Source organism: Lactuca sativa, chromosome 4 (genome assembly GCF_002870075.4).
Source record: "Lactuca sativa cultivar Salinas chromosome 4, Lsat_Salinas_v11, whole genome shotgun sequence".
Classification (NCBI taxonomy): domain Eukaryota; kingdom Viridiplantae; phylum Streptophyta; class Magnoliopsida; order Asterales; family Asteraceae; genus Lactuca; species Lactuca sativa.
The window spans coordinates 53,441,937-53,514,025 of NC_056626.2; the positions used below are offsets into that span (position 1 = coordinate 53,441,937).

The window sequence follows — 72,089 nt, forward strand, 5'->3', positions numbered from 1 at the left end:
CTAAGCTTTCTAAAGTCATTACAAGAAGGATTTAAGATTGTTATTGCTATATAACAATCAAGGTATGATCTAAACCCTTAATTATATGTTATATTGATTATCATATGCTAGATCTAGGGTTTATAGTCTTGGATAACTTGCATGTACAATAGAGAAACCTAGATCCAAGCATTAGGGTTTGTATGAGCACATAGGATGTTCTTATGACCAAAACCCATCAGTGGTATCAGAGACTTGATTGGTTTCTATTGTATTGATGCCTTGTATGTTTGTTCAAGTTGAAAAATTCGATTTTTGTGAATCTGTCTGACGGACTCGGCGAGTCCCATAGTGGACTCGGCAAGTAGGCTCGACTCGGCGAGTCCATTGGGGTACTCGGTGAGTCCAAGCATCAGAAAGAGCAAATATCGGGATTTCTTACTGTTTATCTTTGAGATACTTGCCTTTATCATATTAGATCAATATAAATCCGATTTTATGATATATATGAGTATATTCTTGATCTAATTGAAGATATTTATCAATTAATATAATATTTACTTCCTTATATGATTAAAGTTAATTATTTGTATTAATTGGGTAACTTATTTTGCAAGAAATTGAAATTAGGTCAAATATAGATAATGACAAAATTAATTGTTTAATTTATATTATTTGTTATTTGATCCTTGTGTTATGAAAAGTTTCAATTTTTCCCCTTTAGGTTTTATAGTTTAAATTTAAACTCAAAAAGTTTAGTTTTGAAATTTAAATAGTTGAAACCCTAATGTTTTGAAAAGGTTTCAAAACTTGTCCTCAAGTTTTGGAATTTAAAAGTTGATTAAAAAGGTTTAATTTAGGAATGTTAAATTCTAAAACCCTAGTATTGTTTTGAAAAGTTCAAATCACACCCTTATGGTTTTATTAATTAATTAAGGTGTATAATTAAAAGAGATTTAATAAATCCATAAAAGTTTAGGTTTACAATTTAATTGAATTAAAAGTATAATTGTTAAATTTGACCTCCTAGTATTTCAAAAGTGTAAAATACACCCTATACTATATATAACATTAAAAGTCTAACATTATATATATGTATGAGTAAAAGTCAGTCTTACCGTTAGTAGGCCTCATTCACGAAGCTGGTCTATAAGGGGTGTTTAAGGAAATTACCTATAAAATGGCGATTGAATGGGTATCCACTCTTACCCACCGCACTCTTGACTAGTGGAGGGTCGTTAGCCGAACGGGTAGGATATGACAAAAACCTTCCATTATAAGTATAATGAAGTACAAAAGTAACTAAATGTTTTACAAATTCCCAATCTTAGTTACTTAGGCAAAAGTGAATTGATGCAATTCCATGAAATTACACTTTGTGCCCTTGCGAAGACGTTAGTGGAGCGTGTGTGATTAACCGGCACACTAAATGGTTCTAAGAAAAGGTAGCAAAGGGTGACTCAATGTGTGACAACCCAAGTTGTTCCGTTACATTTCCCCGTTACCGTTAACGGAATATTCCAGTTTATAAAGGTTCTGTTAATTAGAGGTCGTCAATTAAATAAACATTTCATTTGTTTATATTTAATAGGCCGTTAAGTCGTGATAAAAGGGAATAAAAACACATAACACACATTTCCATTTAATTGGAAAATGTTAAGTTTTATTATTACGACCACTAAATCGGGTGCGACCAAAAGCCCCGTCTGACGGCAGCATCGGGTAGAATTCCACTGAGCTCCAACTCCCACCCATATATATAGGGGAGTAAACCCCATTTGTACCTTTTTCACACCCTCTCTCTATACTCTCTCACTAGACCCGTTTTCACCCCAAATCCGCAACCAAACGCTTCCAAATCGTAAGTCCACTTACCCTAGCTTATTCTAAACATTATGATTTGTGTTTATAGCTCAAAATTCGGACTTAGAAGAAATGGAAAAGGAGTTTACGGCCTAAGCTACTCCTTAGGCCGTAAACACCTTAAAAGAGGCCAAAAAGACCCCAAAATGTCCCTAAAGGCTTGGAAATAAATTAGGGATTTAGCCTAGGAGTGTTTGATCAATTAAAACAATCATTTTGAGGCTTAAAAGAGAGTTTACGGCCTAGGCATATGCCAAGGCCGTAAACACCTCTTAAAAATGTCAAAAAGCCCCAAAAACACTCCTAAAACAGCCTTGGACTTCATACATAAATTAGGGGCATACCATTTTGGGTTTAGATCATTTAAACACAAGAAATGGAGGGATAAAAAGGAGTTTATGGCCCAGACATGTGTCAAGGCCGTAAATTCCCCAAAACATGCCCAAATGTTGGTTTTTACCCCCCAAATGGCCTTAGATTATTTTTATAAAATGCTAGAAGTGATTTAAGGGCTTAAAACTTCATTAAATCCATGATATGAGAGTTTACGGCCATAAAATCCCTTGGGAGTTGTCCCTAGGCCGTAAACTCCAATATAATGCCCTTAGAAGCCTTAAACCCACTCATGCCTTTTTGGAGTTGTACTTAGAATAATCCCATGAACAAGCTAGAAGCCTTAAACACACTAGAACCCTTCACCATGAGTTTACGGCCGTAAACTCATGGTGAGTAGTCCCTGGGCCGTAAACATCATATAAAGGGGTTTACTCTCAGAGAGTAAACTCTATTCCTTAGCCATACACACCTTTAGACGCTACCCGGGACACCCAAACACTTATCCAAAGTGTTTTTCCGCTCCTTTGAGCGCGTATACTTGTTTAATTAGTATTAATATATTAATTGTATGTGAACATATGTTATCATATGTTAAATAGGTCATTGTGTGTGTTCAAGTCCTTACGTGACACCGAACGCCCAAACGGCACCTTCGTCGGACCTACTTACGCCAGGTGAGTTCATACCCCTGAATGAACCTTTTAAATGTTTTTACATGTTTTATAGGGGGAATACAAGTTAAACATGCTAGTTATCATATCAATCACATGTGATTGATAACCCGCATGCACAAGATTTTACGACACTGTACACTGTTTTACCGAGTAGGACACTATAATGGTTTTCAAAAAGGTTTTTCGTTTGTTTCAAGACTCTTATTTATACTACTTTATTTAAAACTCACTTTAAACTGGTTTATAAAGGTTTTACAAGATTCTTAATCAAAGTTCTCTTTCACAACGTATACTTTTACTTGTTAGTTACTGCTGCTTCGCTTATACCTATTTTATACTCCTACTTGGTAACGCTTTCACTTCTTGAAGCGCTTATACCTGTTATTGTCTCTATTTCACTTATACTTGAAGTCACTTATACCTGATGGACGCTTATACTTATTCACACTCTTACTTAGTGATACGATTCTACTTCGCTTATACTTGATATCACTTCTACTTCACTTATACTCGATACACTCTTACTTCACTTATTGTCGTCTCTACTTCGTGATACGCTTATACTTGTTCGACACTCCTACTTCACTTGCGACCGCTCCTACTTCACTTGTTAGACACTCCTACTTCACAAGAAGCACTTCTACTCAATACACACTCAGTCGTAGTTAGATGTATGTATGTGCTTGTGTAGGTACATATAAGTAATGATTGAAAGACTTAGGAAGGCTCATCCGCCCTATTTCCTTTTCTTCGTTGAGATGTGGTCTGGTGGGATCGGATGGCCGTCCGAAGGTCGTTTGATTCATTAGTTATATATTATGTATATGAGTATGGGTATACAGGAAGTCTCTAGTCAGTTCAGTTAAGAGTCTCTACCTCTAGTCTACACTTACATTAGAAACACACTACCCACTATTTGGAAGTCTCTACCTCTAGTTCAACACTTACACACTACCCACTATTTGGGATGCATCTTCAGGACACGGCCTTCTCCGTCGTCTAGTTGGTAACCAGAATCTCCTATAGGGAGAGCGGACATTGTGTGTATAGATCTATACGGGATTGACAACCCCGCACCCAGACTGCTAGCTACAGTCCCGACCTACCAAGCCAATGGGTGACAAATGTCATATTTTAGACGCTCGTAGGGCATCTGGTACTCTAGTCAGTATGGTTACGAGTATCCCGGGTTACCTTATAATTCATTGGCTTTAAGGTAACGGTATTTCGCCGACAATTTACACTGTATGCTGGTAATTCACTTTCAAAGTCACACTGTTTGACCTTACAAGACGTATCTTTCATTTGATACTGTCTGGGGTCTGTTTTCTCTGTTTTGACCTTACAAGATGTATCTTTCATTTGATACTGTCTGGGGTCTGTTATTCACTGTTTTAGACCTTACCAGCTGTACCTTTCATTTGGTACCTTCTGGGGTCTGAGTCTCTATTTGTTAGACTGAACCAGGCGTGTCCTTTGTTCGATACTCTCCTGGAGTCTATGATTCCTTGCCTTAGTCAGCAGTCCTCACTGCTGAGGCATATGTTATTCCCTGATGTCGTTTGCTTTCCTTAATAATCAAATTCAGTATTTTGATAATGATAGCAATTTAGGGAAAATGACTTCTTACCACATAACACTGACCAGTCTTGGTAGAAGGCTGCTTTATTAAAGAAAATATAGGATTTTCTGGAAAGAACTCTAATACACAGTAAACACTTAAACTACTACTTTATAAAGTTATTTGGATAAATGTCACTAAATACTTATGAACTCACCAGCATTTGTAAAAATGTTGATACTCGCTTTTCAAATAACTTGTATTCTCAGGTTAGCATTAGACAGGTACATCCCCGGAGCTGTTGATGAAGATAGCTTAGTACCACGCTGTATTTATTCTATTACTTGTATTACTTTGATGTATTAATGTAACCATGTAAAACTATTACTATTAATGCAATGTTTTGTTGTACTTTGATTACTATAATGCATGTGTTGTGATACTTGACATGACGTCATCCACCCCAGAACGTTTCCGCCATTCCGGTTTTGGGGTGTGACACAATGTTTGTCATAGTTCGGTGGAGCGTGTGTGGTTTACCAGCACATCGAATAGGTGACTGTAACATGTGAGGGCACCATGTAAGTTTGCATGGTTATTCACACCCGCTTTGTGATCCTCGGCATCCCAGTCACAAACTAGAGGGGCATATCGAGATTTAAACATGCCATTGAAATGTTCAATGAATCTCAAAGGATCTAGGAGTTTTCATAAATTTAAAACTTAAATTTCTTTTTTGTTTTTCGTGGTGGAAATTAGTGAATCGTCATTCACTTACCTTCAAATATTCTGCAACTAGATTACGGCATCCTTTTTCTAGGTTGTAGCGTATTGTGTTGGGTCCTAGCCTTAGTATCTCATTTGGGTGATTTATTAAGGACTCAATCAATCAACTAACTTGAATTCGTTTACTCCCATTTTGTAGATGTCAAAGTACAACAACTATGGTCTTCCCAAATCCCGTGGAACAAGCATTCCACATGAAGATGATATTCCATGATTCGATCAAGGAACAAAAGATCATGTTTCACTTCCTCCACCTCCTCCAATTATTCTCCCTAACCCACAAGTTCGAAGGCTTGAAAAGTTCAAGCTCACTCAAGCCCTTTTGGCAAGTAAACATGAAGAGGGAAAGTCGGTGTGTGCACACGTCCTAGGGATGAAGTCGCACATTGATAGGTTAAGAATGTTAGGATCCGTTGTCTGTGAGGCGATGACTGTTGATTGGGTTCTTCAGTCACTTCCTAACTCATATAGTGAGTTCGTAATAGAGTACTATATGATGAACTGCAACGTGACCCTTATAGATCTCACTTATATGCTTATTGCTGCTGAATCAACAATGGTTTGGCGCAATAGAAAAGCAAAATTGATTGGTGAATCTGCCTTCAAGACCTCTATGGATATAGACAATGGCAATGAAAGACATGTTATGATCGAAAAGGTTGATCATAAGAGAAAGGCAATGTCTGAAGTAGTTCCATGTCCTGTTCCAAAAGAGTCAACTTGCTTTTATTGCCAAGAGAAGGGGCATTGGAGACGAAGCTGCCCTATTTACCTAAGAGATCTAAGAGATGGGAGAGTCAAAACGTATGGCTCTGCTTTAGGTAAAATCCATTGACTAACTCTTTTAAGCTCCTATTCTAGATTCTTAATACATAATGTGATAAGATTACAATTGATGTTTTGTAGGATCGAAGAAAATAGAGGAAGCTTAAGGGAAGAAGTGAGCAGAATCTAACCGTGTAGAAATGGATTTCGATCGCATTACTTGAGGATTAGATTCTTGATCTACTACTTAGAGTTAGAATTAGATTGCTAAGAAAGATGTATTAGCATAGTTTTTCAATGAATTGCATTGTAAGGACAAATTTTTCCGCAATAAAATAAATTTTGATTTTTATATTATTTATCCTTGCAATGGCGTATATGAAAAATTGATGTTTGAACGTTTCTATTATTAGCAATAATGGATTTGATTCTTAATTATGTTGTTTATGGAAATGTCGAGAATTTACCAAATAGAGAGAGTTTCTCATCACCCAAGTTTCAATTGGACAAAAACTTGGAATCATGCAACTTGGTTGCACGATGAATGAGAAATTTCATATTTGGAAATTAGACTAATTCATTGACAAAGTGTCGAGTGAAGGACTAGGAGATCGAGTACACAAAGTTGCGTGTTGATCAAGTCTGTCATAAGAGTAACAAAGATATTCGTCATGATTTACTAAAGGATTAGTAAATATGATTATACTTATAAGATTAAGTGTAATTCTGAATTGATTGAAAAAGTTTAAATCAATAGCAGAATGAATAAGAAGAATCAAGTAGGCAGAAAGATAAAAGTTTCTCCATTCTAAGAATAAGGGAGAGTACCTTTTATGCTTTATGATAGGTCTTAATGATTAAGAACCATATCTCAATTGATCCTCTAAGTGAGTCTTAGTACAATTGTATGTCTAAGAAGAGGAATCAAGAATTGAAGAAATGGTTAAATCAAGAAGTCAATCATACTTCGTTCCAAAACAAGTCTTAGAGTTAAGATTGTGAAATTGAGTGATAAGTATTAAGAAGGTTTATGACATTCATCAAATGTGGAAAGTTGTGATGTCTTGGATAAGACAAAGACCAACTAGGACCAATATATGAAGTGTTTTGATAAAAACTACACTAACTCTTGAATATTTGTTTGTCAAGAAATGTTTATTGACAAGAGAATCTTATATGTCAAGGAGTCAGTGGGAGTCTTAATGGTCTTGAAAGGTTTCAAGAACAAATCAAAATAAACCTTATCGATCATCACTAGCACACAAGTTGAGGTTTACAACCTATCGTGTTGACACTATTTTGTTTATGTGCCATTCCAATTGAGTTAATTATGCATGTGAGTTCTATAAGTTCTCATTTGAACGCATAAAAGGCAGGTACCTTGATCAATGGAAAGTAAATTGATGGGAAAAGGTGAGCTGCTTAACTACTTGGAAGACATGGTGGGCAGTTGTGCTACCATAAGGCAAGAAGTCAAGATTAAGAAAGTTCGGTCCATATGAGTTTGAATTTGTCGTAAACTTTGGTTTTGACAAATTCACATGGATAGGAACACATACACCATTAAAATCTAAGTGTCATAAGATTCCCTCCTTCATGAAAATGACTGTGAGGAAATGCTTTCACTAAGAGAGATTTTAAAAGGATAGTGACTGTGAAAATTGGATTCTCGAATTCGATTATGGTTACGGTATCCCTTTCCATAATTCGAATTGTGAGATTTAGCAATTAGTCTGAATTGTTTAGACACACATATAAACTATCTAAGGCAAAAGTGTATAAGTTTAAGAAGCCTTGATAAAAGATTATCAAAGCATTGGGTATTAGAAATATGAACTTAAAGAAATTCAATAGGCATTGTTTTTCTGAAAGTTCAGCTGTTTCTGAATACATGTCAAAGCTAGTGGGAGCATAAGTGTTATGTTTTATAATAATAATCATGATAGTGGGAGCATAAATGTTATGATTGTATGATTATTAAGGAAAGTATTGCAAGTTAGCAATATTAATTATAGAAAACAAGAGTCATACTTTGCAAAGTTGTAAAGGTTGAATAGTTGTTTTGCTATAATTAAGGGAGAGAATATTATGCTTCATTTCAAATCTAAAAGCTTAGGTTGTGGAATGTTAATAAATTTAGTCATGGATCAATAGTGTGTTCTCGAATGTCGATTATGATTACGCCATTCCTCTTCATAGTTCGAATTTTGAGAACGTAGCACATAAAATATTATGGAAGAAGATTGATAAAGTATCAAATTTTTATGTAAGACATCATGCATTATGTCCCATACGCTTCGGGTATAGGATCGATTGCAAATGCTATAATATTTGACCATTCTAAAATTTCCCAAATGTCTAGTGCATTTAGAGGGAAAAGGACAAGAATTGGTTTTGACTAAGATAATTAAACAACTATCAAAGGACAACCCAAAGTTCGCCGAGGATTGGTCGCTTGTGAGTAGTTGGAAGTATAGTATTGGATGGACCATATCGACATTATTATGAATAGAAAGATTCTATTAGGAATAAGTTGTCATATGGAAAAATATGGAAACGTTTCTATATTGGGAGTTGGATATTGAGAATCAATGTCTAAATTAGAAAATTTTATGCAAAAGGATGTTCAAAGAAATGTACTTTGAGTGAGAGACATCACATCTAAGGCATTGTATTGTAACAATCTCCGATAGAGGACTTTGTAATATCGTTGGCAATAGTCTTTGTGACTTTTGTACTATGACATTACGAAAAGATCATTGCATAAAATGTTAGAATCTAGCATATTCAATAAGTGGCAAGAATTTGATATTCTTTCACTTATGAAAAAGGATTTGGAGTTGTGAAATGAGTATTGTGTTCATTTGATCTATTTCACAAAGTAAGAACCATAGGTAAACATTTTGTGCATGATAAGAGCATGGGACAAGTGTTGTAATAATTCAAGTGAAAAGTTGATTACCCGAAACAACAAATAATGAGTAATCGATATGGTGATAAATAAAAGGTGTTTTATTTATGCTCAAAGGTTTGAGGCCATATGGGATTAGTATTATTCTTGTGTTTCACTTTGCATGTTTTGACTTCCTGAATAATTTAATTGGTTTAGAACAGTCAAATTATTCGAACGGGCCACAATCGTCCATATGTTGGAAGTATGTATGAATAAAGACTGTCGTGAATTGGTGTGTGGATTGTCTAAAGAGTATTAGACATAAGCAAATGTTTGTTGCAACGTTCATGAGTGCTTATGAATATGATTTGATCATTGGATTAAACCCACGCTCACTTGGATCACTCTATGAATTGTATCACGAGTGATTGGTGAGACGATAACATCTTATATTCTTGAAACCGAGATGTGTGAGTTGTATCTTGCAAATCGGTTGCACATTGATAATATGTAAACACACCGGTAACTTGGTGTCATAAAACATATTGTTGTGTGTGATTCAGTGAGTGAGTGCAAGCGAGCATTGAATCAAAGTTTATCCGTTCCTTTTATCCAAAGTAGGATAAAAGCGATATCTTTGGGCCCCTCGATGATTTAGTGATGACAAATGTAAATGCTCGGCCGGGCTAGGGCTAATTTGATTTGTCAATTAGTCAATCGTCATAAATCGGAAGTCGAGAAATAGTACAGAGAGAATGATTAGAAATCATGTCTTACGATATCCAAAATGGAGGAATATATGATCCTTTATCTAAAGGACACGCGTATCTGATAGGATCAGAGTTGACAGCGGCTTTGGAAAGCTACGATTGCAGATCAGGATCTGAAGTCATACGCAGAATAGTTATTAGACTTATCCAAGTGGGAGACTGTTGGATTAGTGTCTAAGTCCATAACTATTTTGGTATGTACTTGACCCGATGGTGCATGGTCCTTTTGGGTTGCCTTCACCAAAACAACTTGATAGGATGAATTATGGAGAGAAAGGATTAAATAAGATTTATTAATATGTTATGGGAATAATATATTAAAGGAGAAATCATATTGTTTAATTAATATTAGTCAAGAATTATTTAAAATTAAGTTTGTGACTAAAAGAGATTAATTAAACTTAAGGGACTAGAATTGTAATTATAAGATAATTGCAATTGGGCTATGGATTGCCTTATATTAAGGAGTGGACGAATTCTATGGGGAAACCCATTAGAAATCGTCCAAGGCCTTTTATGGAAAGGAATCCATGGGTTGCTTAGGGCTTAAGCATCCAAATTAGGGTTTCCTTGTTAGATAACCCTAATAGCCTCACTATATATAGAGCCCTTATGCCCCAAAAACGGTGACAAGCTTTTTTCTAGGGTTTCCACACGTTTTGGGCAGCCTCCTTCTCTTCTCCTCTTCATCCTCTTGCTCTTGGTGTTTGTGAACCATTAGAGGAGTGACATTTGTGACTCTAAGCTTTCTAAAGTCATTACAGGAAGGATTTGAGATTGTTATTGCTACATAACAATCAAGGTATGATCTAAACCCTTAATTATATGTTATATTGATTATCATATGCTAGATCTAGGGTTTATAGTCTTGGATAACTTGCATGTACAATAGAGAAACCTAGATCCAAGCATTAGGGTTTGTATGAGCACATGGGATGTTCTTATGACCAAAACCCATCAAGTTTTACTTCAATTCTAGTAAAAACTATCCGTTAGAACTCAACACTCGATTTCACATAATATTTCATAATATTATTCACTTTTATAATTTACAACACACGATTTCAAAACGTATATGTTACAATCTACAAAGAAAATACCAAGACTTGGCATGATAAAAGATTGAAGGGTAATAAAGACTTTAAAGAGGGACAAAAGGTGTTACTCTTCAATTCAAGGTTCAAACTTTTTCCGGGCAAGTTGAAGACACGATGGGATGGTCCATTTATAGTAAACCAAGTTTTTCCACATGGGGCGGTTGAGCTTATATCAAGAGACAGAATTCCTTTCAAGGTTAATGGTCATAGAGTGAAGATGTAAGTCCCTAATTTGCCCGTGTATCAGTCAGATCCGTTTGATGGTGCGGAATCCCAATCAAACGGATGATGTCAGATCAAGTAGAAGAGAAGGAGAAGAAGAATTAATATGAATCTTGTATGTATTGATATGAATTATGATCCGGATACAAGAGATTCACACACACATAAAAGCTCATGTTTCTCTCTGGCCGAAAACTCTCTACTGTTCATCAATCTCTACTCCTCACCCTAAGACCTCTATTTATACTTGAATATGGGTCGGACACACATGGGCTGTAAATGAGTTTACGGCCGTAAGGTGTTTACGGCCGTAAACTAGACCATAAATTCCACAAATATTACAGAAAAAATACAATGCCCAGAAAAGTAAAGTATAAACCATATTTTGACCCAACAATCTCCCCCTTGGTTTATAGCTTTCTTTTCTTAATGACCCAACAAGCTCCCCCTAAAAGGTAGCTGGCTCTTATTGTCAATCTTTAATGAGAGCTTGGCTTCAGCATTTATCTTCAATTTCTTCACAGCATTAGGATGAACATATGAATCTTCAATGAATGACTTCATCTTGAGCACTTGAGGTTTTCTTTAGAATTTAGCATTGAACGCACGTTGGGTGATGAGGTTTTACGTACTGATTCTTGAAAGATAGTGCTTTCAGCTTGAGAATCTTCAGAGAGAACATCAGAGAGAACTAAACTTCTAGATTACTTCAGCAGGTACAACGATAGCAGCAGACTGATTGAGGAGGATTCAATGCAATTCGTCACATAATCTTTAGTTTCTGCTTCACCTTGCTTCTGGGGTTGAAAGATTGAATGTCGAAAGAATAATCTTCATTTCTTGCTCCTTTGAATGCGAATTCTTTGATGCTCACCGACGAGGCTTTGGCTCAGAAATCTTCAACACAAACTCCATGAGTCTTATCTATACCTGAAATCACTTTTCAAGACAAAAACAAAACTAAAAGAAAACTTAGCACACAAATTAAAACAGAAACAAAAATATTTTTGGATTTTCGATTTTTTTGAACAAGAAATAAAACAGAAATAACACTATTTTTGGATTTTTAATTTTTGATTTTTTTTCCTTTGATTTTTTTTTTTTTAATTCTCCTCTAATATTTAAATTAGAAGAAACTATGACAAATTTAACAAAAATAAAATGATATCTAACTTTAAGAGAGATTTGGGATCAAAGTTTTTAGACAGCCTTTATCCACTTGTCGGTACCTTCCATATTCACATCTTTGTCTGGTCGATTGTCGGTATTGTTGTCCACTTAAACACGAAAAATTGTGAAAAATTTAGGACATACTATTTGTTACAAGACAGGTGAACTTAAGATCCTAAAATTTTATCTGATCCTAATTCCTTAAATATTATATCTTAAGGACCATTCATCTGACGACGACCAGGGATATTGTTGTCCACCTAAATTGAGCAGCGAGATCTACAGACAATCTGTATGAGTTCAATTTTAAGTGTACTGGAACATGTTTCCCGCTTCCTGATATGCCCCAGCCATCAAGAACTTCTAAAGTACTCCTTACACCGGGTGAGCAGACAACCATTCAGAGAGAGAAGAGATTTAGAATTCTATTGCTAACTACTTCAGAGGGGTTGAGAAGAAGGTTGCATATGCTGTGTACCAGGTCGGATTAGAAGTCGCGCAAAGGAGACAGCATATGGCTAACAGATGAGAAGTATTTCACACATACATTTCACACACACACACACACATATATATATATATATATATATATATATATATATATATATATATATCCTACAGAGAAATAGAGTCGCATATGTTGTGTACCAGGTCGGATTGGAAGGCACGCAAAGGAGACAACATATGACTAACAGACGGAAAGAAAGAAAATGATATTCTACAGCCCTAATTTATTGGAATTTACCAGTCGCCCCATCCAACCGGAATTAAGGACAGAATCCGCACATCGAGGAAAAGTTAAACTACGGTTCCAAGTACGGGTTCAATTAATGTGACGAGTAGATTCCCATATATATCTTCCTGCTCAACCTATCCGAGCGTCGTATTGTCAGGCTGAACGTATCTAACTAGGTCAAGATTTGTCAAGTCTATAAATTTCCTAAGTTCGACTCTCCCTAGTCAAGTCCATTTAAAAATTTTCATGCCTACCGACGCATCAAGTCAGAGCATAGACCCTTCAACTTCGGGTACGTTACGCAGACTCAGGTTGCCTGTTATCACTTGATAATATCACTTCCCAGAACATCTCCCTTAAGCAGCACATTTCATAACCAACAATTTTTTAATAATTTTTTAATTTTCTAATGTTTTTGGATTTTTTTTAAAATTTTTTTTAAATTTTCTAGTTTTTGTTTTGTTTTTATTTCTCCCCCTAAATTTGTGCATAGGAGAGAAACGAAAGTAAATGCGCAAATTTAAACTATCCTAAAACAAAAATTAGTCTTTAAAGCGAATCAGGTTAAGAAAAAAACTTAGGAGTAGAAGAAAACGCAAACCGTAAGTCACCGATTGAATTTGCATCCAGAAGGTCTGAGAATAGCACGCGTAATCTCAGAACAGATCCGAAAATTCTTCATGTCATTAAACACAAACCCCATGTGATCCCTTCTTTTCTTCCATTTCTTTCCTTTCCCGCAAAGGACACATACTCTCAAACAAAGGTATGAATGTTGTACAGTTGAGAGATGTCCCCAATCATATGCCAGGAGCAGCCACTACCAATAAACCGAAGTCTGATGATATGCCTCCATAGCTGCTCCAGCACAGAGCGGGATCAGTTGGTCTTCGGAACCCATTCCATTTTGAAACTGGGTCGACCTTTGTCATCCTTGCACGGTACTCTCTCCCATGACATGTCCTGCTTATCACAAACAGAAGACATAGAAATATGAGAATCGTTAGTTGATTTGGGAGATTGAGCCTTCGGAACCCATTTGTAGTTGGGTTTAACCCATTCCTTTTCCGATCTGATGGGTGGCTCAGTACTTGCTTTTGAACTTGAAGCCGTCTGCCTAAATGACTTTGACCTAACCGGTCTTGGCTTCACAGGAGCATGTCTTGAACTAGACTTCTGGGCCGACATTTCCTTCTTTCCCTTGGCATTCGGATTCTTGGCCTTTGGAGTTTGATTCTTGGCCTTCTGGGCGTTCCAGTCAGCATTGTCTAAACGTGACCTTGAGGGGTTTCTTTTGGAGTATCTCCCTCTTGGCGCGTTCTGCCACCCTTGTGCATAGTAGGGAACGTATGCGCGATTTGGGCAGTTTCGGGCAATGTGTCCAGGTGTTCCACAGTGAAAACATGTCTTTTTCTTCACTGTGAAGTTATTTCTTCCTGCCCCTGGTGGCATATCCTAGCCTTGTTTCTTACTGTTCCCACATGCACAGTTGCAACAGGCACTCTGTTTAGCTTGAAATGGTGGCCTATATTTACCAACGGGAGGTTGATTAGAAGCAACAGATTCAGAGTTCAAGGGGTCGTTTGTTTGTTCAGAAGAACTTTCCTTGTTCTCATCCTCTGTTACTTTGTCTGCACAAGAAGTAGCAACATTAGTATCTAAAAAATTAATAACTCCTCCTGACACAAATCCAGCTGGTTTTTCGTATTTAAGATGTGCCTCCCTGTCAATTTCTTCTTGTTTCATAGGGATGGATGTGTAGTTATGATTGTAAGGAGGAGGTACACTATCATACCCTAGACCATTGTTTTGATTCCTTTTAAACTGCATGCTTTGGTCTATCATATTTGCAACCACCTCACTTGAGAAATCATATTTTCTAACATCAAGTTTGGCGGTTTCAAACTTTCCTTTCAAAGATTCAACTTCAGCCACTAGCTCAGCATTTTGTTTGACTACATAATCATAGTTTTCACATTTGTTACTGTAGTCTTCCTGAAGTTTCCTAAAGTCCTTGGTTTTAGCTTCTAATTCAGCCTTCAGGGGTTTTTGTCCTTTCCTGAGTTGATATCCTTCATATCTCAGGTCCTCAACTTCTCTTTTTAATAAATCAGTTTGTTCCCGAAGAAATTTAATCGTGGCTTCACAAGCTAGAGAACATGTAACTTTAGTGACCGGAATGTTTTCAAAACTCATTGTTTCTCTACACTTCAAAGCATCAAGTTCTTGAATAACATCAGCAAGACTAAGATGATTTAGATCTTTTGTCTTCTTGATGATGGCCACGTTCATATCCTATGATTTCGGAAGTGAATTTAGCAGCTTTTTGTTGATCTCGGACTTAGTCAAGAAGATCCTGGCTATATTCATCTCAGTAGTAAGTGTAGTAAATCGCTGCAACTGAGCTTCCAGGGTTTCTCCAGGGATATAATCAAACATGTTGAAATTTTGTCTTAAGATATCCTGACGACTCTCTTTCATGTTTTCAAATTCTCTCGTAGACCTTAAAATCGATTAAAAAAAACTAGAAACTAAAATAAAATTTAAAAGTCAAACTTAAAATGCCCTTTTTTTTTTAAATCAACCTTAAAAGTCAAAAATTAAAAAAAATTAAACTCAAAAGTCAAACTGAAAAGCTAAATTTGAAATTTTAAAAGTCAAATGAGAAAGTCAAAGCTTAAAGTCAAAGGTCAAACTTGAAAGTCAAAGTCAAAATTTTAAAGTCAAATGTCAACCTTGAAAGTCAAATTTAAAAAAAAAAATTAAACTCAAAAATCAAACTTGAAAAGTCAAACTTAAAAGTCAAATTTAAAAAGTTAAACTCAAAAGTCAAACTCAAAATTTTAAATAAAAAAAACAAAAATAAAAGTTAAAATAATATATATATATATATATATATATATATATATATTTTATTATTATTATTAATTAATTTATTTTATTATTTATTATTTTTTTAATTTTGGATGAAAAAAGAATTTAAAATTAAAAGGAATTGAGTTTTAAGAGTTAAAAGTGTCAAATTTCGAAATTATTGTGCGACAGGAAGTGTTTTTCAGTTAAATTTCTAAACAATGAAACAAGAGGCTTGGTAGTTCAACTGGTAAGCCGTGTGTTTGATGACTCAAGGGACCTGGGTTCTAATCTCGGCACCCCCCAATTCAGTTTCGATTTTTAAGAAGGCGTTGTGCGGAGCCGACGCCATTCTCCAAGCCGAGACCGCAAACACCGGCCGCAAATATCTGGCGACTGTGAACGATTTCCAACCGTAAACTCCGGCCGTGAACTCCGAAACCCTAGTCGCCACCGACGAGAAACCCTAGCCGCAAACACGAACTCCGCCGCCGGCCGTGAACAGTTTCCGGCCGTAAACCCTTCAACGATTACGTGAAAAACAGCGATTTTTCGACTTTGAAGCTCCAAAACTCGATCAAAAACCTTTTTTAATGAAAAACACAAAGAACAAACCCCCCTTAATTTTGCGAGATCTATCCAAAAACGCAAAAATATTTCGAAAATAAGATCAAATATTGCTCCAAATAGAGTTTACGGCCCAAGAACTCAGTGTTTACGGCCGTAAGCTTGGACCGTAAACACAGAATATTCGATTTTTGGATGAAACAATAAATCCTTTTGACTGATACAACTTGGCTCTGATACCAATTGTAATTCCCTAATTTGTCCGTGTATCAGTCAGATCCGTTTGATGGTGCGGAATCTCAATCAAACGGATGATGTCAGATCAAGTAGAAGAGAATGAGAAGAAGAATTAATATAAATCTTGTATGTGTTGATATGAATTATGATCCGGATACAAGAGATTCACACACACATAAAAGCTCATGTTTCTCTCTGGCCGAAAACTCTCTACTGTTCATCAATATCTACTCCTCACCCTAAGACCTCTATTTATACTTGAATATGGGCCGGACACACATGGGCCGTAAATGAGTTTACGGCCGTAAACTCAGCCGTAAACTAGACCATAAATTCCACAAATATTACAGAAAAAATACAATGCCCAGAAAAGTAAAGTATAAACCATATTTTGACCCAACAGAAGAAATATGAAGGAATTCCAAAAGATGAAGGACATGAAGAAGGGCTACTTCTGGGAGGCACTACAGAACCTTAAAGCGGAATGAAGTCCAGCTAAAGACTCTCCAAAAAGAAGCGCTTCCGGGAGGCAACCCGATTTTAGAGTTTGCTTTTCTTTTTCCTTTATTTCTCATTTTTATTTTTCTTAGGATCTGTTTTTATCAATCTTCTTCTTCTGTGCTCATGATGATTGCTTGAGGACAAGCAATGCTCAAGTGTGGGGTGGTGGCATTTTAAAATTTTTTATAAATCAAAGGATCATACTCGTCGAGTCCATATTCTTACTCGGCGAGTCCATTTAATAATTCTCGATTAAACGCGAAATCGCGTTGCTACTCGGCGAGTCCATGTATTTACTAGAAAAAAAGTTTGCATTCTATAAGGGGGGGTTACCCTAATTGTAAAACATTTGCAGCAAACTTCTAGCCGCCATCCCTACACGACAAGCATTTCTCCCTCAAAGCTTCCATCTTGATTCTTCTTTTCTCTTGCAAATCCAACTCAAAGGTAACTATTTAGTAAGTTATGCCCTTAATTTCTGCAAAATCCCCATTTTTACTAAACTTGGATTTTAGGATTTTGAGTTTTGTTAAATTAGGACGATCTAGTAAAAAATTCTTGAATGGTTACGACCCTAGGACATACCGAACAAAACCCTTGGAGTAATTTACACATTTGGTTGGATTATTCCACCAAACAGGTCTGGACTCGCAAAGTTTGTCCTGCTCGTCCAGCCCGTTCGTGGACTCGGCGAGTCCATGCTACAGGTGGCCAGAATCTGATAATTTTTTATTTTCCTGTGCTTTGTTGGTTGTTTTCTTGGTTGTGCTGTGCAGGAAACATGTCCAGGAGGGGGCAAACTTCAAGAGGGGGCAGTCATGGGAACTTTCCATGGCTTGATTTTCCTCAAATAACTTCAAAGTATTCACTTGCACGTGTAAAAAACAAGCTAGAGGCATTGAAGCGTAAGGAGATTTACGTTCCTAATGAACTAGGTTGGGCATGGATAAGACAAGTTGGGTTGGAGGAAGAGTTGAACCGTTATTTGGTCGAATCTGATGAAGTTGATGGGGTAACAATAATTTGTGACGGGTGGTCTTGATTATTCAAGCTTCAAGAACTCGTGTATCAAGAGTTGTGTTGGGAGTTCTTTGCCACCATTTCCTTCCGGGGTGGTAATGACTACTACAGCCCAAATGTTATTTCATTCTAACTTGGAGGAGAGTTGCATCGGTGCAGCATTGCAGCGTTGGCATGGAGACTTGGTATTTATGATCAACACGTGATAATGTCAGAGACATTTGAATCTTTCTTGGAGCAATGCCATAAAGACTTGCCTTAAGAAGTGGTTGCATCAACTTGGTGGACCACAAATGCAAACCGGGTTTACATTCCTTCATCCACCCAAGAGGGGAGCATCCGTTCCCCGATTCATCGCTTGATACATCGTCTGATCGCCAGTTCTATTAACATGCGAAAGGATGACGATAAAGTCCATACTCTAGATATTTTCTACATGTGGAGTATTATCACTCCTGATGTCTTTTGCAATTTCCCATACTATATGTCAACATATTTAGCGGAAGCGGCGGTTAAGGAGCGGGTCACTTCAAAGATTAATGGGGGCATGTTTGTCACAAGACTTGCAAGGACTTATGGAATTTTGGACCAACAAGAGGCACGGGCATTAACAATGGTTCCTAGTCCCCCCCTTTAGCATAACATTATTCAGGAGGGCTAGGATTATTGAGGATTTTTGTGGGGGGCACATTTCTATCCCTAATGATGATGAACCATTAGTGTCGGAGGAGTCGGGAAGACGGGTGAGGCAAAAGAGAGAACAAGTCCGGAAAGACCCACCAGTTATTCCGGTGGTTGAAGAGTTACCAATGGATTGGTACAACATTGAGTTGAGAAGGTACCAAGAAGAAATTGGGAGAGGCGTGAATTATGTTAACGAGTCATTTGCTTATTTATTTGAGCAAATGAATTTCGCACCAAGGCCGGGACCCAGATTTCCATATGTGTCAAGTTGGGACGAAAGGATGCAAGCAAGGAGAAACCAAGCTGGAAGGAGTGGGCTGCAAGGAGATGAAGAGGGAGATGAAGAGGAAGATGAAGAATGAAGTTTCATTTTGTGTTTAATTTGAATGTTTTAAGAGCAATTTGTTTTGTTTGTTTTTGTTTGGTTGTTTGGAACTCTAAACTTTTAGGACGTTAAGTAGGACTTTGCTTTTATCACTTGTGGTTGCTCTTATTTTTCAGATTTGAGGTTAGGATGCATGCAAGAGTCTCAAGTGCCAAGGCTAGAGTAAGGGTCGGGTTTAGAAGAAAATGTGCAATTTTTTAGTCTAAGGTTGAGTCCGTTGTCAAGAGAGGGTTTAAGAGTGTTGCTTATTAAAGAAAAAATGAAGGGAAGACACTAAATTATTACACCCAACCACAACAGAAGCGGACTCAGAAACAGAAGAAACATTTATCACTCAGCGATGTACTCGCCGAGTGCATATGTTGGGCTCGACGAGTCCACTTGATAAGTCACGATTTTCTGCTAAAAAGCCTTCTGCTCGTCGAGCAACCATCTTTACTCGGCGAGTCCTTTGATATTTCATAGTCAACATTTGGGTTTTGCCCATATTTGATAAAGGTTTACTCATATTCTTTCAAAGCTATTTCCCGAAGATTTTTCAAGACTATTTTCCTGCATATTTGGAGCTGTACCACACAAGATTTGACACCCAAACATGGATTGTTCCCATGTTTAAAGTCAATTGAAGATGGAGCTTTCAAAGAAGGAAATTAACCTCGTAACTACTATCCCAGGGGAGTTTGTTCCAATCCCTTCTTTATTTTACTGTTTTCTTTATCATGCATGACATGCAATGAAGACATTGCATAAATTAAGTGTGGGGTAGGGGGTTGGTTATATTAGTAAGATTAGAATCCTAATTTTAGGTATAATTTTAAAAAAAAATTGCATAAAAATTCCTAGGACTTAATTTAGAAAATTTGGTAAAAAGCAATTAGGATTTTTTTCTAGTGTTACATTTGATGATTGAATGAAGACTCAAATGTTTAGTTGAGCCTATACATGTTCTAGTGCATCTGTGGGCTCCTTTATTCTAGTGAAATCATGGGAAAAAACACAACATCGCTTAGTTTAAGAGATGCAATATGCTTAGCATCGTGTACTTGAAATGTATCCCGGAAAATTATTATCTTTAACCAATAAAGTTTGAAGTTGAGCGCCCCTGCTTAAGCATGTAGGGTCTTGAGCGAAAAAAAAGTGAGTTACATGTTAAAAGAAAAAAAAAAGAGAATTATCAGAAAAGTTGAAAGAGTTTTGGACCAATCAAAGTGAAGATCAAAAGATCAAAGTTAAAGATACCAAAAACCAAAAAGTTGGTGAATTCAAAGAAATGAAAGACAAATTATCAACGAAGTGAAGAATTCCAAATAGCTCCATATTGGTATAAAAAAAATTGTAATTTTCTAGATTATGTGTGCTTGGGTTGCTCAACCAAAAATACCTTGAGGTTAAAAGGTTTTATGCGGATGGATTCGGAGAGATGCATAAAATGAGCATTGTTCGGAAAAAGTGGGCAAATGTTTATGAGGATTGTGAGTATTTAGAATTAAGGGGTCCTTAGGAAAAAAATTTAGACACAAATGCATGCGTTACGATCTTGGCATAATGGTTGGGTGTGATTGGGATTGTCTTATGTGATGTTAGTATGTTTAAAATTCAGTTTTGCTTGGGGGCAAGCAAAAGTCAAGTGTGGGGTATTTTGATATTTGCATACTTAGCTATATTTTTAGTATAGATTTATATCATTTATTAGTTAATTATTTACACATTATGGACAAAAGGTACTTAATATTGTTCAAATTATATTTTCAGTCTAAAAGGAAAGCTTAAAAGCAAAAGGAAGCAAGAGTTACGATCGAAAGCTCGGGAATGGAAGGAAGAAGGAAAATGCTTAATTATGAACCTACTCGGCGAGTAGGGACGACTACTCGACGAGTCCATACGAAGGTTCGCGAAGGGATACGAGAAGTCCTTGCCGCATACGGATTCAACAAAGGGACTCAATGAGTCGGTAGGCTACTGACGAGTAGCCCCTGTTTTGAGATATCTATAAATTAAAGCCACAAATCCAAATGAGGCCCCTCTATGGCTTTTGGAGAACTTACTTGGCGACTGAGGAACTTGCTGGAGATCAGAAGAATGTGTGAAGAACCCTAATCCTCTAATCTTGAAGGAATAAGACAATCTAGTGAATTTTCTACTTTACTTTTGAATAGAATGATGTTTGGTTTATTTATATTCGTTTTTAGGTATTCATCTACTGAAATCATGAACTAAATTAGTTAGTTTCTGTTTAGGGAAGAAGAATTTTCTCCTATGGTTTGATATACTCTTTTGATTAATTGTTAATTGGTGATTTGTTAAATTAAGTTTGTTAAAGACCCTTATGCATTAACCATAACTATTTTCTATTAATTGCTAAGTAATTAAGCTGCATGAACATCTCTTGATTGCTTATCTCATATAAATTTATGTGAACACATTACTATATGCCTAGGAATAATGAATATGAAACTAGGATTAACTAGAGAATAGGTAAATTAATGTGTGGGCTTGATTGATACACCATCAACAAGAGGTTAGTTGAATCACCAATTCAATTAGCTAATTACAAGTCTTATTTAATCCGAATAATTGAACTAGGAGGTTTATAAGTTTAATCACTTAATCACTGCTTAAATTAATCTATTTCCTAAGGATTGGTAATAACGAATGTGAATCTAATCACCATAATCGGTAACCAATAATAATTAATCTATTACATTAACATAAAAATTAACCATAGGAGTAAATGAGTTGAACCTAAACAGATACCCTTTTAATCATTGAATTTAGTTGTTTTACGTGTTTTCAACTATTAGCTGATTAGTTATGTTTTAGTTAAAGTTTCTAGTCTTGTAAAACTAGAGAAAACCCTATTTTTATTACTTGTCTTCAGATAATATTAGTGGGCGTTTGGGATAGCTTTTAAAAAAAGCTTATTAGCTTTTTAGCTTTTTAAAAAGCTAATAAGCTAAAAAAGTGTTTGCCTATTTAAAAAGTGTTTTTTAAAACAACTTTTTGGATAGGAAAAAGTAAAGTTTTCAAAAAGCTGGAAAATCCTAGCTTTTTAGTTTTTTTAACCATTTTACTCCTAAAAAAGCAGTTTTCGCATCCAAACACTTTTTAAAACCAGTTTTTTTCTAAAATTCATAAGCTAATAAGCACTTTCTTAAAAATCATTTTTGACATAAAAAGCTAACACAAACATACCCTTAGTTATTAGTTCTAATTTTCCGTTCCCTGAGTTCGATACCCTACTTATTTAGCCATACCACAATTGATAGGTCAACTGCCTTTTGTGTGTTAATTTTATAATTAAAAGTAGGTTTAAAACTAGTTGAGTTCACACACATCACCAGAACTCACACTTTAACCCTGACTTATAAAACTGTGACAATTAGCCCTTCGATACCATCCTTTGATATATAATTATTTATTTTAGGGCTATTATTTGTTCATTAATTAATTTATTTATCTAATAAATAAACAAGGTGTTACACATCTTGTCAAAATTTTAAAGGTTGGACTGAAAGTACGCATTTGATCAAACCATAGAGATCAAAACTATAATTTACTCTTTTTTTATTTGGTAAGTCCATTAACTAAAAAGACAAAATTGCAAAAATGGTCCATGTGGTTGGCAAATTTATGTGTTTTTGGTCCAAAATGAAATGTTGGTGCACCACTGGTCCGATTTTGGATATTTTTAGTGATTTTGTTCCCTAAACACTTAAAATTACTTTTAGAGTAAATTATTGAAATCGTCCCTGTGGTTTGGTCAAAATTGCACGTTTGGTCAAAATTGCACGTTTGGTCCCTAACTTTTTTTTTGCACCCAGATCGTCCCTGTGGTTTGATTTTGTTGCGTTTTTCGTCCCTATGGTTTGGTAAAAATTGCATGTTTGGTCCCTAACTTTATGTATGTAAGGGATGAAAAATGCAACAAAATCAAACCACAGGGACGAAAAATGCAACAAAATCAAACCACAGGGACGATCCGAGTGCAAAAAATAAGTTAGGGACCAAACGTGCAATTTTAACCAAACCACAGGGACGATTTCAGTAATTTACTCTTACTTTTATACCCTTCTTATATTATCTTTTTTCATTTTTTTAACTTAAGCAAAAAAAAATTAATAACCCCCCCCCCCCCCCCCCCCTCCTCCTTCATCACCAGCTCCAAAACCATTTGGGGAGAAGCCCCTTCATCTGCAACTCCAACCTCAATTGAGGAGAAGCCCCTTCGTCCATTTGAAACTTCTGCCAACAGCCACCATAAATCTAATATGTTACACTCTTATATCCATCTCCTTCTCCGACTCTGTAACTCCCGTAGATCAGGGCTAGTCAATTTAGAGACGATAGGCGTCAAAAATGAATGTTTGATGAAAGATTATTTAGAATGAATAATCTTAACTAATTTATAGTATATGTTACAAGGTTTTCGTGCATATAAAGAACGCCGAAATCCGAGTTATAATGAAGAAGTTATGACCTGTCGAAGTTTCGCGACAGAACCAGCACGACACAGCGCGACGTAAAAAGTGAATTTACGTTAGAGCGATATTTAGCCTTAGCAATCTAAATGAAAGTCGTAGAATACATTAAACCATGAGCGTGCATAAAAAGAACGCCCAAATCTGACTTCGTATGAGGAAGTTATGATTTTTCGAAGTTTCGACTTAGCGGTATGCAGCCCGAATGCTCGATTTGAGACCGAGCGGTTTTTAGCCGAAACAATCTAAATGAGAATTGAAGATCTCATTAATTGTAGTAAAACGATAAAAAGATAGGTGAAAACGGACGTCGGATGAAGAAGTTATAATTTTATAACGGAGTTTTCCTGTCTCGGCCTACTAAAAATAAATAAAAAAAATAAAGTCAAAATTAGCCGATGGAGTCTAAACGAAAGTTGTAGATCGTAGTCTCACCTACGTTTGGATATAAAGAACGTCGAAAATGGAGTTTGTATGAGGAAGATATGAATTTTTGAAGTTTATTAAATATTTTCGATATTTTATTTAAATATAAATTTTCGATATTATCCAAGGGGGGAGTCACCGGGCTTATCCAGGTTACGCCCCGCGTAACCTAAGATTACGCCCCGCGTAAATCGCAGATCCAGACCCTATAAAAGGGAGTCGAGTGCAGCCGATTCATTTGCTCATTTCTTCCCTTTTTCTTGCGTTTTTGCATCGTTTTTCGTGCAAGAATTATCCCGAAGCCCCGGTATCATTCCCGAGCCCCGAAGCAAGTCCCGAGGCCCCGAAGATCCTGAGAAGTGAAATTCCCGAGCCGAAGCTCTGCCCGCGAGGAGTCCGGTTTTTTGTAAAGATCTTCCAGATCTGCCGAAGAATACTACTTCTACAAACCGTAGTGCTGTCCGATCATCTTCTAATCAAGTGAGTGTATACTACCTTTCATAAACACGATAATAATACAAGTATGGGTTGAGTGTATTAAGTATATTGTTGTTTATATGTGTGAGTGTGTAGTTACTTTCTTCTAACACATAAATATGAAGTATTTGCTATGAAATACGTGCTATGTGTTTATATGTTATTTGTCTATTTGAGATGGGCATGGAAATTGGAGTTTTATACAGGTGTTAAATGATTTAAACTGTGTAAGTATTTATATCTACAAAATTGTTGGGTAGAACATAGGTAGATGGGATAGTTGGTGACTATGGAGTTAGCGCCTATTGTATAAACCTTGGTGACTATGGAGTTAGCGCCTACTGTTAGATAAACCTTGGTGACTATGGAGTTAGCGTCTATTGTATAAACCTTGGCGACGATGTGACTTCGTGCCTATTTGATGAACCTTGACGACTATGGAGTTAGCGCATGTTGCGTAAACCTTAGCGACTATGGAGTTAGCGCTTGTTGAGTAAGCCTTGGCGACTATGGAGTTAGCGCTTGTTAAGTGAACTTTGGTGACTATGGAGTTAGCGCCTATTGAGTAAACCTTGGTGACGATGTGACTTCGTGCCTATTAAGTGAACCTTGGTGACTATAGAGTTAACGCCGCTTGAGTAAACCCCCGGCGACTATGGAGTTAGCGTCAGATAACTATGGATTTAGTACTTGATAAATAAGCTTTGGCAGCAATGGAATTCGTGCCAATTCCTTGCGAATAAATGAATGAAGGATAGTTGGTTCTTAAGGTAAAACCTTAAGAAGATAATGGGGATGGGTAATTGGGTTGATTGTTTGCTGATTAAATATAATAATTATATTATTGTGGGTTGAAAATCCTATATGCTCACCAGGCTCCCAAGCCTGACCCACTCAGTTTTCTTTTCATTACAGGTAATGGCACAAGGGTATAAGTTGGTGGACTTGACAAGAGATTTTGGATTATAGATCAGTAGTTAAATAACTATTGTAAGGTCTATTTTATATTGTTTATGCTTTTGGTCTGTATCGAACATGACATCCCAAAGTTTTATTATTTAATGAAAATATATTCTCTTTGAGAAATGTTTGGATAAATGGTTATCATATTTTTGTTTTTGGGAACAAATTCCGCAACAGTTTTCTTTAAACGATTACTTTGATTTTAAAACCAAAGCATAAACAAATCGGTCTTTTCTGGCCGTGAAATTGGGGATGTCACAAACTCCCATACTCGACATTTATCTTCGGATTTAGGGTTCATCTATGTCTTCGGATACCTGCAAACCCGAATGGCGTCGAACACCTGCAAACCCAAATCTTATCTTTCTCTTCTCGTCGATAAATTCATCTCTATCACACAGTCGAAACGTCCCACTCAATCCCACTGCAACCCTCCCCATCCCTCGATTCTCTTTATCTCCCTGCGTGAAACTGTTGGAAAAGTCAACAACTCTGGTGACCTCGCCACCAGAAAACCCTAATCTACCCTAACTCGTCGTCAGTAAATCCCCACAGTCCGTAGTTGTCGACGATAAAACCTAACCTACTCGAAATGCATTCTCCGATTGTTTTTCTTTGTGTTGCACAATAGAATCATATTCTGGAAGACCAATTAATGGTGGCGGTGGCAATGGAAACCCTAGATTAATTGTCAGATCTTTCATCTCCGCAACAGTGGTGGTCAACCAAGTGGTGGTGGTGGTGATGGTGTCCAAAATGAGAATAAGGGTGGGTGGGGTGTAACTTAGGATTTCAGTTCAAGGTTTTAGATTTCAATTTTTAGCAATTAATTTTAGTTGAAGTGGTGATGATGGTGGTGGTCAATGGTGTTTGATGGAAAAGATGGTAGCAATAGTGTTTGATGGCAGAGGCGGTGGCGTTGGGTTTGACAACTGAGTTGTTGGTGTCGATTAGGGATAAATGGGTGTGGGGTGGTGGTGGTGGTGGTCCGACAGGTAGTGGTCTTCGGCAAGTGGCGGTGGTCCGACAAGTAAAGGTGTCGGCCAACAATGAAGAAAGAGATGTTGATCGAAGATGGGGAAGAGAGTTAAGGGTGGGTGGGTTAGTAGGAGGTGGGGTGGGGTAGGTGTGATATTTCATTTTTTTTAATTAAAATAATAAGAAAATAATTATAAGAAATTAGAAAGGAAGTAATGAAGTCCGTCATTTCATGTAGGGTATGGACCAAAGCCACACAAAAATAACAACTATAGAGACCAAAATCACTAAAAAGATCCAAAACCGGACCAATGGTATACTAATATTTCGTTTTGGACAAAAAAAACATATAAATTTACCAACCACAGGGACCATTTTTATAATTTTGACAAGTAAAAAATAAATTGTTTACAGTTAACATGTGTTGAGTTTCTAAACAATATATGTAGAGTGTTAAGAATAAGTAAATATCAAAGATGTTACAATTAAATATATACATAAAACATAATTTTAGTTGGTTAAATATTTCATATTATTTGTATTCGATACGTTTGGTTTCCTTGCATTGGATGCGATACAACTTCTTAATAGAATAGAACGAATCATTAGAATGAATCATGCATAACAATGTTATATCCCTAGATCTATAGATGTGGTATTCAAAAGAATTAACTTTACCATACAAATAAACTTAGCATCACAATTTATTATCCGTTTGCCTTCTTGTTATACAATAATAATTAAGTTTTATTAATATTTTACAAATTCCAGATTACATAGAGACGTAGAGTCTGTAACTTTTTATATATCATTTTTCAAATTCAAGTTCTGATGATTGTATATATGTTTCATTTTTATTTTTTATCGTTTCGAAATTAAGATATACACATCTACGTAAGTAAAAAAGTAAAAATCCTTGATGCTTCTCGATTCTCATTCAGTATTATTATCACAGAGTCTGGGCTCCTAGTTATGGATTCTCGGGCCCAATAAGATGCACAAATTAGGGTTCTATCATAACAATTCCCACTGATCGTCATGTTTTTCAGCCATAATTGTGCTAAATCATATTGTACAATTTCTTGATTTTCGATTATATTGTAAATTTTTTAAATATTATATTTTTTCTTTTTTGTATAATTGCAAAAGTTTCCATTTTCTTCCAGATTGCGATCATCTATTTTCATCATTTGCCCAAATTTCCAATTGCAGTTTAAAACCCTTTACTTCAATTTTGCAGATAAAAAACCCCCAGAAATTCGCAACGTTAATCTCTCTTTCTCTCTCTATATCCGATTTTACCAACACAGAGAAAACCCTCAAAATTGGCGCTCTCACCAAACACACACTCTATCTATTTCTTCGATTAATGATTCTTACTGATAATTCCAAGCGACATCGTAAATTTTATCCTATATATTTGTTTGAAATTTCTCGTTGATTTCCAGATTGATTGGCATCGAATATAACCCTTTTTTCGTGTTAGGGTTTTGTTGACAATCCTCTTACCGATCTTTATGATCGGATTTTCTATGTATCATTTGAGCTTCCCGACTAGTTTCTCTTCGTAGGGGTCCCTTTTTAGGGTTTGTGGAGAGACGAATCCTTGTTGCTTTTGACAAAAAATTTCTGCCATTCATTTCAAATCAAAGTTCCCACCTTCAGTGTATTATCTCTTTAGGGTTACTCATACACTTTAAGTGCTTATATGTGCATATGCAATTACATGTTTTTGTGATTTGAAAACTACGTTAGGTTTTGCAATCAAACCTCTTGAAAAATTTGGGGGACATTAACAAGTTTTGAACTTCGACTTGGGGGATTGAATCGCCTGGAATTTTGGGTAGCATAGAGTTATCTTGCATGGGCGACCATGAGGAATGGTCACAGCCCCGAGGCCCAAATGGGCTATTGCCCAATGCAGGTCCGTTGCTAGAGAGTTTAGATTCAGTTCGATGGTTGAAAGCTGAGGAAAGAACTGCAGAACTTATTTCCTGCATTCAACCCAATCAGCCATCTGAAGAGCGAAGGAATGCTGTCGCTGATTATGTACAAAGACTTATTATGAAGTGCTTCCCCTGCCAGGTGCTTCTTCATCGTTTTCGTTTTCTTTCTTAATTACTGTGGTATCGTATTCCCTCTGATTACTTTCTGTGTTGCAGGTTTTTACTTTTGGGTCTGTACCCCTTAAAACGTATCTACCTGATGGAGATATTGACTTAACAGCCTTCAGTAACAGTGCAAATTTGAAAGACTCTTGGGCTAGTGAGGTTCGTGACATGTTGGAGATCGAGGAGAAAAATGAGAATGCAGAATTTCATGTGAAGGAGGTTCAATACATTCAAGCAGAAGTACGCTAATGCTACTTTTTTTTCCCTTTAATCGCCATCAATCTTTTTCCTCTACTTTACAAGCTGATTTCTTTATGGTTTGTTTAACTACAGGTGAAGATTATAAAGTGCCTTGTTGAAAACATTGTGGTAGATATATCTTTTAATCAGCTTGGAGGATTGTGTACCCTTTGCTTTCTTGAGGAGGTTGACAATCTGATAAACCAGAACCATTTGTTTAAGAGGAGCATTATACTGATCAAAGCCTGGTGTTATTATGAGAGCCGCATACTTGGTGCTCACCATGGGCTCATATCAACTTATGCCCTTGAGACTTTGGTTCTTTACATATTCCATGTTTTCAACAATTCTTTTGCTGGACCTCTTGAGGTTGTTTAACATACAATTTACAAACATACCCTTTACAGATATGTATTTGGAACCTTTGTTTATGAATGCTCTCGCTGCATTTTCAGGTACTTTACCGTTTTCTGGAGTTCTTTAGTAATTTTGACTGGGAAAACTTTTGTGTTAGCCTGTGGGGTCCTGTGCCGATAAGCTCACTTCCAGATGTGACTGGTAATAGTGTATGATGATGTTTCTAGTTTCTTCTCAATAATATAATTGACAGAATGACAGATTTAGTCAATGTTTGACTTTATGCTGACGTGGACGTATTCTTGTAAAATTGTAGCTGAGCCACCTCGTAAGGACAGTGGAGAATTGCTGTTGAACAAAGTATTTCTTGATGCTTGTAGCTCTGTGTATGCTGTTTTTCCTGGTGGTCAGGACAACCAAGGCCAAACTTTTGTTTCCAAACATTTTAATGTTATTGATCCATTGCGTGTTAGCAATAATCTTGGACGCAGTGTCAGTAAAGGTATTATTTATTTATTTATTTTATCATCTTAAACATTTATACATATACACAATGCTTCTTAGTGAATTATATCAACAATAGAACATCTTGAAGTTCTTGTCTTGTTGTATGATATATGTGATCTCTTGCTTTCAGGTAATTTCTTCAGAATACGCAGTGCTTTTGCTTTTGGGGCTAAAAGGCTGGCAAGATTACTAGATTGCCCTCAGGAAAATCTAGTTGCTGAGGTAAATCAGTTTTTTACCAATACATGGGAACGACATGGCAGTGGCATTCGTCCTGATGCACCTGGTTGTTTGACTTCAGTATCTGAAAGTCAACCTCTCACTGATATTTCAAAGATCAATTCCACTGGAAAAAAATTCAAAAACTCTGTTGGTCGTGAGAGTGAGGGAGAAGACACCCGTTCCCGCAATTCATCTCGTCAGTCGGAAAGTGGAAAACCCCAAACTACCCCTGATGTTACTGCAGCTCCTCGTGCCCAAAAGGGTCATGGAAACTTAAACAGAGGACAGAAGAATTTGATATCTGGTCAACTGGTCAATGACATTCAAAGGTCTCCTTTTGCTAGAACAAGATCCAGTCCTGAATTAACAGATACATACAATGATGTTTCTTCTCAAGGTAGGGTTAACAGAGCACCCGAAAGTGCAAATCCCCAAACTGCCCCCGACACACAGGGGGTATCAATATCAAATAGCAGCTATCGTAACAGGAGGAAAAACATTGATGCTTCTGTTGATTCAAATAATGGTTCAAGTTTGTATCAGCATGATTCAAGCTTAGGCTTACCTTCAATGAGTGAACAAATGCATCAAGAAGAACAAGATCTTGTGAACATGATGGCATCTTCTGGACTTCATGGATTCAATGGTCAAGTTCATATGCCAATGAATCAATTACCATTTCCATTCTCCCCATCTTTTCTAGCAGGAATGGGATACGCACAAAGGAATTTCACAAACTTTCCAATGATTGATCCTGCATATGCGGGAATGCAGTTTCCCCATGGCCTCGTCTCACCTCAACTAAACCATTTCTTTTCCGGAATCGGAATGACGAATTCCGAAGATCCAATGGAACCTGTGAATGATAATTTTAACTCTCTGGAAATCAACTCTATTGATCATGAACATGATTCCTGGCAGGGACAAGATGGGAATTCTGAAATTGTTCCAATAGATGATAAGCGACAGTCAACCTCATCAGGGTTAAGTTATGTTCCTCCGCCTCGGCGTGTAGGTGGATCCGGTGGGTTAACGAAAAGCCAACAGAAGTATAACAAAGAAAAACGTGGGCCCATGAGGGACAACAATGATCATTCACATTCACATTTACATTCGGATCATTTAGAGAATAGAGTAGTAAATGATGATGAAAGAACTACAAGTTCCAGATTCTCATCTGCTGCTCACAGTAATTCATTAAAAAGTAAAACTTCATCAGAAAGTTCATGGGATGAGAGCTCAACAGTCTCCAAAAAGGAAAAACGTGGGAAAAAGGTAATTGTCTCTGCTGAGTCATCGAGTGGATATGTAAAAGGGAAGACCATGTTTGAGTCCACGTCAGCATCAGCACACCAGTCCGAGGACGATGACATGGACTCTGAGGCGACAGATAGACCTCAGTCTGTTTCTTCTTCGATGCATGCTCCAAGATACGAACTGGCTCAAACAAGTGGAAATGACTCAATCGTCCCTATAGCACCAATGATTCTAGGCCATAACAGACAAAGAATGATGGATAATTCCGGAGCAATGCCCTTGACATTTTACCCCACGGGTCCACCCGTTCCCTTCCTGACAATGCTTCCATTCTACAATGTCCCATCACAACCCAGCCCATCTGATCCATCCACCAGTCATTTCAGTGATGATGTCAGCATTGAGAATGGTGACATCATCCACAACCAATCAGAGGAATTCAATCCGGATGCTTTGAGAGGAGCAGCTCCTGGTGAAACACCATCTGATATCCTCAACAGTGACTTTGCCAGCCATTGGCAGAATCTACAATTCGGTCGGTATTGTCAAAGTCCACGTCAGCATGGGCCCACCGTATACCCTTCTCCTGTCATGGTCCCACCGGTCTACTTACAGGGGCGGGTTCCATGGGACGGCCCGGGAAGACCGTTACCAAATATGAATATAGTGACTCAGCTCATGAACTACGGGCCCCGCATTGTCCCGGTTGCAGCTCCACCACCGGTCCAATCCGTTTCCAGACCGCCAAATGTTTACCAACAACGTGAAGATCTTCCAAGATACCGTAGTGGGACCGGGACTTATCTTCCAAATCCCGTAAGAAATATTTATCTTTTTACCCTTCTTTGTTTACTCCTTATGTTGCTTGTTTTCTGAGAAGTTTGTATTTTTTTTTTTTTTTTTTACAAAAGGTGTCTGTAAGGGAGAGACATAATTCAGGGTCAAGAAGAGGGAACTACAACCATGATAGAAGTGAGAATCACAATGAAGGTAGCTGGAATGGGAATTCGAAATCAAGAGGCTCAAACCGGAATCATAATCGTAACCAAATGGATAAATCAAACTCGTTTAGGGCAGAAAGGACTGTGAATTCATCATATAGACATGATTCATTTGCTACATATCAGACCCAAAATGGTCCTTTACATGGGAATTCAAGTCATGGGATTGGGATGTATCAAAACCCATCTGCCAATGGGTCAAGTGTTCCTTCAATGGTGATGGTGTATTCGTATGACAATAATAATACGGGTTATGGTTCACATAGTGAACAGCTTGAATTTGGGTCGATAGGTCCGGTTGGGTTTTCTGGTGTGAATGAGCAGCAATCACAGGCACAGATAAATGAGGGAGGTCGAGAAAGAAGAGGGGCATTTGAGGAAAATCGCTTATATGGGGCTTCTCTACAACAACAACAACGGCCTTCACCAGATCGGCCTTCCTCGCCACATCATCAAAGGTAACTTATTTTGCTATAAGTTAATCTTGATTTTTTTTTTCAGTAGTCTCATTTAGGTCATGAAGTAGTATTTTCCCATTATCATTTATAATGAACTTTGAGAGTAGAAGGAAAATACTTTGATTATTTGTCAACTGTCTAAAATGCCCTTTACAAAATGGAAGGAAATTAATGGCTTCAGTTCTACAAGGAAATTACTCAACTATTTTGATGATGGAATCTTATGGATCGAAATCTATACCATCAATTTATTTATATAAAGGTTTTGTATTGATGATAACAGGAGGGTTTGATTCTGTTCATCTGCCACATAACTTGCTTGCCATATGCCAAAGGTGATCATCAAGATTCCATTTTGGGGCTTTACAAGAACAAAATACACACAGAAAGTCTTCATGGTCAAAGGTAACAAACCGTTTCAAGTATTCTAAAAAAGTAGATTGCCATAACGGGCTTGTGTGTAAGCTCTGCCAAAGTTGGGGGGTATGTTGTTGGGAAGATTTTATTTTTCCATTTTGTTTTCTTTACTTTTTTATTTTGCATCATCGCCTTGTAGGGGCTGATGATGATATGTACTTTTATTTCAGTATAAAACTCTTTTCTTGAGATGTAGAATATTTTTAGGCTTATCCATGACCCTGGTATACGTTGTGTTGCTGGGGTTTTGACTGATGATGATGATGATGATGATATTGGTTAGCATTTGTAGTACCACAAAGACACAAGTATGTACTAACTTCTTTTCACCCTCTTGTGACAATGTTCAGTGTATCATTTATAATAGAAGAATCAAATGAAGAAGTTGTAGCTTACCCTTGAATACTTGTTTTGTTGAACGTTTAGTGTATATAATAAACTTTCAACTTTTGTTACAATCTGTAGAGTTTATTAGAAGATATGCCGTAAAATGTAGTTATTAGCAAAAGTCGATATGCAAGAGGGATTTCAAAATTAGACAGTGGATTACAAAGTTTATGAAATAAAACACGCAATCAAAAGATTGTTTCAATAAAATTGCAAAGTTTATATACTCAAAATTTCACTTAGATCGCAATCCTGGAACATTCTTGAGCCCCGTTTTACCAAGAACAAAGTCTAGGAATTGCAGGTGGATTATTATGCCCCATGCTTCAGCTATACTCATTTGCAAGCTCTACTAGCCTATATTTATCCTTCCCAATTATCCTATTTGAATTATAATACCCAAGCCATGTTTTTTTTTTTGAATCGGCAAACGAATTAAGTAGAAGCCTATTTGTTATATTTCAACAAGCACCTCGAGTTCGAGCTCCTTTAGAGGGCAAACTCAGCCCAAGAAAAAATTTCTCAATGTGGCACCATAAGAGATAGTTAAAGGGAATTGAACTTCTAACCTTATGCTCCACATGGATATAAAACCCGGTGCATCAACCCAGTTAGGCTGGACATCACTTGCACCTAAGGCAGGCCTCATATGTAGATTCTTTGTTCTTCATTTCCACATTAGAGAACGCCTTCTCCACCTGTAACAAATTTCCAAATTGCACCTGTAACCCAAGCGGTATACATTGAGGATACAAACTTACATAGTTTACATATTGTATTTGTTCATGTGTTACACAAATTTGACAAAAAGTAAAATTCCATAATGCTGCATCACTTGATCTCAAAACAGAGTTGATTACCTGTTATTAGTTCCCTAAGAATACAAGTCATTTTGAAAAGCGTCAACTAAAAAGTTGGTGAGTTCATAAACATTTTTGTATAAAAATAGATTTATAACTGTTTAAAATGATTTTTGTATACTTTCAGAAAATCCTATATTTTCTATAAACTATGTTGTTAGTCTTATATCCAAAACTAAGAAAAAAAATATATGTATGACTCTTGTATCTTTCCTTGTAAAATGATAGTGTATGTATGTTCCAAGAAAAACCCTAAGAGTCTAAGACCGGAAATGTAAGCTTCCCGTAAACCTAGATAGTATTGTTAATAAAACCAGCGAACCTAGATAGTATTATTAATCCCTAAGTGAGTTATTATAACCATGTTAATGTGACTGTTATGCCTGTACGACGTTCTTCAGGCGTGGGAATCGGTAAGATATTTGTCACCCTAAACTGGCCCGTTTAGCTGTAGCGAACAGCTCACCCATATAGATCTATACACAACTATCTCGCTCTCCCTCCAGGAGACTTTGATTATAATGCAGGACTTAAAATTTACGCTAAGTAGGTACGGTGAAGTGGATGTCTCACTAGAGCATTAACGGATATATGCGAACTAAGACTCCCTTTTATTGTATAACGAAATAATTTCACTCTTTGAAAATTTATAACAGTTATTTTATGACATGCGTTTTATGAGTTCCATGACATACGTTTTATAACATGTGTCTTATGACACGCAGACTACACTGTCATCAATTGGTTTTGTATACCATTTTGTGTAAACTATTTATAATAACTTTATATAAATAGTCAATAGTGAATATGTCTGGTAGTAATATATGTTGGAAAAAATAGCATAATTGTGTTTAACCCCATCAAAATAGTGACGACAATAACTACAACCATTTTTACTAGAAAAAGTTCATTTTTAGTACAAATTTCCGAGAATTTGTAGTTACACTTTTCATGTTTTACCGGTTAAAAATTTGTAACACCAAAATAATTTAATTTGGTCAACTTTGTTGGGTCACGAGTTTTATAAAACCATATGATGTCCACAACATTTGTTTATTTATCTCAACTTTTAATATATATAAAAGTAAGCCATGTAGTTATCCAAAGATCATGCATATTTAGACTTGTATAAACATGTGCTCTCGTTATCTTTGGGTATATCGACTTTTAAGCTCGATTTTTGTGTAATAAAAGTATTGATAATTATATATGTCACGATTTTTATGTAATTAACAAATGATATCCATCATTTTATACAAGAAATTGTTCCATATTCAACATATGATCATAGTACATGCAAATGTCTAATGGATAAACTCATTTTAACTTATAACAAGCTTGTAAATCACGATTTTTATGTGTGTATGCATGAGGTTTTCGGTATCATATGCACAAATCATTCCATAAACAAGTTGGTAGATGCAAATATCCATTGGTTAAACGAAACTTGACTTATATCCCCCCCCCCCCCCCCCAAAAAAAAAAAGCATGAAAAACACGAAAAACTTGGGGGTATGAAGCTCACATTGGTTATTTCATGTGTGGTAGGGAGGAGAGTGAAGAAGATTTCGAGCCTAGCTTTGTGCTTGAAGGGCTTCTTGAAGATGTTGGTGTTCTAGGATGCTAGCACACGAAAAATGAGTGTGTAAACATGGAGATTCTAGCTTAAAGATGCATAAAACACTTATGATTGTGTCAATTACTAGAGAAAGGTCGAATATACTTACCAAAAGGGCTCTAAATCCGACTTGGAGATGAAGGTTTTGAAGAAACTTGAGTTTACTCTAGGGAATGTTTGAGAAAATGTGGAAATGGTGAGAGGGAAAAGGCCTCTCGGCTGCAACCCTTAAATGGGGAGGGGTAGGACCTTTTCTTGATGCATGATGGGTAACAGGGTGCCATGCATGGAGGCATGGAAGGTAATTGTATGCATGACATGGAAGCATGAAGGGTAAAGTAATGTAAAGGCATGAGGTGTCACCCCATTTGTGCAAACTCTTTTTTTTTTGTCTCATGCCCAACCGAAACCTCATAAGGTTTTCGGCCTTCATGGGCTTTCCAATAGGGTTCTTGGTCTTTGGTTGGACCAATCCAATAGTTTTTGGCCTTTGAGTGGGTATGTGCATTCGGGCTTAATTTGGCCCAATAAGAAGGTTTTTAGTTTCAATAAGGTCCAAAGGAAAAATGGTTTTTGGCCTAGGGTTTACTTGGGCCGAGAACGTTTAAGCACAAGCCCAAAAATTGACTTGTGTTTAGCTATTAGATCAAACTAGGGCTTGTAAGAGGATATTACAACTTAATTCTTAGTGTATGCACATATGCATTCATATAACATTGTTATTTTTGAAATTCAATAATCTAATGCAACAAGGTTACATAGAGGAATTGTTAGTACATGAATACAATCTTGTCCCTAATTTTGTTAGCCGTGACAATATACTATGTGCTACATTATATATCCATGTATGTCAGTACATAGTAGTAGTGGTATGTTTGTTAGAATATCAGTAGTTAGTGGCTGTCACACCCCCAACCAACAATGGAAACGTTGGGTTGTATGACGTTTGGATGTTAGATCATAGATACAAATTTATATTGAATTGTACACAAATATTATGCAAATGTTACTTTTTATTCATTAAGTAATATAAGTGACTATTTATTCGGAATCTGACAAAAAATTATATTGAATTGTCCATCAATAGTAAGGTCATCCTGAACAACAACCTTAACTTTAGACCTATAATCACCCCCATGTATAGGGTCCTTGTAAGAAGGAACATGGTTGGTTGTCATATGTAATAAGCTACAAATTTGGTTACTTCCAACACCGGAAGAACCATTTCCATAATGATTTTCCTCGGAAAATCGATTAGTACCACTATTTATAACATTATTAACAATAAACAATTATACTGTGTTGGAAGACATAGTAGTAACAAAACTAAGAAAATATTTAACATCGCTATCATCAAGAATCTACATAACTATATTTGATCTAGGACGTTGAAAAGATAGACGAATTTGATTTGTATGTAACCTGGACTTGGAAGCATGTGTAATCCGTAACTAACCCAACGAAGTTGATACCATTGGTTATATCTACACCAAAGCATGTGTAATCCGGTGCAATATATTGCATATATCCGTCGATACTTTGTCATTGCTCTCCACTAGAAATTGAAACTCGGAAAAATCCCGTATACGTACTCATTTCAGAATGTTTTTGGAAAGTTTCGAACACACAAATGTATTAAAAACACAATTGTATTGCGTATTTGGAAGAAAAACATAGCAAAACCCTAAATATATCTCTTCGGAACGCCACTCCGGAATGTACAGCCGTTCCGGACGTTAGATTCTGGACCTTATCCCCACCAACCGACAACCACTCCGAAACAATATCATAAATACTCCGGAATATCGTATTCCGGAGCACACATCTGGAACAAAACATCGTGCTCCGGAATATGGTATTACAGATCAAGTAGTCATTTTTATTAAAAAAAATTGTTGGTTATTTTTTATAAAAAAATTGTTTATAAGGTTAGATTACTCAATTTACTTATATTTTATAGGAAAAAAAAATATTAAAGGTGTATACATCCAAAACAATTTTACCTTTTAGGTCATTTTCCGTTTTGATTAACCCTATTTTAAATGTATCCAACTGCCACGTGGGATGGGAGGACTCGCACCATAACAAACCTTCCGTTTATTATCATCGTCAAGACCTTAAACCCTTTTCTCAGAAGAGGGCCTAAACCCTATTCTCTAGGTCTACCCTCCAAAATTTTCCCTCTGTTTCCGCCGCTTACACAAAGTCTCCGGCACCATTTTTCTCGTTCTTACATCCCTCCCATTCCTCTTCCTTCACAAACCACCACACCTCCTATCACCGCAAAATCTTGGCTTCCATTTCTACTGTAGCATGCCCTTCAACTTCTTTTCACCGCCACACCTCCGTCTCCTTAACTCGTCTTCATTCCTCGTAACCCGGTTCATCATGAAATCAAACCCATCAGTATCAAAGGGAAACGAGGTTTTCACTCGGGTATTTCCTCACAAAATGAAGTACCAATCGTCCTCACCAGTTAAGAAATTAGGGCTCCCTAATCTGATAACGACAGCTCAATCCCAGTTGCAGTTTTCGACAAGGGCTTCCAAACACGGCTCTGAAGATCGGTCGGCTAAGAGCTTAATTGAAGATGAAGCTGAACTTAGTGACTGGGTTAGTGAATTGAAGTCCGACTCATTTAAAAAATCTCGTTTGTATAGCGAAAGCGACGATGGTGAAAACGATTGGGGAGGTGGTGCTGGCTCAACTGTTAAGAGAAAGCGAGAGGGTGATTCAGACAGAGAGAGGGGACGAGGAGGAAGTAGGGGTTCTTTTAATGGTGATTCGAGGGGAAAAGGGCGTTCTGGTGGTGAATTTGGAAGGAGAGATGATGGGTTCGTCTCCAAAAGGGAGAATGGATTCGGAAATGGAAGAGGAGGGAGGGATTCTGGTAGTTCAAGAGGGCGAGGGCGATTTGGTGGTGAAGTAGACAGAAGAAATGATAGATTTTCTCGTGATAAAACAAAAGAGGATGATGGGTTTGTGTCAAAAAGAAGAGACGATAATTTCAATGGCAGGGGGAGAGGAGGAAGAGGAGGTGGCGTAGTAAGAGGTGGTAAGAGCATGAGTAAAGCAAACTTGATGTCGTCTGATCAAGATGAAGATGATGAAGAAGAGGAACATAAGAACATTACCAGTAAGTTCAGAGAATTGATCAGCGATGAAGATGATGACGATGATGAAGATGAAGACCTCGATGATGATGTTGAGGTATTAGGAAATGGACATTCAGTGAAAAATGTTGCATCGAGTTCACCTAGAGCTTCACCTGATGGAAGCGAATCCTATCTGAGTGGAACAAGGTACTTAGATTTTGTGTGATACTGAACTTATATGATTAATTTTATATATTTTCTACTTGTTTTCATCATCAAGTAATTGATCTTCCATACATTCTCTACAGGTTTGATCAATGTGCAGTTTCACCACAATCTCTAAAAGCAATTAAGGATGCTGGCTATGAAAAGATGACTGTTGTTCAGGAGGCAACACTTCCTGTCATTCTTAAAGGTTCTTATTTTTTTTAAATAATGTAAAATTCAAGAAATCTAAATACTTCATTAATTCAATTAATTAGTTTTTTTTAACTTTTCAGGGAAGGATGTTTTGGCTAAGGCTAGAACAGGAACTGGAAAAACTGTTGCATTTCTTGTAAGACTATAATTTAACTTCTTTTATAACTTTTGTGATCTTAACATGTTTATAAAGAAATCTTGATTTTATAAAATACTTTAAATTTCAGCTCCCATCAATCGAAGTTGTTGCAAAATCGCCACCTGTCAGCCGTGATCAAAAGCGTTCTCCAATTCTTGTCCTTGTCATATGCCCTACAAGAGAGCTTGCAAGTCAAGCTGCCATGGAAGCCAAGAAATTACTAAAATACCATCCTTCCATTGGTGTCCAAGTTGTCATTGGTGGGACCCGCCTTGGTCTTGAACAAAAACGCATGCAAGCAAGCCCATGCCAGGTCATAATTTCAAAACCCCAAATTCTCACAACTCATAAGTCATAAACATTTTAAATTTTATTCATTAAAAATGTTTATATTCTCAGATCCTTGTAGCGACACCTGGCAGGCTGAAAGATCATATTGAGAATACTGCAGGATTTGCCACTAGACTAATGAGCATCAAAGTCTTAATTCTTGATGAAGCTGATCATTTATTGGACATGGGATTTAGAAAAGATATTGAAAGAATCATAGCAGCTACACCAAAACAAAGACAAACTCTTCTATTTTCAGCCACTGTCCCACCTGAGGTATTTTTTTTTTTTAATAAATCTTAATCTAGTTTTTATAATTGAATAATTTCATACAAAATTATTTTCTTGAAAAAAGTTCTCAAGTTTACTTTTTGACATAAAGGTACGCCAAATTTGCCATATTGCTTTAAAAAGAGACCATGAATACATCAACACTGTCCAGGAAGGTAGTGAAGAGACCCATACACAGGTATATATATTATGATCTAGTAAATATTAAATATTAATTTTCTTTTCTTAAATCCATTGAACTCAATGACATTTATCTTTATTGTTTTTAGGTCCAACAAAAACATTTAATTGCTCCACTGGATAAGCAATTTTCGATACTGTACACTCTCCTAAAAGATCATATTGCAGATGATTCTGACTATAAGGTCTGATTTCTTGGATCTTGTGAAAATAAAGAAAAGTTGTCCATTTTTCTTATTTACACATGTTTTCAAGTGTATGATGTTAAAGTTTATAATATATTTAAATTCAGGTTCTTGTGTTTTGCACGACTGCAATGTTTACAAAACTTGTTGCAGACTTACTTGGTGAGCTGAAGTTAAATGTGAGAGAAATTCATTCAAGAAAGCCACAAAGTTATAGGACTCGAATTTCAGATGAGTTTAGGAGATCAAAGGGTCTTATTCTAGTAACATCTGATGTGTCAGCACGTGGGGTCGATTATCCAGATGTCACACTTGTCATTCAGGTATAAGTTTAGTCAAAATTATACTAAAAATGACATGTGATTTTGGGAATTAATTAATTCAAAAAGTGTTGAATCTTTTTATAGGTTGGGGTTCCAGCTGATAAAGCTCAGTACATTCATAGGCTTGGAAGAACAGGGCGTAAAGGGAAAGAAGGTGAAGGGATAATAATGTTAGCACCATGGGAAGAGTTCTTTTTGTCTACTCTTAAAGATTTGCCAATTTCAAAAGCTGCTTTACCTTTAGTGGATCCGGATACAAAGAAAAAGGTGAGTGTTTTATATCTTTAATTTTGACTTTTGTGGAAGCAATTCAAAGGTTGACTTTGGTGAGTTGGAAATTTGTTACAGGTGGAGAAGGCGTTGTCTAATGTGGAAATGAAGAACAAAGAATCTGCATATCAGGCATGGCTTGGGTATTATAATTCAAATAAGACGATTGGGAAGGATAAATATAGGCTAGTAGAGCTTGCTAATGAGTTTAGTAGAAGCATGGGGCTTGATAATCCACCTGCAATTCCAAGACTTGTTCTTGGTAAAATGGGGCTCAAGAATGTTCCAGGATTGAGGTCTAAGTGAAATTTTGACAAATTTTGTTAATGCTTATCAATTTTACAAACAATCTTTTGTATTGAGTTGATTGATGAAAAGTGTTCCATCTTTTTATTAGGAAGAAATGAGCTTGTTAATGGTTGATTGATGATTGTTATAACATACTGATTTTTGTTTTCTATAGAAATTACAAGTTTTGATTGGGTGTATTGTTTGTATTAGTGGATTACAAAGTTTATAGAAATAAAGTCAATAGTTTGATTTATATAAAATTAGATTTTCAACGATAATTATCTTCCAACTAATAATTACAAGATGAAATATGTATGTAAGAAGAGATTAGTGACTTAATAATTATATAACACTAAAACAATCAACAAAACAAGTATTCAAAACTAAACTACGACTTCTTCATTTGATTCTTCTATTATAAATGATACACTTGAACATTGTCACAAGAAAGGAAGTTAGTACAAACTTGTGTTACTACAAACCCTAACCAATATCATCATCATCATCAGTCAAAAACCCCAGCAACACTTGAACATTGTCACCAGGGTTTATGGATACCCTAAAAATATTCTACATCTCAAGAAAAAGAGTTGTATACGGAAATAAAAGTACATAATCATCATCAACCCCTACAAGGCAATGATGCAAAATTAAAAAAGTAAAGAAATTAAAAATAGAAAAATGAAATCTTCCCAGCAACATACCACCACCACAACCCCCTCCCCAACTTTGGCAGTTTACACACAAGCCCCATTATGGCAGTCTGCTTGTTACCTTTGACCAAGGAGACTTTCTGTGTGTGTGATGATATTGTGAATTACTGAATTTTGTTTTGTAAAGCCCCAGATGATCACCTTTGGCAAATGGCAAGTGAAGTGGGCAGATGAACAGAATCAAATCCTCCTGTTAAAAAATAAATATATTTGCTAATTATGGTTCTTGTAAATAAATTGATGGGTACTGATTTAGATCCATAAGATTCCTTAATTAAACAGTTGAGTATTTTCCTTTAGGCGACTGAAGCAAGAGGCTATTTCATGTAAAGTGGACCTTGAATGTATAATGGATTCACTTGTGACTGTTAGGGACCATGAAATGTTTATTGTGACAACGATTTGAATGGAAATTAAAAAGGAAGATGAAAGATGATGGTAAATATCATTTATGCCATTCTTTCAAAAGATGTTATGAGATTACTGAAAAAATCAAAATTAACTTAAAAGCAAAATAGTTTTTACCTTTGATGATGTGGCGATGAAGGCCGATCGGGTGAAGACCTTTGTTGTTGTTGTAGAGAAGCTCCATATAATCGATTTTCCTCAAATGCCCCTCTTCTTTCACGACCTCCCTCATTTATCTGTGCCTGTGATTGCTGCTCATTCACACCAGAAAACCCAACCGGACCTATCGACCCAAATTCAAGCTGTTCACTATGTGAACCATAACCCGTATTATTATTGTCATACGGATACACCATCACCATTGAAGGAGCATTTGACCCATTTGCAGATGATGGGTTTTGATACATCCCAATCCCATGACTTGAATTCCCATGTAAAGGACCATTTTGGGTCTGATATGTAGCAAATGAATCATGTCTATATGATGAATTCACAGTCCTTTCTGCCCTAAACGAGTTTGATTTATCCATTTGGTTACGATTATGATTCCGGTTTGAGCCTCTTGATTTTGAATTCCCATTCCAGCTACCTTCATTATGATTCTCACTTCTATCATGGTTGTAGTTCCCTCTTCTTGACCCTGAATTATGTCTCTCCCTTACAGAAACCTTCTGTGAAAAAAAATACAAACTTCTCAGAAAACTAGCAAAATAAAGAATAAAAAAAGAAGGGTAAAACTGGAAATATTTCTTACGGGATTTGGAAGATAAGTCCCGGTCCCACTACGGTATCTTGGAAGATCTTCACGTTGTTGGTAAACATTTGGCGGTCTGGAAACGGATTGGACCGGTGGTGGAGCTGCAACCGGGACAATGCGGGGCCCGTAGTTCATGAGCTGAGTCACTATATTCATATTTGGTAACGGTCTTCCCGGGCCGTCCCATGGAACCCGCCCCTGTAAGTAGACCGGTGGGACCATGACAGGAGAAGGGTATACGGTGGGCCCATGCTGACGTGGACTTTGACAATACCGACCGAATTGTAGATTCTGCCAATGGCTGGCAAAGTCACTGTTGAGGATATCAGATGGTGTTTCACCAGGAGCTGCTCCTCTCAAAGCATCCGGATTGAATTCCTCTGATTGGTTGTGGATGATGTCACCATTCTCAATGCTGACATCATCACTGAAATGACTGGTGGATGGATCAGATGGGCTGGGTTGTGATGGGACATTGTAGAATGGAAGCATTGTCAGGAAGGGAACGGGTGGACCCGTGGGGTAAAATGTCAAGGGCATTGCTCCGGAATTATCCATCATTCTTTGTCTGTTATGGCCTAGAATCATTGGTGCTATAGGGACGATTGAGTCATTTCCACTTGTTTGAGCCAGTTCGTATCTTGGAGCATGCATCGAAGAAGAAACAGACTGAGGTCTATCTGTCGCCTCAGAGTCCATGTCATCGTCCTCGGACTGGTGTGCTGATGCTGACGTGGACTCAAACATGGTCTTCCCTTTTACATATCCACTCGATGACTCAGCAGAGACAATTACCTTTTTCCCACGTTTTTCCTTTTTGGAGACTGTTGAGCTCTCATCCCATGAACTTTCTGATGAAGTTTTACTTTTTAATGAATTACTGTGAGCAGCAGATGAGAATCTGGAACTTGTAGTTCTTTCATCATCATTTACTACTCTATTCTCTAAATGATCCGAATGTAAATGTGAATGTGAATGATCATTGTTGTCCCTCATGGGCCCACGTTTTTCTTTGTTATACTTCTGTTGGCTTTTCGTTAACCCACCGGATCCACCTACACGCCGAGGCGGAGGAACATAACTTAACCCTGATGAGGTTGACTGTCGCTTATCATCTATTGGAACAATTTCAGAATTCCCATCTTGTCCCTGCCAGGAATCATGTTCATGATCAATAGAGTTGATTTCCAGAGAGTTAAAATTATCATTCACAGGTTCCATTGGATCTTCGGAATTCGTCATTCCGATTCCGGAAAAGAAATGGTTTAGTTGAGGTGAGACGAGGCCATGGGGAAACTGCATTCCCGCATATGCAGGATCAATCATTGGAAAGTTTGTGAAATTCCTTTGTGCGTATCCCATTCCTGCTAGAAAAGATGGGGAGAATGGAAATGGTAATTGATTCATTGGCATATGAACTTGACCATTGAATCCATGAAGTCCAGAAGATGCCATCATGTTCACAAGATCTTGTTCTTCTTGATGCATTTGTTCACTCATTGAAGGTAAGCCTAAGCTTGAATCATGCTGATACAAACTTGAACCATTATTTGAATCAACAGAAGCATCAATGTTTTTCCTCCTGTTACGATAGCTGCTATTTGATATTGATACCCCCTGTGTGTCGGGGGCAGTTTGGGGATTTGCACTTTCGGGTGCTCTGTTAACCCTACCTTGAGAAGAAACATCATTGTATGTATCTGTTAATTCAGGACTGGATCTTGTTCTAGCAAAAGGAGACCTTTGAATGTCATTGACCAGTTGACCAGATATCAAATTCTTCTGTCCTCTGTTTAAGTTTCCATGACCCTTTTGGGCACGAGGAGCTGCAGTAACATCAGGGGTAGTTTGGGGTTTTCCACTTTCCGACTGACGAGATGAATTGCGGGAACGGGTGTCTTCTCCCTCACTCTCACGACCAACAGAGTTTTTGAATTTTTTTCCAGTGGAATTGATCTTTGAAATATCAGTGAGAGGTTGACTTTCAGATACTGAAGTCAAACAACCAGGTGCATCAGGACGAATGCCACTGCCATGTCGTTCCCATGTATTGGTAAAAAACTGATTTACCTCAGCAACTAGATTTTCCTGAGGGCAATCTAGTAATCTTGCCAGCCTTTTAGCCCCAAAAGCAAAAGCACTGCGTATTCTGAAGAAATTACCTGAAAGCAAGAGATCACATATATCATACAACAAGACAAGAACTTCAAGATGTTCTATTGTTGATATAATTCACTAAGAAGCATTGTGTATATGTATAAATGTTTAAGATGATAAAATAAATAAATAAATAATACCTTTACTGACACTGCGTCCAAGATTATTGCTAACACGCAATGGATCAATAACATTAAAATGTTTGGAAACAAAAGTTTGGCCTTGGTTGTCCTGACCACCAGGAAAAACAGCATACACAGAGCTACAAGCATCAAGAAATACTTTGTTCAACAGCAATTCTCCACTGTCCTTACGAGGTGGCTCAGCTACAATTTTACAAGAATACGTCCACGTCAGCATAAAGTCAAACATTGACTAAATCTGTCATTCTGTCAATTATATTATTGAGAAGAAACTAGAAACATCATCATACACTATTACCAGTCACATCTGGAAGTGAGCTTATCGGCACAGGACCCCACAGGCTAACACAAAAGTTTTCCCAGTCAAAATTACTAAAGAACTCCAGAAAACGGTAAAGTACCTGAAAATGCAGCGAGAGCATTCATAAACAAAGGTTCCAAATACATATCTGTAAAGGGTATGTTTGTAAATTGTATGTTAAACAACCTCAAGAGGTCCAGCAAAAGAATTGTTGAAAACATGGAATATGTAAAGAACCAAAGTCTCAAGGGCATAAGTTGATATGAGCCCATGGTGAGCACCAAGTATGCGGCTCTCATAATAACACCAGGCTTTGATCAGTATAATGCTCCTCTTAAACAAATGGTTCTGGTTTATCAGATTGTCAACCTCCTCAAGAAAGCAAAGGGTACACAATCCTCCAAGCTGATTAAAAGATATATCTACCACAATGTTTTCAACAAGGCACTTTATAATCTTCACCTGTAGTTAAACAAACCATACAGAAATCAGCTTGTAAACAAGTTGAGAAAAAAGATTGATGGCGATTACAGGTAAAAAAGTAGCATTAGCGTACTTCTGCTTGAATGTATTGAACCTCCTTCACATGAAATTCTGCATTCTCATTTTTCTCCTCGATCTCCAACATATCACGAACCTCACTAGCCCAAGAGTCTTTCAAATTTGCACTGTTACTGAAGGCTGTTAAGTCAATATCTCCATCAGGTAGATACGTTTTAAGGGGTACAGACCCAAAAGTAAAAACCTGCAACACAGAAAGTAATCAGAGGGGAATACGATACCAGAGTAATTAAGAAAGAAAACGAAAACGATGAAGAAGCACCTGGCAGGGGAAGCACTTCATAATAAGTCTTTGTACATAATCAGCAACAGCATTCCTTCGTTCTTCAGATGGCTGATTGGGTTGAATGCAGGAAATAAGTTCTGCAGTTCTTTCCTCAGCTTTCAACCATCGAACTGAATCTAAACTCTCTAGCAACGGACCTGCATTGGGCAATAGCCCATTTGGCGATAGGCCGCCTCGGGGCTGTGACCATTCCTCATGGTCGCCCATGCAAGATAACTCTATGCTACCCAAAATTCCAGGCGATTCAATCCCCTAAGTCGAAGCTCAAAACTTGTTGATGTCCCCCAAATTTTCAAAAGGTTTGATTGCAAAACGTAACGTAGTTTTCAAATCACAAAAACATGTAATTGCATATGAACATATAAGCACTAAAAGTGTATGAGCAACCCTAAAGAGATGATACACTGAAGGTGGGAACTTTGATTTGAAATGAATGGCAGAAAAATTTGTCAAAAGTAACAAGGATTCCTTTCTCCACCACAAACCCTAAAAAGGGACCCCCTACGAAGAGAAACTACTCGGGAAGCTCAAATAATACGTAGAAAATCCGATCATAAAGATCGGTAAGAGGATTGTCAACAAAACCCTAACACGAAAAAAGGGTTATATTCGATGACAATCAATCTGGAAATCAACGAGAAATTTCAAACAAATATATAGGATAAAATTTACGATGTCGCTTGGAATTATCAGTAAGAATCATTAATCGAAGAAATAGATAGAGTGTGTGTGTTTGGTGAGAGCGCCAATTTTGAGGGTTTTCTTGTGTTGGTAAAATCGGATATATAGAAAGAGAGAGATTAACGTTGCGAATTTCTGGGGTTTTTTTATCTGCAAAATTGAAGTAAAGGGTTTTAAACTGCAATTGGAAATTTGGGCAAATGATGAAAATTGATGATCGCAATCTGGGAGAAAATGGAAACTTTTGCAATTATACACAAAAGAAAAAAAATATATATATATATATATATTTAAAAAAAAGTTACAATATAATCGAAAATCAAGAAATTGTACTATATGATTTAGCACAATTATGGCTGAAAAACATGACGATTAATCGCGTGGGAATTGTTATGATAGAATAGAACCCTAATTTGTGCATCCTATTGGGCCCAAGAATCCATAACTCGGAGCCCAGACTGTGTGATAATAATACTGAACGAGAATTCAGAAAGCATTAAGGATTTTTACTTTTTTACTTACGTATATGTATATATCTTCATTTCGAAACGATAAAAATGCAAAATGAAACATATATACAATCATAACATGAAAACTTGCAACTTGTATGTCAAAAATGAAATATTTAACCAACTAATAATATGTTTCATTATATATGAGAAAAAATAAATAAATTGAGGTGTACCCTTCTGAACACATAAGGTGCATTTTGTGCATTTCAGATTTTAGCCACCACAAAATATGTGTTTCAGCTTTTTGCCATCATATTTTGTGAGGTTGGCAGTTTTGGTCCTTAAAATGAAACCACCGACTTTCTCCACTGATAGTCTTCTTCCACAAAAGACGTTTACATATGTGCACCGCCTCATATTGCTTTCATTGTTTCTTTTATTTCTCTTTCCCATACGACTACGCATCGACACAGTTAAATCGATACTATTCTATTTCATGGATTCCCCTGAAAAACATCGGCACTTTTCCCTGCTTTGTTTCTTTTTCATTCAACTTTTAATTTCTAAAAATAAATAAATAATAATAATAATCTTAGCCACCATCTATAATCTTCACCACGAGTAAGCCACCACTCACCGATCATCATCATCTCCATCGCACTGTTCAATCAACCATGTTCGCTCTGCCTCCCAAAATTGGTTCCCTTTTCTGTGCACTCGCTTGAATTGAACCAATACCAAACCTTCCCATCTTCCATCAACCACCACCTCCAAGAACATCTCTTCTACACCTTCTAAACTATCATCTGAAACATTTATTTTACTTTTTTTTCAAACACCGATACATTGATATGGTTCACAAGTTCATATGTTCTTTGACAGAGTCACAGCTTCACAGGTTTGAATTATATATTTGTTGACTAATCGATTTTCTAGTTTTAGTTTTTAATGGTGTTAGTTTTTTGACTTATTTCTTATGTGCAGAGGGTTCCCTACGTTTTAGGTGTGGGTGTATTTTCTGATACATGATGTTTATTCCTCAACTTGATCGTTTACATGTTCCGAGGTTCCTTCCATATTAACCGGTTCCTCGAATTTGCGTCTACTCCGGTTTCTCGACTACTTGGTATGCTTTTTTACTCCTTTTCTGCCTTCGATTGTTTGGTTTTTGATTCTTACTGTTGTGTTTAAGGTTTTCATGCTTGTGTTGTAACGACCCGAATTTTCCCACTTTGTCATTGATGTTAGTTTCATTATATTTTCATGTTAAGTTATTTTTTCTATTGATTTAACTTTTGGGGGCTTAAGTGTAAGAAATGGTCACTTTATCATGCATACATGTTATATAGTCATTTCTACACACTTTGATGGCCTAACATGAAAAATGTCATGTATTTGTTCTCCACTTAACCCTAATCCAAGATTTATCAACCATTTGCAACCAAAAAACCCAATTCTAAGCATCTGCCTTGTTGAGGGAGTGTTCTAGGATTCTTGCATTTGGTTGCGAGTTTAAGTGAAGAAGGAAGGTGAATCATTGGTGTATTTGGTGGACTCTTGGTGGGACTCTTGAAGCTTTTCCTTTAGCATCATCTTGGTGATTCATCTATAGATTTCCAGAAGGTAAAGACATCTACCTTTGATTCGTTATGTTGCCCTACAAACCACACATAAGAAAGAACCTTGAATAATGCAAAATTCTTGGTTTTGGTGTGCTAGTTGGTCCCATTCTTGTCCCTATCAGTCTAGTCACTTAGAAATGGTATTTAGGGGTTAAGATCACCACAATAGAGGTTTTGATCAGACCCAAACGAAGTAGAATAGGGTTATCAATCGATGATCAAAATTTGTAATGGGCCAGTTCTCACGACATTCACATCCATTTGCCACATCGTGATGATGGTACTTTGATAATCTGTGAGATCCTTTACCATCCGGGTCTCGTATTGGAGGAGGCTCATAAGTCTCGTTTTTCTATCCATCTGGGGGCCACCAAGATGTATCGGGATATGAGATTAAACTATTGGTGGCCATGTATGAAGAGGGAGATCGCCTGGTATGTGGAGAGGTGCATGACCTGCAAGATTGTCAAGGCTGAGCATCAGAGGCCGCATGGAAAGCTATAGCCCCTGGAGCTTCTCATATGGAAATGGGATCATATTTCGATGGACTTCATCACCAAGTTACCAAAGATGACAAAGGGTTTTGATGTTATTTGGGTCATCATGGATCAATTAACCAAGAGTGCCCACTTCCTGGCGATTCGGGAGTGTTCTTCGGCCGAAAAGTTGGCCGATGTGTATATTTGCGAGATTTTTGCTTACCACGGGGTTTTCGTCTCCATAGTCCATTGTTTCAAACCATGATGTTTGGTTCACCTCCTCTTTTTGGCAGAAGTTCCATGAGGAACTCGACACGAAGTTGCACTTCAACACAACTTATCATCCACAGACCGACAGCCAGAGTGAGCGGACGATACAGACCCTTGAGGATATGTTGCGGGTCTGTGTCATTGATTTTCGTTGGAGCCGGGACTCTTACCTACCTCTTGCGGAGTTCTCCTACTATAATAGTTTCCATTACAACATTGGTGCTCCACCTTTTGAGCTCCTGTATGGGCGGAGATGTCGTACCCCAGTTTGCTGGGGTGAGGTTGGTTACAGGGTTTTGGGGCGGACTGAGGTGTTCCTTCAGACTATGGAGATGATTTAACAAATTAGGCAGAGATTGCATACTGTTTAGAGTTGGAAGAAGAGCTATGCCAACCGGTGCCGATCTGAGTTGGAGTTTCAGGTCGGCGACATGGCGTTATTGAAAGTCTCACCTTGGAAAGGTGTGATTCACTTCATGAAGAAGGGGAAATTGGGTCCCCAATATATAGGGCCATTATGGTTTATTTCCAGGGTTGGCAAGATGGCGTACAGATTGGATCATCCTGAGGAGCTCAGTCAGATTCATAGCACTTTCCATGTTTCGCAGTTACGAAAGTGTGTATTTGATGAGGATGTGGTGGTTTCCTTAGATGACATTCAGGTTGATGAGCGTTTGAACTATGTTGAGAGGCCAGTGGCTATTTTGGAGAGGAAAGTAAATTTTTTGCGTAGCAAGGAAGTACCTTTGGTAAAGGTATGATGGCAACATCGAAGGTGCTCTGAGTGGACCTGAGTGTAACGATGTAAATTTCAAAACAATTTTTCACATTTTAAAAACACACTTTCATTCATAATTGTTATAAAAATTTCATTGTATCACATAACAACTCATAACATCACATCCCAAGATCATAATATGTCAAACTCCTCATGTGTGTGTACTGATCAAGCCGACACCTTCCCGCGATCCTCACTGGTACCCGAAACACATAACACAACACTATAAGCATAAATGCTTAGTGAGTTCCCCAAAATACCACATACAACACATACGCCTTTCCAGGCCATAACCCTGTGGAACCTTCCGGTCCAAGTGTCTCAGGGGACTTCCATCCCGAATCCCGGTAGACCTTTTGGTACTACCTGTATCGAGCTTCCGGTCCATGTCCTCTTAACCTTCTGGTCTATCATCTTGACCTTCCAGTCCTTATCATACATAGCATACATAACACATACATATCACATATCAGCATATAGCATATATATCTCATAGCATATAAGACCTTCCGGTCACACATAGGTACCCTTCCAGGTACATTATAGTGAGAAGACTCACCTCAGTATCTCGGATAGTCTCGCACTCGAACGCATTGGTCTAGCCCCCGCCTAAACACATAACAATACTCTCAAATAAATAACGGCTTTCAAAGGCTAGATTAAATCCACTCTGTAATTTCCACAGAAGGGTAAAAGACCATTTTACCCCTCCCTGACCCAAAAGTCCAAAGGTTGACCAAATCCCTAAAAGTCAACGAAAGTCAATAGAAGGCAGTACGCGGCGCGTACCTTCTCTGTACGCGAGGCGTACACCGACGAACCACAATCAGGGTCTCAACCCCTTACGCTGCGCGTACTGAGAGTTACGCCCAACGTAAATCTCAGTTTTAGCCATTCCATGGATTTTGGTCTTAAACAGTTAAGACACTCCTTCAACTTCCAGATCTAACCCTCCTTAAGTCTCTTATCCCATAAAGTCGGAACATTTAAGCCTTGGCATGGTTGTAAAGGTCCCTACACCCTCTACACCTTTCCTTTTTCCTCCAAAGGTCTAGATCTCATGCATGACTCAATATTTACGTCCAAGATTACATTTTTATGAACATACAACTCTTATAGTCCTGAAATATGATAGATCTAGGCCAATGGAGACCATTTGCTTATAAAGTCTCCATCTTGGGACCAAAAACCCTAGAAATTGGTCCAAGAAGCACACAACACAAATGACAAGGCAAGTTTTGAGCTTTTTACCTCAGGAAGAAGCTCCAACCTCTGAAAAGCTCGGATCTACTCTTTCCCACAAACTTCTAGCTTCCAAAATGGCCTCGTCTTCTCTTCCACCACCTTGAAATGACTCTTAGAAGCTTAGAACACCAACACACTAGCTAGAAACGAAGGAGGACTCTCTATTAGGGTTTCACTCTTTGGAGTGGAGGCTGAGGTCAAGGCCATAGCATTTCTTTTATAGTGCACAAGCCCCAAATTAGGGTTTACACCTAGGCTCGCTACGCCCAGCGTACCCAGGCGAGTCTGCGTCCAAATTAAGCGTGCGAGTACGCGCAACGTACTCATCTGTACGCCTAGCGTACTCACTAGCTTAACTTTTTACTTAAGGGACTTAACTTGACAACTTGGGAGAAGGAGAAGGGTTAAATAGCTTTACCTGAATTTCGGGATGGTACACTTAGAGCCGAAGCCTGAGATGTGGGAGTATTACCTAGATTTGTTCTCCGCAACAAACTTCGAGGGCGAAGTCTAATCCAAGTGAGGGAGAGTTGTAACACTCCGGTTTTTAGGTATTTTCAAATTCACCCATAGGTTTTAAATTATGCCATTTTTGGTCCTGGATTGGAAGGAAGTGGCCATGGGAAGCCCTAGTGGCAAAATTGTAATTTTGATGTAGGAGGAGTACATTAAGCATACATGTGGGTACGCTAAGCATACTAGGGCGTATCCTAGTACACTGGGCGTACACATATGTACGTTGGGCATACTCATTAGTCATGTACGGGTGAAACCTAAATTTTAGGGTTTGTGGGGTATTTAAGCACCATTATGTATCATTTACCGTCATCCTTTCAGCCTCCAAGCCCATGAGTCGTTTTTGGCAAGACCTAATCTCATAAGAGAGCGTTTTTATCTAAAAGTGTGTTATATGTGTGCTTTAGAAGGAAGGAGTTGCATCAAGGAGATTAGAAGTTGAAGCAAGCTTGTAGATCTGGGATCATCACCTTCTTTGGAAGCTCCGGAAGGTAAAAAGTTTCCCCCTTGTTGTTTTGTTTTCTTGGATCTCATTTTGGAAGCTTTATATGGTTCTTCTTACCTCTAAGTCCCATTGCTATGCATGATTGGTTTTGGACGTGTTTGGGTTATCCTTTCAGACCCTAAGAGGGGTTATAAGCCATAAAATGAGGTCCCTTAAGCTAGTTTGGCTCCATGCTTCTCGTAGAAGGTCTTAATAGATTAAGACCTTGCATTAAGGACTTTTTGGACTTGGGAAGTCATAAAGTTGGGAACTTTATGACCCTAGTATGCCTGAGGACCCTTGATCTGAAGTATGAGCTCAAGTATTAAAGCCATTAAGCACTTAATGAAGGAAATGGATCTACGAGGGTAAGCCCCGCATAGACTGGCGTACTCCCCGTGTACCGAGTCAACCACCCTGATGGTGGTTTCTGTGAAGCTTTATGTACGTTGCACGTACCTCCGGAGAACGCCCCACATACTCGCATGGATCAGCCATTTTCAAGTTAACTCGGTTGGGTTGACTCAGCTGGGTTGAGTCAGTGGGTTTATGGATTTTGACCAATTGATTTTGAGTTTGACCAAGTTTGACTTTTGGGGGTATTTTGTGTATTGTTGGGATGTTGATGGAATTGGTCACTTGGTGGTTGTACGCATTTGAGTTGAGGGCTGAGATTTAGAGTCGGGCCTTATCAGTTATGTGCTGCTTGTGAGGTAAGTTTTCCTCAATGTACTTTCGGGTCGAAGGCACCGAGGGTAACCCATTGGTTTGATAACCTGATATTCATTGATATGTTTAGTAAGGAATAGATATGCATGCTGGTTTTGTTATGCTATTCTGGTATATCGGTAGGTCTACCTGTGAAACTGTCTATTTATCTGTGTATGATGTTATATGTTATATTTTGACATATTGTGTTGATTGGGTTGAGGTTGTACTGCTCCGTGCTGTTGTAACACCCTATTTATTTATTAGATAAATAAATAAATTAATGAATGAATAGTAGCCCTAAAATAAATAATTATATTTCAAAGGTTGATCTTGAGGAGCTAATTGTCACACTTTAAGAGATTGGGGGTTAAAAGTGTAAGTTCCAGATTAGTTTTGTAAGTATTTAAGAAGGCAAGGGCTAAATGGTAATTATTGGGGATTTGTTTTGAAAGAAAAGGAGGGCGGAGGGGCCTATCTTGCCATTATGGCAAACTTGTGTATGGAGGCGGGTATTTAAGGGTTCAAACCCTAACCCTAGCGCAAGAAACTACAACCGCCGTCTCCTCTTTCATTCCGGTAGTCGCTGCTACCATTGGAGCCTCCTCAACCACAATTTGCGTCACCAAGCCCGACAGCCCGGTCCCGCCTACTGCCTCGTCGACAAATGCCATCATCCTGTCACCTGTTGCCGCCTGTAGAGCCGTGAACGATCAGAAAACTTCCTTGGAGAATGAATTTGGAGTTGTGACCGGCAACCGCGAGTCGTGTGCGATCGGATTGGTCACGAGAAGCAAGGTAACCCGCCACCAACACTACCGTAGGGTGGCAATTATCATCTCCACCTTCTTTCCTTCGACTTCCGGCCGTCGCCATGCGTGGTCTTCCGACTAGACAGGGTTGCCGCCGCCGCCTCCGACCAAGGGTGTCGCTGCTACCACCCGGAAGAACCCACTTCCGCCGTTAGTCGCGTCTGTGACGCCTTCAAGCTTCAACAGTGGTTGTCAATGCAATTCTGCCGCCTGCCGCCATTGCATTCACTTTTCGGCGCCTCTGCCGACGTGAAATCACCACTATCGCCGCCTTATGTCACAAATGGGTGGTTGGCTTCCGAGCAAAGGAGTGAAGAAGTGTATGTTTCAGTCGATGTGTGTGTGGGGGGTGTATGGTTGGAGTCCTCGGAAAAGGCATCACATGCCATCGTCGGCCGCCATTAGGTTGTAGTGTATATGTGCTTGTATTAGTGTGTGTGATTATTTAGGGTTTTAGCATTGTAAATGTAACCGGAAAGAAAAAAAAATAATGAAAAGAAACTCAAACCACCACTGTAGGGTGGTAGCTGCCGCCTCCTACCGCCACCGGTCGCCGTGTCGGGTGGCGGTGCGCCTGTCTCGTTAAGATTGATACGTTTAGGGTGCTTGAAACCCTAATGGGCCTTGTAAACCCTAATGGACTCTAATGGACCCCAATAAAACTCTTATGGGCTTAATGACATTCTAGTGGGCTTAATAGGCCCAATAAAGCCCTAACTGACCTAAAAGCCCAACAAATTGATAAATAGACTAGTATTTGAGTTAGAGACCCTAATGACGATAAAAACCTAATTTTGAGAATTAATCGGGACGCACATGGATTATTTAATAACTTGAAATATTAAATAATTATCACTGACAAAGATTAATCTAAGAAATATTGGACTTAATGGATTAAGTCCTTAGAGGATTAAGTCCTTAATGGGTTAAGTAAGAAACACTTAACCCTAATTGGCATTTTATGTGAAACCATAATTTCACTTGGGCCTTGATTGGGCCTTTCTATTGGGTTTGATGATTGAGATAATATCGGGCCATCCAAGAACAAGCAATTGGACTAGAATAATATAATGAGCTTAGGATAAGGCCCATGTAAGGGGTTTGGGGCAAATTTGGAAATTGGGCCATAGATGGGCCTTATTATGGGGCTTTATGATTATGAGATATTGGGTCATTAGAAATACCATATGTTGGGCTTTGAGCCATAGTTGGACTTTTGGGCCTTTGGATTGGGCATCGGGCTTGAATCAAGCCAAGTTAGGGGTAAAGTAGTCTTTTACCACTAAGCATGGACTTATGGTTACGTATTGGAACCCAATTATTAATTGGGTGTTATTTTTATGATTGACAGTTCGGGAATCTGTCATCCAACAGCTGGGGTTGAGTCTGCGGGACTTCAGCAGTGTGGAATTGTGTCTACGGGACTTCAGTAGTGTGAGGCGAGTTTCCTTCCAGTAGGAACATATCTACGGCCACAATGTCGGCCCGTTTAGTTAGCAGTAGTTCCGGACTTTGGTCTGATACAGTAGTTCAGTGTGCTTGACGTCTTTGTGATTTGAGCATGTCTTTGTGATATGTGTTCCGAACTTTGGTCCGATGCAGTATGCAGTATATGTGTTTATGCTAGTAGTTATGATTATGCTAGGCTATGTTCAGTCAGTTTACGGACTTCGGTCCGATGTAGAAGGCAAGGCCCTAGTTAGTTCCGGACTTCGGTCCGATGCAATTTCCGGACTTCGGTCCGATGCAGAGGGCAAGGCCCTGGTTAGTTCCGGACTCCAGTCCGATGCAGTTTCCGGACTTCGGTCCGATGTAGTGGGTAAGCCCCAATATGTGTTTATATGTTATTGTATGGTATGTGGTAGTTTGGGGGAGTTCACTAAGCTTTGTGCTTACAGTTTTCAGTTTTGGTTTCAGGTACTCAGTTTTCAAAAGAGGAGCTTGGGAACATTGCAGTGCACACATCCTTTGTTCAACATGAGATGTTTATACTCTGATATACTTGACAGTTGTTATAATATTTTGAGATACATTGCTTATGATTTTTATATGATGTTTATCGACTATGGTTTTTATTATTAAATTAAACGAAATTTTCAGACTGTGTTTTTGGGATGTTACAAGTTGGTATCAGAGCCTTGGTTTGAGGGATTCAGGCATACTTTCGGGTATGACTGGACTCAAACTAAGGAAATGGTAAAAGGTTTTCAAAAAGAAAAATGTTTTCAAAATAATTTTTGAAAAAAAAAACTTAAAAAGAAAAGAGTTTTGAGAAAGAGAAAAGGGTGTGGTGCATGCGATTAGCAAAGCTCAAGTAAGTACTCCCAAATTACCCATAAAAGTTTATGCTATGATTATCAGTTTCAGTTTCAGTAGAACAACATGCTAGAATAGGACTAAGGATCTAGGAGGATGCCTTATGTGTCTGCTATATGTGTTCCAACTTTATGTGAATTGCATGCTAGTATTGAGTAGACAGTAGTGGGATAGCCTGTTTAGGTTATGCATGATAGTATGAGCTTAACATTGCATGCTAGTATAGTTTCTCGTTATGAGGGTAGATTTGCTTGAGTAGTTTCTCGTGTCCGAATGCTTCTTGCTTTGTGCTTTGTGGGACTCTGAGTAAGGGGAGTTAGCCATTAGGTGAATACGTCACGCCACATGTGATAAGGGTTGAATAATCTCAGAGTGTTGGATTTGGCCCTATTGCGCAACTCTTGTTTAAGTCTAACCATGTGACAACCCAAGTTGTCCCGTTACATTTCCCCGTTACCGTTAACGGAATATTCCACTGTATAAAAGTTCCGTTAAATAGAGGGCATCAATTTAATAAACATTCCATTTGGTTACCTTTAACATGCCGTTAAGTCGTGATAAAAGGGAATAAAAACACAAGACACACATTTTCATTCATTTAGAAAATGTCAAGTTTTATTATTACGACCACTAAATCGGGTGCGACCAAAAGCCCCGTTTAGCGGCAGTATCGGGTAAAATTCCACTGAGCCCCGACTGTGAAACCTATATATGGGTGAGTGGAGTCCATTGGAGACTTTTTACACACTCTCTCTCTATACTCTCTCTCTAGACCCGTTTTCGCCCCGAATTCGCAACCAAACGCTTCCAAATTGTAAGTCTGCTTACCCTAACTTATTCTAAGCGTATTGATTTATGTTTATAGCCCAAAAATCATCCAAGAAGGCATAAGATAAGGAGTTTACGGCCCAGGAACATTCTAGGGCCGTAAACCCCTAAAAAGGTGCTAAATATGCCTTTAAACTTGACCATAAGCTTAGAAACTAATAGGGGTTATAGCCTAGGGGTGTTTAAACACTAAAATGCATGGATTTAGGACTCAAAGAAGAGTTTACGGCCCAAGCACATGCTTAGGCCGTAAACTCCACAAGTTATGGTCCCAAATGTGCACCAAACTCATCCTAGGGCTTATTACATATTTTAGGGACTTATTCCTTTGAGTTTAGACCCTTGAAAACACTCCAAACGAATTTAAGAAAGGAGTTTACGGCCCAGACTTGGTCAAGGCCGTAAACTCCCTAAAATCATGCCCAAAAGTGTGATTTTGCCCCCCTAATGGCCTTAGACATTTACGATAAAATGCTAGAATGGAAATAAAGGCTTAAACACAAGAAAAATGAGACATTTCTTGGAGTTTACGGCCCAAGCATTTTCTAGGCCGTAAACTCCCCAAAACCCCCTCAAATGTTGGTTTTAATCACCCATAATAGCATCAAACTTCATAAGAAAATCCTAGAAAGGCATTAGAGGCTTGAAACTTCACAAATCACTAAGGGTGAGAGTTTACGACCGTAAACTCCCTTGGGAGAGTTCTTAGGCCGTAAACTCCTATAAAATACCTTTATAAGCCTCAAATCCAATCATGCCTTTGATGAAAAGTGCTTAGAATAAATCAAGGAACAAGCTAGAAGCATCAAAACCCCAAGAAATTGACCTTGGGAGTTTACGGCCGTAAACTCCCTTAGGTTGGGCCGTAAACTCCTTGTTTGGTCCATATTGATGCTTTAAATCCCTTTACACCCTTGATACTTGAGCATAGCAAAGTCCCACAACTGATAGGAGACCCTTAGCACCCTTAAACGCTACCCGGGACCCCAAACACTCAACCAAAAGTGTTGTCCACTCCTTTGAGTGTATATAATTGTTTTATTAGTATATTATATGCTAATTGTATGTGAACATATGTTATCATATGTTAAAATAGGTCCTTGTGTGTGTTCAAGTCCTTGCGTGACCCCGAACGCCTAAACGGCACTACCGTCGGACCTACTTATACCAGGTGAGTTCATACCCCTGAATGAACCTTTTTAATGCTTTTAAATGTTTTCATAGGGGGGATTACAAGTTAAACATGCCAGTTATCATATCAATCACATGTGATTGATAACCCGCATGCACAAGATTTTACCACTGTACACTGTTTTACTGAGTAGGACACTATAAATGGCTTTCAAAAAGGTTTTTTTTTTTAAATTGTTCAAGTTATTACTTTCATAGCTTATCAAAGACTCATTTCAACTGATTTATAAAAGATTCTCAAAGATTTCTAAAGATTTTCACACCTATTTTATCAAAGAATACAAATGCGATTTTCCTAAGTAACAAAATCTTTAAGGGTTTTTCATGAATACTTTTAATTGTTAGATACCACTGCTTCGCTTATACTTATTTTATGCTCCTACTCTGTAATGTTTTTGCTTATACCTGAAGTCACTTATACCTGATAACGCTTATACTTATTTACCCTCTTACTTAGTGATACGATTCTACTTCGCTTGTATTTGAGATCGACTTTACTTCACTTATACTTGATACGCTCTTACTTCACTTGTGGTCATATCTACTTCGTGATGCGCCTATACTTATTCGACACTTATACTTCACTTGCGACCGCTCTTGCTTCACTTATTAGACACTCCTACTTCACGAGAATCACTTTCACTTGATATACACTTAGTCATAGTTAGGTGTATGTCCGTACTTATATAAGTATATATAAGTAATGACTGAAAGACTTAGGAAGGCTCATCGGCCCTATTTCCTTTTCTTCGTTGAGATGTGGTCTGGTGGGATCGAGTAGCCGTCCGAAGGTCGTTTGGTCCATTAGTTAAATACTATGTATATGGGTATGGACATATAGGGAATTCTCTAGTCAAGTCAATTAAGAGTCTCTTCATCTATTCTACAATTACTTTAGAAACACATTACCTACTGTTTGGAAGTCTCTACCTCTAGTATATCATTTGTATTAGAAACCCACTCCCCTCAAGAAACACACTATTCTCTATTTGGGATGCATCTTCGGGACGCGGCCTTCTCCGTCGTCTAGTTGGTAACCAGAGTCTCCTGTAGGGAGAGCGGACATTGTGTGTATAGGCCTATACGGGATTGACAACCCCGCACCCTGACTGCTAGCTACAGTCCACGGCCCACCAAGCCAAGGGGTGACAAATGTCATATTATATAGATGCTTGTAGAGCGTCTGGAACTCTAGTCAGTATGGTTACGAGTATCCTGGGTTGCCTTATAATTCATGGCTTTAAGGTAACGGTATTTTCGTTAGCAATTTACACTGTATGCTGATGTCACTTTTCAGAGTCACTCTGTTTCGACCTTGCTAGCTGTATCTTTCATTTGATACTGTCTGGGGTCTATAATCTCTGTTTCGACCTTGCTAGCTGTATCTTTCATTTGATACTGTCTGGGGTCTATAATCTCTGTTTCGACCTTGCTAGCTGTATCTTTCATTTGATACTGTCTGGGGTCTATAATCTCTGTTTCGACCTTGCTAGCTGTATCTTTCATTTGATACTGTCTGGGGTCTATAATCTCTGTTTCGACCTTGCTAGCTGTATCTTTCATTTGATACTGTCTGGGGTCTATAGTCTCTGTTTCGACCTTGCTAGCTGTATCTTTCAATTGATACTGTCTGGGGTCCGTAGTCTTTGTTCTGACCTTGTGAGAGATACCTTTCATTTGGTATCGTCTTCGGTCTATATTTACTGTTTTAGACCTTACCAGCTGTACCTTTCGTTTGGTACCTTCTGGGGTCTATGTCTCCCCTTTGTTAGACTGAACCAGGCGTGTCGTCAGTTCGATACCCTCCTGGAGTCTATGATTCTTTGCCTTAGTCAGCAGTCCTCACTGCTGAGGCATATGTTATTCCCTGATGTCTCCTGCTTTCTTAAATAATCAAATTCAGTATTTTGATAACAATGTCAATTAAGGGAAAACTACCTCTTACCACAATGCACTGAAACAGTCTTGGTAGAAGGCTGCTTTATTTAAAGAAAATATAGGATTTTCTGGAAAGGACACTGAAGCACTGAAAGCACTTAAACTACTACTTATTAAAGTTATTTGACTAAATGACACTAAATGCTTATGAACTCACCAGCATTTGTAAAAATGCTGATACTCGCTTTTCAAATAACTTATAATCTCAGGTAAGCAATTAGACAGGTACATCCCCGGAGCTGCTGATGAAGATGGCCTAAGTACCTTGCTGCATTTTATATATGTTGCTTGTATTACTTTGATACTATGTAATGTAACCATGTAAAATTATTACTATTAATGCAATGTTTTGTTGTACTTTTATTACTATATGCATGTGTTGTGATACTTGACATGACGTCATCCACCCCATAACGTTTCCGCCGTTTCGGTTTTGGGGTGTGACAGATTGGTATCAGAGCATTGTTTATAGTGAGCTAAGTATATCAATTCATAAAAGATATACAGCCTATAAATGCAATGGGATAAAACACTCTGACCAAGAATTATACTTTAAAATATAACCATATTTTACCAAAGTATAATAACATCCAGAATCTAAGCACTCGAACAAAAGTATCACAAGAAGGACCATAATAAAAGTCTTCGGATGTTGAGCACTACAGTCAAACCTGGGCAGTTATGTAATCGTAAGCTGGGATAAATGTAACCTGATCAACTACATTTATCCGAGATGCGATGAACGTGTGCTCGGGAGTGATAGTGGTGTGCAGCAGATCTGAAACTTACCAAATAGGAATTCTAGAGCCAAACATAAAGTTAAAATACTATAGGAGTATTTTAGAACGCTAAAAGATCCACACTAATCCCAGAATCATAATCAGAAGATAAGACTCAATCAAGAATTAAAATACCATGGGGGTATTTTAGAATCTACAAACAACCTTGCGTGAATAATTAAAAAGACCCTTATCGATATACCTACAACTACAGAGGGTGTACTTCCAAGACTTATATAATAAAGACCCCATAGGCTAAGAAGGTGTGGTTTCGCTCTGTTTCCTTTTCCTCGTTGGGATGTGGTCCTAGAGTAGTATCACATATTCGAAGGCCTATCAGATCTAAGCTATATAGGATCTGTATACCCTGTGTAATCATAGCAGGACTCGATATGGATCATACAGTGAAATGTTAATAATCCCTTAGGATTCTTTAGACATTTCCATTCTCGCGCGAACCCTGTAGAAAAACCCTATCCACTTCAGTGCTTGACAGAAGAGTTGATTTCGACCCCGAGGAGATTCATTGAGAAGATTTCCTGTTCGGAAGTGAATGAACCGGGTCGGGACTATTGAATACACCAAGTGCCCATATTCTCTTAGGGACAGTGGTGAGAGATTCGCCTAAACTTCGGAGATTCCTAGTCATCCATCATGAAGTGATGACACCCATAGTTGGAATCAGAAGGAAGGCGGAGTAGAAATTCGATATGTCCATACAAGAAGAGAACCCTAGGAAACTACCCGAAGGAAGCCAACGCCGATTCCAACCAAAGATACGAGGCAGACCGAGGGAGCTAGTACATAGAACCCGGGAATTGTCTTTTCCTCGTATTCGCCACGATAATTCACCCTTAAAAATGATGCAGTTTAGTGAGTTAGTGGTTACACTACTCACGCTATGTGTTAGGTAAATCGTCGTTTCCCGTTGCCAGATACGCGATTAGGGCGGATCCCCACATCTCTATTGAGAAAATTTTAGCCATCTGCCCTTGTGAGTTTCCCTTTCCACGATTTCGTTCCGAACCGTTCTCAATTCTCTCCAGGCCGGAGAGTGAAACCTTTCCATGTATAAAAGTGACTTAGTAGGAACGACTCACATCTTATGGCCTTTTTCCGATACTCATACTCTTACCTTGATTTCCAGGACTACATCATAGGGATGTAGGTCAACGTTCAAACAACTAGTACCCGAGGCACGGGAAAAATTTATGCCTAATGCATTCAGGATAGAAATGTCCAGGGTTAACCATCATCTCTCATTACCTTGTATTCCTCTCCGTGTAGGAAAAACCATGCCATCGAAGAAGCGTAACCAATCCGCAAGCAAGAAACCTGCCCTCTTATTCGATGAAGCTACGTTCCAAGCTGCAGTCTCAGCAGCCATAGCAGCTGTCATGGCTCACCTGAATGCTAACAACGCCAATGTTAGCAAGGGCCCTGTCGGGATTTCTAATTCTGGCAATGGACGACAGCAACCCACTCTTCCCCACTCAGCCACCCAAGAACCTCCACTTAACCCGCTAAAGAGAAAATTCAAGATAGAGGAGGGAAGTACCTCGGCTCCATGACCTTCCAAAGGGCAATGAGCTGAGGCAGTCGATACCCCTGTAAATCCTTCCCTCCCGACCTCAAGAAGACCATACCTAGGAGACCTTCCCCACTGCAGCAAGTGCAGCTACCATCATCATGGTACCTGCCGGGAACTTTATTGTGCTAGGTGCCACATGCTGGGGCATACTGCTCGTGTCTGCAGAACCCCGGTTGAGTTCATTACACCAACCACCAATGTGGCGACCGTATGGTTTGCCACCTATGTGGTAGAATGGGACACTCTAAGAGGGACTGCCCAACTGAAGAGAAAGACAAAGACACAGAAGGAGCCTGACACTACTGCTTAGGAAGAAGCAGCAAAGAAACTCGTTGGATTTTTGGTACGTCTCTCGATCCCGGATAACTAAGCTAAGAAAACAATAAAAGACTAATTCAAGTATAAATTCTTTCTAGTAAGGTGAAAGTCGCAGCACTGTTATAAAATTTAAAAATTCATTAGGTAAAACTACAATGGCTAAACATATACGTTACGGCCATGTATATTTAGGATGGATAGACCTAGAGTGAGCGAATGCCGCCTCATTTCCTGTTCCTCGTTTGGTTGTGGATTTAGGGCGGGGTCGCTCAGTCAACAGTCCTCCCCACCTTAAATATACATGACTAGTATATGTGAGGCGATTATAGAAATGCCTCGTGAGAATCCATTCAAGAAAAGATACTCTATTCGGAAACACTTAGAACTCTCTATAGTTCCGCGTCGACTCTATTGGTCCAAGTATCCGCGGTAGCGATATATGGGACGAAACCCGAGACACCTAGAACTTGTGTGCCTGTTCGGCACATGACTCTATCGATCTTCACTTTATATCATGTCGAAGTGAGCCAACTTCGACGACTCTATTGTGCACGGTTTGACTTCGTGCAACCATGTGTACATTCTTAGTGCTGTGAGCTTTCTCCATGGCCATATCGGCAAATAAAGGTTCCTTCGAACTCGAACCTAACACAAATAATCACATCTAATGCAATTCGTCAACCGTCCCTCTTATCTCAAACCTTCCGAAGTACTCAAGTGAGGGTACCCCACGCCGTCGATCGACCCCTCGTAGTCAAATGAACACCAAAGTGAAAGGCACTGCAAATACCTCAGAAAACGACAACCATCCGAGGCATACTCCGTTGAGTTCCCTGGGTGACCCTCCTCACCTCACACATAAGGTTCGTGAACCCAGAGAATAGAACTCATGAGGCTGGCCACTATGACCAGGTGTACTGCTGGCATCCATCAAGTATGGGCAGTTAAGCCACGCATGAGTTCTACCATGAACCTCTTCGCAAAACACTTTCACCCCATTCGATGACATAGGAGCAGAAAATCAAGAGAACTACTGCGGATTGAGCTAGTAGAGTTCCGAGTGAAGAGACCCTATGCCCACTAGATTTGCCTTAGACCGAGAAAACTCAGAACCTTTGGGAGAATAGTTGCGGTAGGTGCTCGCACTACTCCTGCACCTTGCCCACCCAGTTATAGGCAGGTAGTGCTTATCATCCTCCACCCTCTCACAAGGAGGAAAATCGTCGTCGCCTCGTAGATGATGAATCATATTTCCCGAGGTAAACACTAGAATACCGAGAACCACAGGGTAACCTTCGCAGCCAAGAATACTTGGTCAAGTGCGAAAGTAGTTGCGTTAAATCTCATGACACGGATCCCGAAAAGATTATAGACTCGACACCAGCCTTGGTGTTAGTCGAGGGATTACGTCGGAGCACGCACTTTCCACGCTAGAATAAACCACAGTCTTAGAGATTCCTTGGACTAATAGGTGTTCTCCGAATACTATCTCAAGCAGAGATAGTAGAACTACCTCGCGAGATAGTCCAACACTCGTCTGGTGAAACCCTATCTCCCCGATTCTCAGGGTTTCCGTATCTCAAGCGTCGTTAGTGCAGGTCCATTTTGCACAAGCTGGAGATAGACACTCTATAGCAAACCGATGACCATAGTCGCGCAACCCACTTGACGATCTAGGAAGCCTCTATCATCCAGTGGAAAGAAAGCATGAAACTGAAGACCACTTGAGATTCCTAAGAACCAACCCGAAGGACTACACTACCAGTACGAGAGAGAACGTTAGGAACTTCGGAATGGCAATCACGCCAGTGATGATCTTGCCATAGAAGTACACTATGTTCTAAGTACTGAAAGGCTCTACCCTTCCTAGAGCGTAGGACCATCTGGGAATCCTCATGGAAATTTGGTCCAATCCTTTTCAGACCACTACTACTTTCGGATATACCACAAGATTCACATTCGACCGATCCACTTCTTAGACTTGATATGCGATTATCCGACAACACTCTTCGTGCCTTACTCATCTTGATAGAATCCATCGAGAACCCTGACTTCATAGATACACCAGTCGGAACCCGCTAGCTACACTAGACGGAATGCACATCCCGTATTTGAAGATCTGTGGGAAGGACAAACACAGACTAGAGATCACTTGGGAATGCAAGGGCAACCGTATAGGAAGTACTCCCTCATCTCTACTTGGCCATTCATGCCTACTTCCTTTTCTAGACTTGAATTTCGGGACGAAATTCCCTCTAACGGGGGGATGATGTGACAACCCAAGTTGTCCCGTTACATTTCCCCGTTACCGTTAACGGAATATTCCACTGTATAAAAGTTCCGTTAAATAGAGGGCATCAATTTAATAAACATTCCATTTGGTTACCTTTAACATGCCGTTAAGTCGTGATAAAAGGGAATAAAAACACAAGACACACATTTTCATTCATTTAGAAAATGTCAAGTTTTATTATTACGACCACTAAATCGGGTGCGACCAAAAGCCCCGTTTAGCGGCAGTATCGGGTAAAATTCCACTGAGCCCCGACTGTGAAACCTATATATGGGTGAGTGGAGTCCATTGGAGACTTTTTACACACTCTCTCTCTATACTCTCTCTCTAGACCCGTTTTCGCCCCGAATTCGCAACCAAACGCTTCCAAATTGTAAGTCTGCTTACCCTAACTTATTCTAAGCGTATTGATTTATGTTTATAGCCCAAAAATCATCCAAGAAGGCATAAGATAAGGAGTTTACGGCCCAGGAACATTCTAGGGCCGTAAACCCCTAAAAAGGTGCTAAATATGCCTTTAAACTTGACCATAAGCTTAGAAACTAATAGGGGTTATAGCCTAGGGGTGTTTAAACACTAAAATGCATGGATTTAGGACTCAAAGAAGAGTTTACGGCCCAAGCACATGCTTAGGCCGTAAACTCCACAAGTTATGGTCCCAAATGTGCACCAAACTCATCCTAGGGCTTATTACATATTTTAGGGACTTATTCCTTTGAGTTTAGACCCTTGAAAACACTCCAAACGAATTTAAGAAAGGAGTTTACGGCCCAGACTTGGTCAAGGCCGTAAACTCCCTAAAATCATGCCCAAAAGTGTGATTTTGCCCCCCTAATGGCCTTAGACATTTACGATAAAATGCTAGAATGGAAATAAAGGCTTAAACACAAGAAAAATGAGACATTTCTTGGAGTTTACGGCCCAAGCATTTTCTAGGCCGTAAACTCCCCAAAACCCCCTCAAATGTTGGTTTTAATCACCCATAATAGCATCAAACTTCATAAGAAAATCCTAGAAAGGCATTAGAGGCTTGAAACTTCACAAATCACTAAGGGTGAGAGTTTACGACCGTAAACTCCCTTGGGAGAGTTCTTAGGCCGTAAACTCCTATAAAATACCTTTATAAGCCTCAAATCCAATCATGCCTTTGATGAAAAGTGCTTAGAATAAATCAAGGAACAAGCTAGAAGCATCAAAACCCCAAGAAATTGACCTTGGGAGTTTACGGCCGTAAACTCCCTTAGGTTGGGCCGTAAACTCCTTGTTTGGTCCATATTGATGCTTTAAACCCCTTTACACCCTTGATACTTGAGCATAGCAAAGTCCCACAGCTGATAGGAGACCCTTAGCACCCTTAAACGCTACCCGGGACCCCAAACACTCAACCAAAAGTGTTTTCCACTCCTTTGAGTGTATATAATTGTTTTATTAGTATATTATATGCTAATTGTATGTGAACATATGTTATCATATGTTAAAATAGGTCCTTGTGTGTGTTCAAGTCCTTGCGTGACCCCGAATGCCTAAACGGCACTACCGTCGGACCTACTTATACCAGGTGAGTTCATACCCCTGAATGAACCTTTTTAATGCTTTTAAATGTTTTCATAGGGGGGATTACAAGTTAAACATGCCAGTTATCATATCAATCACATGTGATTGATAACCCGCATGCACAAGATTTTACCACTGTACACTGTTTTACTGAGTAGGACACTATAAATGGCTTTCAAAAAGGTTTTTTTTTTTAAATTGTTCAAGTTATTACTTTCATAGCTTATCAAAGACTCATTTCAACTGATTTATAAAAGATTCTCAAAGATTTCTAAAGATTTTCACACCTATTTTATCAAAGAATACAAATGCGATTTTCCTAAGTAACAAAATCTTTAAGGGTTTTTCATGAATACTTTTAATTGTTAGATACCACTGCTTCGCTTATACTTATTTTATGCTCCTACTCTGTAATGTTTTTGCTTATACCTGAAGTCACTTATACCTGATAACGCTTATACTTATTTACCCTCTTACTTAGTGATACGATTCTACTTCGCTTGTATTTGAGATCGACTTTACTTCACTTATACTTGATACGCTCTTACTTCACTTGTGGTCATATCTACTTCGCGATGCGCCTATACTTATTCGACACTTATACTTCACTTGCGACCGCTCTTGCTTCACTTATTAGACACTCCTACTTCACGAGAATCACTTTCACTTGATATACACTTAGTCATAGTTAGGTGTATGTCCGTACTTATATAAGTATATATAAGTAATGACTGAAAGACTTAGGAAGGCTCATCGGCCCTATTTCCTTTTCTTCGTTGAGATGTGGTCTGGTGGGATCGGGTAGCCGTCCGAAGGTCGTTTGGTCCATTAGTTAAATACTATGTATATGGGTATGGACATATAGGGAATTCTCTAGTCAAGTCAATTAAGAGTCTCTTCATCTATTCTACACTTACTTTAGAAACACATTACCTACTGTTTGGAAGTCTCTACCTCTAGTATATCATTTGTATTAGAAACCCACTCCCCTCAAGAAACACACTATTCTCTATTTGGGATGCATCTTCGGGACGCGGCCTTCTCCGTCGTCTAGTTGGTAACCAGAGTCTCCTGTAGGGAGAGCGGACATTGTGTGTATAGGCCTATACGGGATTGACAACCCCGCACCCTGACTGCTAGCTACAGTCCACGGCCCACCAAGCCAAGGGGTGACAAATGTCATATTATATAGATGCTTGTAGGGCGTCTGGAACTCTAGTCAGTATGGTTACGAGTATCCTGGGTTGCCTTATAATTCATGGCTTTAAGGTAACGGTATTTTCGTCAGCAATTTACACTGTATGCTGATGTCACTTTTCAGAGTCACTCTGTTTCGACCTTGCTAGCTGTATCTTTCATTTGATACTGTCTGGGGTCTATAATCTCTGTTTCGACCTTGCTAGCTGTATCTTTCATTTGATACTGTCTGGGGTCTATAATCTCTGTTTCGACCTTGCTAGCTGTATCTTTCATTTGATACTGTCTGGGGTCTATAATCTCTGTTTCGACCTTGCTAGCTGTATCTTTCATTTGATACTGTCTGGGGTCTATAATCTCTGTTTCGACCTTGCTAGCTGTATCTTTCATTTGATACTGTCTGGGGTCTATAGTCTCTGTTTCGACCTTGCTAGCTGTATCTTTCAATTGATACTGTCTGAGGTCCGTAGTCTTTGTTCTGACCTTGTGAGAGATACCTTTCATTTGGTATCGTCTTCGGTCTATATTTACTGTTTTAGACCTTACCAGCTGTACCTTTCGTTTGGTACCTTCTGGGGTCTATGTCTCCCCTTTGTTAGACTGAACCAGGCGTGTCGTCAGTTCGATACCCTCCTGGAGTCTATGATTCTTTGCCTTAGTCAGCAGTCCTCACTGCTGAGGCATATGTTATTCCCTGATGTCTCCTGCTTTCTTAAATAATCAAATTCAGTATTTTGATAACAATGTCAATTAAGGGAAAACTACCTCTTACCACAATGCACTGAAACAGTCTTGGTAGAAGGCTGCTTTATTTAAAGAAAATATAGGATTTTCTGGAAAGGACACTGAAGCACTGAAAGCACTTAAACTACTACTTATTAAAGTTATTTGACTAAATGACACTAAATGCTTATGAACTCACCAGCATTTGTAAAAATGCTGATACTCGCTTTTCAAATAACTTATAATCTCAGGTAAGCAATTAGACAGGTACATCCCCGGAGCTGCTGATGAAGATGGCCTAAGTACCTTGCTGCATTTTATATATGTTGCTTGTATTACTTTGATACTATGTAATGTAACCATGTAAAATTATTACTATTAATGCAATGTTTTGTTGTACTTTGATTACTATATGCATGTGTTGTGATACTTGACATGACGTCATCCACCCCAGAACGTTTCCGCCGTTCCGGTTTTGGGGTGTGACAAACCATTGTAGGGATAAGTCTTTTACTCGAAGGATTATCTGAGCCTCGTCACATGTGATGGTATTTAGGTGATGGCTATTTGGCATTACAAGGAGGCCTTCAGCAGTTGAGGACTGGTTTGGGTGAAGTCAGAGATTTCCCTAGGGTAAGCCTAAGATGAGATTAGCAAGAGATCAGTAGTAGTAGAAGGGACTTGGTGGAGTCGAGGCAGTACTTGAGGAAAGTACGAATATATGTGGAAGGTAGTATGGGCCCGTACTACTGAAAGCAGAGGATCCGTACTCGAATCAAGGAAGGCTGAGATAAGACCAGGGAACTTGTAGTGTGTGAGATCCCTCGAGTTTTGACGAGTATTGTGATGGTAGTGATGATGTATTACTGTGTATAGTGATGCTACGTGGTAGACCAGATGGTAGCTATGGTGACGATCAAGGATCAGGTTCGGACTCTGTAGTCGGGCAGGTTGATGATCAGATGAGGGAGTTTATTCCATATGACAATTATGCGCAGTATCATTGACCAGACTCCTATGATCCTCAGTGTGATCAAGGAGGGCATTATAGAGATTTGTGATGAGAGGTCGAGTGCATTCTACACTGAGATAACAGTCATGATAGGGACACGTACGTTGATGTTTCGGGAATTCAGAGTTTGTGGTGCTTTAGATTGTCATGGGGGTTAGGGACCCCATTGTTAGCAGCATATGGTTGGTAGATGTCACCAACACTTTTGTGCCAGACATTGTCTCGAAAGGAGACAAGATCTGACTTACTTCCTGTCTCATGAGGGATAGAGCACGGGATTGACAGGAAGAGCTTGGTAGTGAGTTGAGTGATGATGCGGTTGATGTTGTGTCATGGGATGATTTTTAGACCAGATTCTGGGCAGAGTGTGCCCAGGCGATTGAGGCACAACAGTTGGCGAAAGAGTCGTTAGATCTCCACCAGACAACTGATACCTTGGCAAAGATCACTGCTAATTCTCGGGGAAGAGCTTATATGGTGCCACAGTATGCATCAGATGAGGAAATGAAGAAGGTAAGTTATCAGAACATACTGTAGAATGATAGCAGGGAGATGGTGAGTATCTCGGGGTGCAAGACCCTGATGATATGACTTTTAGAGCTCGAGAGCGGGATATTGACTTAGAGCACATTAGTAAGAGGGAATAAGACCAGTTGCTTATATTGAGGTGTCTCGGGAGAAGACCCTAGATTTCGGATCAAATTTTGAGGGACCAGCAGGGTTAGATTCAATACAACACATGCGGGAAACTGCACGATGGAGTCTTTCGTTTCAAAGGTTTGAGTAAGTGTAGCCCTGAGTTATCCTCGGTTTGTGTCTAAATTATATTTTCAAGAGATTTCATATGCCAATTGCATACCGAGAAGCGTTAGCGAATAGTGATAGAGCATTTCCCAAATTGCAGGATTGGGAGAGTATAGCGTCATCTTGGTTTATTCCAAGACTGAAGAGCATCACGAGAAGCACCTGAGGGAGGTGCTAGAGACTTTAAGGAAGGAGAGACCTTTTGCAAGGTACTCCAAATGTGAGCTTTGGTTGCGCAAGGTGCAATTTCTTGGGCACCTTGTCAATCAGAAGGGTATTCTAGTCGTTCTAGCCAAGATAGAGGTCGTGATGCAATGGGAGATTCCAAGGTCTCCAATTGAGATTCGGAGCTTCATGGGTCTAGCGGGTTATTACCGGGGATTTATTTGGATATTTAGAAGTTGTGTGATATTTTGGATTAGCTGGTGTTGAAACCCTAGCAAGGATAAGCGTGAGTTCTAGCAAATTGGTCATGGGAGGGTAGGAAGAATTGAGAAAATTTCCAGTTTTGGGTGTTGTAAGGCATTAGTTGAATCAAAGTGGGGGAGAATCGCCCAAGGATTCAGAAGCAGGAGCAGTTTTGAGACTAGGATAAGTTTTACAACCTTGTATGAAAGGAAGACAACCCATGTGGCTGTATGGTTTGAGGATAGTGTGAGATGGAAGTCCGAAAAAAAGAAAAAAAAAACTTGCCAATAAGGAGATCGCGTTCCCGTAATGTTTGCCAGCAAGCCTTAGGGAATCAGGTTGGGGATTCCAGTCAGGACATGAGTTCAGTTGAGTGCAGGTCAA

At 38.5% G+C, this 72,089-nt stretch overlaps 3 protein-coding genes across 3 annotated transcripts; 2 read left to right on the top strand and 1 right to left on the bottom strand.

The window, feature by feature from the left end:
* The first annotated feature begins 27,495 nt into the window (after positions 1–27,495).
* Positions 27,496–33,396, top strand: LOC111876805 (uncharacterized). The gene is made up of 8 exons (XM_052770253.1): positions 27,496–28,506; positions 28,584–28,772; positions 28,866–29,141; positions 29,228–29,330; positions 29,446–29,631; positions 29,767–31,931; positions 32,027–32,574; positions 32,858–33,396. The coding sequence occupies exons 1-8, from the start codon at positions 28,285–28,287 to the stop codon at positions 32,865–32,867; spliced, it is 3,699 nt and encodes a 1,232-aa protein (XP_052626213.1). The 5' UTR covers positions 27,496–28,284; the 3' UTR covers positions 32,868–33,396.
* A 4,566-nt stretch (positions 33,397–37,962) lies between these two features.
* LOC111876779 (DEAD-box ATP-dependent RNA helicase 31) lies at positions 37,963–41,575 on the top strand. Its single transcript, XM_023873351.3, has 10 exons — positions 37,963–39,158; positions 39,260–39,366; positions 39,452–39,507; positions 39,599–39,823; positions 39,910–40,116; positions 40,223–40,309; positions 40,401–40,496; positions 40,604–40,819; positions 40,904–41,086; positions 41,168–41,575. The coding sequence occupies exons 1-10, from the start codon at positions 38,170–38,172 to the stop codon at positions 41,393–41,395; spliced, it is 2,394 nt and encodes a 797-aa protein (XP_023729119.1). The 5' UTR covers positions 37,963–38,169; the 3' UTR covers positions 41,396–41,575.
* Positions 41,576–41,756: 181 nt separating this feature from the next.
* LOC111876806 (uncharacterized) lies at positions 41,757–47,642 on the bottom strand. The gene is made up of 8 exons (XM_052770254.1): positions 46,683–47,642; positions 46,416–46,604; positions 46,046–46,321; positions 45,857–45,959; positions 45,556–45,741; positions 43,256–45,420; positions 42,619–43,172; positions 41,757–42,283 (listed from the first exon to the last, which is right to left on the bottom strand). Exons 1-8 carry the CDS (start codon positions 46,911–46,913, stop codon positions 42,274–42,276), a joined length of 3,714 nt encoding a protein of 1,237 aa, XP_052626214.1. The 5' UTR covers positions 46,914–47,642; the 3' UTR covers positions 41,757–42,273.
* Between the last annotated feature and the right edge of the window lie 24,447 nt (positions 47,643–72,089).

What these genes read in the sequence shown, in the direction of transcription:
- LOC111876805 (XM_052770253.1), top strand. Translation starts at nt 28,285, where the DNA reads ATGGGCGACCATGAGGAATGGTCACAGCCCCGAGGCCCAAATGGGCTA. An exon ending in CTTTTGCTGGACCTCTTGAG is followed by an intron (nt 29,142 to 29,227) that starts GTTGTTTAACAT and finishes CTGCATTTTCAG; the next exon opens with GTACTTTACCGTTTTCTGGA. An exon ending in CTCACTTCCAGATGTGACTG is followed by an intron (nt 29,331 to 29,445) that starts GTAATAGTGTAT and finishes GTAAAATTGTAG; the next exon opens with CTGAGCCACCTCGTAAGGAC.
- LOC111876779 (XM_023873351.3), top strand. Translation starts at nt 38,170, where the DNA reads ATGCCCTTCAACTTCTTTTCACCGCCACACCTCCGTCTCCTTAACTCG. An exon ending in GAAAAACTGTTGCATTTCTT is followed by an intron (nt 39,508 to 39,598) that starts GTAAGACTATAA and finishes TTTAAATTTCAG; the next exon opens with CTCCCATCAATCGAAGTTGT. An exon ending in GTGAAGAGACCCATACACAG is followed by an intron (nt 40,310 to 40,400) that starts GTATATATATTA and finishes TATTGTTTTTAG; the next exon opens with GTCCAACAAAAACATTTAAT.
- LOC111876806 (XM_052770254.1), bottom strand. Translation starts at nt 46,913, where the DNA reads ATGGGCGACCATGAGGAATGGTCACAGCCCCGAGGCGGCCTATCGCCA. An exon ending in CTTTTGCTGGACCTCTTGAG is followed by an intron (nt 45,960 to 46,045) that starts GTTGTTTAACAT and finishes CTGCATTTTCAG; the next exon opens with GTACTTTACCGTTTTCTGGA. An exon ending in CTCACTTCCAGATGTGACTG is followed by an intron (nt 45,742 to 45,856) that starts GTAATAGTGTAT and finishes GTAAAATTGTAG; the next exon opens with CTGAGCCACCTCGTAAGGAC.